Genomic DNA, 58,434 nt, shown 5'->3' on the forward strand with positions numbered 1-58,434 from the left:
TGATTTCGCACGGGTTGTAGTCATTCATAAACATAAATATGTCTAATAGGTACCATTTACATAAAACTGAGTAGGTAGTGTGTTTTTGAGGAAAATAAGTTATCGAGTACCTAACGCAACTCCAAACGCTTGTTGCATCGACCAGTGAGTTAATTTGAGGCGTAGATATGTCGAGGCCAACGAGCTCGGTCTGTGTACGTTTGGACGCGGTACCTTTTTATATTTTAGATAACCTTTAGCGACTTGTACCGTTGGATATAATTACTATAATATCTGAACATGTTTTTAAAGCCCAGTTTATAAAATTCTTCTATGACCAGTTAAGTAATTAGGTAACAAATGAAGTCTTACCTGTGTAATTCGTATTTAACGATTTCACTGCAAGATTAAGACCAGTTGTTACCGGACTTACCGCAATTACCGGACTAATTCAACGTCACTCAGCAACTGAACTATGAAACTTCGCATACAATAAAATGTAGTGACAGACGCTTTGGTGCAACCGACCCTTAATCAGTTATGCACCAGGCGGCTTAGCACGGTAGCCTTTTTATCGCTTGTCACCATGCCTGTCACGTTCTAACAAGTATGTAAGTGCGAAAGGGGCGTGCATAGTGATAGTCGATAAAAATGGAACCGTGCTGCGCCCGCAGGGTGATGTGTGTTTTAAGTGGCTTTTATCGAGATGACGTCACATTACAGGCGACATAAAAGCTGCGCGCGAGTGCTAGCCGGTTGTTTACGTAGCTGCCCGCGAGGGAACACTTACGCTCGCACATTACATTTTCAAAATGGAGGTATACAAAACTCCCCAAAATGAAGACAATCTGTCGTCTTCGCCGCCAGACAAGGTAAGTGGCCAAGCTCAATCAGCATATTTCTACATATTTATTTAAATTAGGTGCGTAATTCATTATTAAAATAAAAGCTCTTCTTACCACGTATATCCGAGATTTTAAAGATGAATTCAGAAGTGGATTTACTTTTTGCGCAGATCATCTCTTTATTGTGGTGTCAGCCAGGACACAGCAGAAGAACAGAAATGAAAAAATAAATACGTCCCTCCCCACACAACTGGTGTTGTTTCTTTATTATCAGTCATATTTTTACTTAAAAATCCCACTTTTACTGAACATTAATTAATAAACTTATTCTTATTATATCGCTCGCAACTAAAATCCAGACATAATTTAATTATGATCTATACATATAAGTACTTATAATATCAGGCCAGACAGCACTGCGACATATAAATGTTGTGAATTATAATGTGGATTGAACAACTCCAAGCTCACAGCGCTCAATTTATTTTCCCTGTTTTCTCGGTACCGTAAAATGGGGTGAGTTTGGTGAAATTTGACTTTCAAACCTCGATAAAATTTTATTTTTACATGTGAAAACTGAATGGTGTATATAATAAGTGGTTCGGACGTTTGTATTTTAGTTTGTATTTTATTTTGGGTAGTTCCATTTTATAACTTTGACGATAAAGAGGAAAATCCACCTCACCCCGTAGTACCTCGTATTTGGGGTGAGAGGGTTTTTTATACAAAGGTGATTTTGGAAGATTGTTGGATCGATTTTTTTTTATTATGCGTATTACTATAGCCCCATTTGTAATTGGAATACATTATTCTTGTAGCAGTATCCTTAAAATCCCTTCTCATCCCCCTCTCAAATCTTCTCTCCCCATTCATAACCCAACTCTCCCCGCGAAACCTACTCACCCCGTTTTACAGTATGTAAATAAATCCGTTAATAAACCCCAGATAAATGTCGCTCACTCATTATCGTTTATTCAAGAAGGTTATCCTAATTAGTTGATACTGCTAATAAGCAAGCAAAGCATTACTAAATACATACCTACTTAATTACCTACGCGATATAATAATTATAACAGGTTATAAAACTTGATACATAACTTTTTTCTTCTTTATTTTTTTTTGATACCTTCAGTTTAATCTCCTTGCATGTAAATCTTAGTGATTTCTGGTACATGGAATTGTATTTCTTATTTTTTGATCTATAGAATCTGTACAACAAATGGGAGTAGATTCGTTGTGCGGACAAGGCTTAATGGTCTACAAGCGTGAAAAATATTTCATCGTAGGTAATAAACACGGTCAACATGTCAACAACAAGAAATTTATCCACGATTTATAAGTTTATAAGTTTCCAAGTTTTTATGTAATTATATTTGTAACGATTAGTATCTTTAAGTTGTAAGATATCAGTTTATTTTTAATTAACAGATCCCTTATGTTATAACGAGAGAGAAAATATTTGTTTTTTTTTACGGTGTAAATAGTGAAAAACTGATACTTCATGTCATGATACTTTTGCATACTTTACGACGCAGCCGTGTGTCATGATGTGACGTCACAGTGTGCGCGCTTTTTTGTAGGTAGGTATCCAATGGGACATTTTTACTCTCGGTGTGCGAGCCTCATTTACTTTCGTAATTTGAAAGTTTCTGGGGTTAAACAGATAGGTTTATTAGACACATTTGAATCTCATGGGCAGTAGGTTCTAGAAATGATATCTTCCAAAATATTTATGCATCATGCTAATTGAGTGTTGTATGCACTAAGCAAAAGCTTAAATCGAAACAAGATGTGAAACTATTAAACCTTTCTACTTCCTAGCGTTTGTTATGTTCATGGAAATCTTGGGTCCGCTTGGCAACGAATCCCAAGGATTGTCGTAGAAACTAGGTCTTATATTTAATCATAGGTAAGTATCATTGGGGTTTTGGGATTAGTCTAGTTTCGTCACGACGATTTCTTTCACCAAAAAGCGGGTGGTACTTACTTATAAGTTCCGAGTCGGGGATTGAGCCTGCGACCTTCGGATTGGAAATCGCACCGGTCGCACGCTCATACCGCTAGGCTACCAATGCTGCTAAGATATGAAACCAAATGACGCTGAAATTTTTTTTTTTAATGTTTTGGTACTTTAAATAATTATTTACGAACCAATTCTTTCATACTAAATTTCATCATAATAAATGGGTAGGTACATCTTATACAGGGTGATTCATGAGTTGTGAGCAGGACTAATCCTGCACACTCAGTAACTGATAATTGATCGATCACCGTCATATTTAGGTGAAACAACCACACTTTTTCCTATTTTTTAACTTTTTGGTGAGGGCAAATTTAATTCTCTACAATCATGGTCACCCTACAAGACCTAATTAATAAACTTAAAACCTCTTTATCCGTAATGACAGCATTTTGATTACGAAGAAAATAAACTGTCAAACTTGAGTGAGATACGAGTTTTCAAAAGTAACCAGAGCGTGATGACATTGATGACATTCAATTTGACACAGAATATCGGTAGTTTAGTATTCTAATTCTAGGGTGACCATGCATGTCGTAAATAAATTAATAACTTTTTTTTTCAACTAGACTAGAAAATTTACGTTAACCTCACTGATACTGATACGAAACAGTTGCATATAATTTACGAAATGCGCAGTGTTAGTCCTGCTCACGTCTCCTGAATCACCCTGTATTTTCCGAGCAAAATAGATTTGTGATAATGGAAATTACGGACAATCCGTCTTACGAACTAGAATCAGACCAAGACAAGTTTGCAACGATTTTGATATTTATACTTCGTTTTTTTTTTTTAGCATTAGAAATTAGGTAAACAATCTTGATGTGTCTTTTAATTGAAAAACACATTTTAAAAATAAGTTACGGCAAATATATTATGTAACAATTATGAATCTAATACGATCATTTATACATATTGTATTCTTCTGCTTTCTTAAGTAATAGTTTTATATTTTTATAAAGCGTTTTTCAATTAAAAGACATGTCAAGATCGCTTACCTTCTTGCAAGTTCTTTCTAATGCTAAAAAAAACGAACTATAGCCCACGCAGTGCAAGTGTTATTTTGAACGTCAAACTTTTACGAAATAATAATACTGACGTCACTGCGTGTGCGTCATTGTGACTGTAATCTATAAAAACACGTTGTGTATTATATGTGTAATGTTTTGTGTAAATGTGATAATTATTATGCCGCTCACGAAACGCTTGCAAAACAAACACAAAGTACCTACATAATAGTTATAATCATACGTCGGACTCCAGCGGGCATTTTCGTGGCATGTCAGAATGATAGGTAAGGTTCGCAAATGAATCAATTCACTTTCGAGTATTTGTACCTAGTATTTGGTACCTAGTACATAGATATGCAAATTAACAAATAAAGCAAATCTTTCTATTGATTAGACGGCACTCTACCAACAAATATAAGTATGAACAACAGTCATAATGACGCATGTCAGCTATTTATTTGTTTTTTAAGTGGCCACTTCAGTGGGCTATCAGTCATCACTTCAAAGAGTATTTACACATTAAAGATGAATAAATGATAACGGGTAACTAATTTAATTAACTATGTTACAAATACTAGGTACATTATAATACTCGCAAGTTAAGATTTTTTTGTAAACCTTACTTTGCCCTCAAACTGCCCCCTATAGTCCGACGTTTGGTTATAATCTGAAACCGACTTCTCAAAACAGTTTGATATGCCATTGAATTTATTTACAACCACAGTGCCTACCTATTTCATAATAATTTCAATTAGCGTCAAGACTTCGAAAAAAACTTTTGTCGTAGAGGAGTTCCATTTTGGTCTTCCTGAGCAGTTTTATTTCACCAAATAGCACTATCTAAGTGCAAATGCTTGGCTTGTTTTCTAGATAAATGCAGGTCAAGGTCCAAGTCCAGAAATGACGGTATCTCCTACTTTTGAAATCTAGAAGTCGGTTAAATATACAGTATGTAACAGAAAGAAAGGCAAAGAAAGAGACCCGTTAATGTTTAGGTCAAACTGATCAACTTTTACCATGGGACCAACCCTGAAAACGCGGAAAATTACATCGGATTTTTCATACATTTTGCTGGTCTGATGTTGATATTTCCTATGGGAGGATCAATTTTTTTCCCGCGTTTTCGAGGTTAGTCCCATTGTAAAAATTGCTTAGTATGACCTAAACATTAATGGGTCTCTTTCTTTGCCTTTCGTTTTGATACATACTCTATAGGTTCAAAATACGATGGAATAGAAGGCCTTTTTATAGGTCTCTAGGCTGCAAAAGGTTAATGTTCTATCTAATCAGCACTCGTGCTAGAAATATTTACAATATCTTTGACCTTAGTACATATACTTTTTACAGTTATCACAAATTGTCAGAGTATAAACATAACAAATTGATGCAAAACATTACGTTATTAAGTACTTTGTTTTTGTATAATTATCGACACGGGTAGGTAATTAACTGAAGTTAAACATTTTGATGTGTTGGTTATACTTACCTATATCTTTAGAAAGAAAAAAATACATTTATTTCATACAGCACACATACTCGTACACAGCATAAGAAGATAAAAGAAATTTAAAAAAAATCTTACTTTCTCGCGTCATCCCGGCATTTTGGCACGGCTCATGGCAGCTTGGAGTCCGCTTGACAACTAATCCCATGATTTGACGTAGGCACTAGTTTTTACTAAAGCGAGCCTCAAACCTACCTTCTGACCTTCTAACCCAGAGGGGAAACTATGCCTTATTGTGATTAGTCAGGTTTTCTCACGATGTTTTCCTTCACTGAAAATATTAAATGATATTTCGTACATAAGTGTCGACATACTCATTGTACGAGCCGGGGTTGAAACCTCCGGATTGAAAGTCGCACGCTCTTACCGCTAGGCCACCAGCGTTCCAACACAAGATAATAAAAAAACATAACAACATCAATACAAAAATAGCAGAGAAAATTATGTAACAGAAAAATCACACATTTGGGTCCAGCAATGTATGCAGTGGGGAAAATGCTTAGTCACAGCATTTTGTTGCAATTCGCAAGCGAGGCAAATTGCAACGCCAAGGCCTAAGGGACTAGGGAGTGCCTTTTTATATAAAAAATAGTTAAAATACATGAAATATATAATAATAAAGTAAACTAAAAATAAATAAATAAAAATAGTCTAATATTCGTTACGCAAAATAAGTTACAGCTTTACCGAGTGGTTAGTAGCGCATATTTACTTATTTAATTGTGTATGTGTTTAAAGTAACGATTGGGTAGCAATGCAATTAATAAAATAATCAATACAAATGTATTTTAGTGGTTAGATCTGAGAGTGTATGTCTAACTTAGTTAAAAAAACCCTTTCTGCCACGGGTAGGGAGGATACCTAGTAACAGTACGAGTATACATAATTATGTATATTAATTATATTATGCTCTACAGTACGTGTAAGTGTCTTCATTGCTCTGAATTAAACACAGAGAGTGATCGGGGTTGGAGGTTATCACGTTACTAATTCTTGATGTAACCTGAATTCATTATTTTATAGGGTGATACGTTATCAGTGAGAAGTTCGTCATTTATGAATGATAGGCTGACATTTATCATAATATTCATAATCATAAATTAAAGTCACGTAAAAAATATAGTTTATTCCTTATTCTGATAAGGACCCCTTTCGCTCTAAAGTTTTAAAATTTAGTGCACTAATTAGGCATCCGTGAGGCAATTTTGATATCCATCCACACTTGTACTTAATTTCTACTTGTACTAAAAAATACCTTTTTTTCCAGCCGAAATTGATGCACGGTGGAAACTACATAAAAGAGGGTCGTGATTCGGCCAAGTCTACTTGGTTATTATTTTCTGCCGAATCACCCGACCAAGCTGGTTGCTTGGCAAAGTTTTTAAGCATTTTTTCCTCTCATGGAGTGAACCTCAGCCACATCGAGTCCCGGTCTTCGGCCAGGCGCCCGGGGTACGAGTTCATGGTGGAGTGCGAGCATGGCACCGGCGACTTTGGGGCTGCCTTAGAAGACCTTAAAAAGAACGTGGGCTACCTTAACATCATATCCAGAAATTACAAGGACAATAGATGTAAGTTATTTTTTAGAGAGAGAGATATCCAAATATGTGGCAAAAATATCATTTTGGTATAAGTTTTTATCGCTGACTATATCGATACTTCCACGCGTTCCCGAGATAAAGGGTCTTGACAGACAGATGGACGGACGGAGAACAAAGTGAACCTATAAGGGTTCCATTTTTCCTTTTGAAGTACAGAACCCTAAAATTGAGCACTTGCGTGCAATATTTATTAGATGCATTGCCAATAACTACAGAGTAGTGGAGAGTACAATGTACATAGGTATTCAGTCAGTCGACCAAATACCTCCATGACCATGTAACAAAAATCGCATGCAAGTTCTTGATCCGTTTAAATGGGGCTTTATTTTTACATCCCGTTCTTGTTTACGTGCTTAAATGTGACGTGACAAAATACAAAAATTAAACACTAAAAACGTGACTTTTGTGTGGGTATAGGTACCTGTTGTTGTAGTGGCAAGAAACATACACCCTAAGCTAAGAAGTTTTATCCAATGTGTAAGGTACTAATTAGTAGGTAACTGCCATTTGTATTTTTGTTACAGCTGCCGTCCCGTGGTTTCCCAGACGTATTCGTGACTTGGACAGATTCGCCAACCAAATTCTTTCGTACGGCTCTGAGTTAGATGCGGATCACCCAGGCTTTACGGACCCAGAGTACCGCGCGCGGCGCAAGTATTTTGCCGACATCGCTTACAACTACCGGCACGGTCAGCCGCTGCCGCACGTGAACTACAGCCCGCAGGAGATCGCCACTTGGGGTGCGGTGTTCAGGAAGCTCACCGAGCTCTACCCGACGCATGCTTGCAAGGAGCACAACCACGTGTTCCCTTTGCTGATTGAGAACTGCGGATACAGAGAAGACAACATTCCTCAATTGGAGGATGTATCCAATTTCCTAAAAGGTTAGTTATTCAGATAATAAAGCAACAGTCTTCCTTTGCCTTAAATAAACTTACTTAATTGTAAATAGGTACAAATATTTTATATTTTTTTATTATGCGCAATTTATTGGATCCTACGTTTCTCTGTTCCGTGACGAACGCCTAGTAGTTCTCACTTCTCACTAGCTTGTACATACTTGCAGACTGCACCGGGTTCACCCTGCGGCCAGTAGCGGGGCTGCTGTCGTCACGCGACTTCCTCGCGGGGCTGGCGTTCCGCGTGTTCCACAGCACGCAGTACATCCGCCACCACTCGCGGCCGCTGTACACACCGGAGCCCGACGTGTGCCACGAGCTGCTCGGCCACGCGCCGCTGTTTGCTGACCCTGCCTTCGCTCAGTTCTCGCAGGAAATCGGCTTGGCATCTCTCGGAGCTCCTGATGACTACATCGAGCGATTAGCCACCGTTAGTTAAACAGTGTTTATAATAACTATTTTTATTCCCCGACGCATAAAGAGGGGTGTTATATGTTTGACGCCAATATCAGTCTCTCTGTTTATCTACATATGTGTCTGTCTGTGGCACCGTAGCTCTCAAATGAATGGACCGATTTCCATGCGGTTTTTTTACGTGAAAGCAAGTTTTCTTACGGTGGTTCATATATATTTATTTATTTTATTTATTTATTAGTCAAATAAGTAACACAGCATTACAGTAAAACCAAGGCACTGTGAAACTACAAAATAAAATACAATAAGTACAAAGAAACAAATAAAAACCAAAGACAAATTAAACATTAGATTTGGGCGACGACGTAACAGCGTGGCTCCGTTGCGTTGTCTGACTTGGTATATATAGCTATATGAGATAAAAATCGATCCCGTAGTTTGAAGAGTATTCGCTATTTTCCAAAATAGTTTTTCAATTTTTAATTTTATATGTAGTTACAAATCCTTCCTGCTATATCTACTTCCTGAGTCCTTGCTTAGGTCAGATTAGTATATTAGGTAATTAATTCATGACATTTTTTTAGTTTTTGTCAGTCGTTGAGATTTTATTTAAATGGATGTACAATTACATTTCCAGTGCTTCTGGTTTACCGTGGAGTTCGGACTGTGCCGACAAGAAGGCAAGCTGAAGGCGTTCGGGGCGGGTCTGTTGTCGTCGTTTGGGGAGCTGCAGTACTGCCTGTCGGGCAAGCCGGAGCTGCGAGACTTCGAGCCCGAGGTCACCGGGGAGGAGAAGTACCCCATCACGGAGTACCAGCCCGTCTACTTCGTAGCTAACAGCTTCGAAGATGCCAAGGAAAAAATGATGTAAGTTATCGTATTTCGGAAGTGGGTATTTTCTATGTTATCGCAACTATCTTTCGACTCTGGCAGAATACTGTGAAAAACCAGTTTTAACTAGGGTTTTTTCTAGTCAAAATTAGTTGTAAATAAAATATTTTAAACTTAGTTTTGACTGAAAAAACTCAGTCAAAACTAGTTGTCACCGAGGCCTGACGGAAATCTATAATATACTAAAATGATGTTATTTTATGAAAGGAGAAAATAATTCAAATATGATACGAATTATGATGATGACATTAACGACTATATAATGTTATAAATACATATAACGTTTTTGTTTACAGTAAATACGCGTCTACGATTCCTCGTGACTTCGGTGTCCGGTACAACCCGTACACGCAGAGCATCGACATCCTGGACTCGGTGCGGCAGATGAAGGACCTGCTGCGGGGCATCCACCAGGACATGGAAATGTTGCTTAATACTATGGAAAAGTTATAAATGCCCTATCTACATGTAATTTAAGATTAGCGTTACGTATAATTTAATTATCAACAATAAAATTTACTGTTAGTGTTTTCCACGAAGTGTCTTGGTTTTAAAAAGGATTAAATGGTTCAGCGTCTCTTAACTTGGCTAACATTGTTAATTACTTACTTGAAAATAGTTTAGATGTATAATTATGAGACTGTACTATACTTGAGTATGTTTATCCATAAGAAACCACGAAAAAAAGTCTTCAAATCTTCTCACTGTATATTTAGGGAAGAGTCGGGTCGGATCGTATTGCCGGTTAAATTGTACAACCTCTAGATTTCCAATTAAACAACCTAGTTTATTTACACGTAAGGAACCAAACAGTGCTCTAATAGAATTAAGCTCTATAATCTAATCACACATGGTGTACAGTCGTACATACATAGTCATGTATAAACGAACGAAAGAGAGAAAAAATATGATTTTGGTCTGGATAAGTAATCTAACTTTTAAATGTGGGTTTGTGACAGCATAACTTGTGATCTGGATCAAGTTAAAAATACGTAATTAACAGTATTTTACTAAATATTAATATAAATGGGTTTAATGCATAGGTGTTAAAAATAGTCTTATTTGTATGTTATCATACATAGCTAGTCGTTTAAATCGCACTATATAATACTGAACTAGCATAGTAACGATTTAAACGATCAAATATTTTCAGCTCGTGTAAATATGATTCTGGTATTACGAGTAAATATTTGTTAGTTCGATCTATAATAAGCAATGGACTTGCAAAACGCTTCATAGATACAATTTTAATAGTGGCGATTTAACCAGCTCGTCGTAACGATGGCAGTGCTTCTGACAAAATGCATTTCGACTATGTTAATTTAATACCAAAATGCTCATCTTCAGAATGTATATGTAGCCAAGTAACTAAACTTATATGTGCACAGTAAAATACAATGGTAACTAACTCTAAAACTGGTACGATATATCTGACTCTTTCCTATAAACCTACATATTTATTACGTGACAAATTGTCTTGTGAATGTAAGAAAATGTAGAGCTTATTTAGAAAAAAATTGCGATGCAAATCAAAATAAATTTATAGTGAGCCGCCTTCAGTTTTAAAATCTGTGCAGGTACTTAGTATAACGTATGTGCTCAACACTGAATGCAAGTTAGGTACGTTGTACGTTGGGACAGTGGTATTTAAAAAAGTATTTAATTTTTTATCAACATAATTATATTCAATAAATTTGTACAAGATTAACTTAAAGTACCTTGTAGTAGGTACTCACCAAGCATGTAATATTACAATGACGAGATGTTGAATCGCGTTCACATAACAAACTATAGACGACGTTATACATTGACATGTTTTTTGATAAATGACTAAGTATCATTAGCTATTTACATAATTATTAGGTAATAAAGAAGTAATGTTCTATGATATTCGATGGACACGTACAACTTACAATAATATATATAATTGACGACTATAACTAGAATTGCAGACTAATCAGTTAGTGATTCACTTTAATATAATTAAGGAACATGTATTTATGAAACCAGAACGAAGGCATTGGCACTTGGTTATTATTGAGCAAGGCTAATTTGCATAAAATAACTTTGTTGGAGGATGTAGGTATTAGGGTATGTTTATCTAAGTCCCTTATACATCGAGATCTGTTTTATAAAACAGGTAATTAACTTGTAAGAATTTATGTTAATTGTAATTATGTGATAATGTCGTAAGTAATGACTTAAGTGACCATTACTTATTCTTTTAGTCATGAGTAATCAATAAAAATATTGTATATAAATTAAGTCAAGTTTCATTTATCATGTTGTGCAAAATATTTAACAGTGAACTTAGTGAATATCGTTATTTAAAGGTTTTAATGTGATCACGGTCGGGCCTGAAATTGATTTCAAATAACATGTTAAACTGAGATTAAGACAAGAGATTAGATGATAGAATTAGATATCAATATATGTATTTATGTGAGTGTAATATCACTTTATAAATTATGTAGGTATTTACTTATACCTATATGAAATAGTTCACTGGACAAAACTTAGGTTTTGGCACAAATATTGGAGATTTTACATAAGTTTGTAGAAGTGAAAAAGTAGGTCCTACTAATTCTAGTAATTTAATTATTTGAAGGTTATATGTACCTATACTTAGACGTAAAAAATAAATTATATTCTAGGAGCTATTAATTCAAAGGCAAACAATAGAGGTTTTGACAGCAAACATAAGTATCACAGTTACTAAAAATAAATAAATAAATAGTTATAACTTTTTACAATAATTTAGAAATAGTTACTTTGATTAGGCCTTATTTTATACATTGACTTAAATACTATTAATTTACATTAATTCTCTAAATATCTAGTATTGGTTGTTAATCTTCTACCCTCACAAAAGTAGACAATCTCGAAACAAAAGCTGTAAATGCTGGCTCTAAACAGACTACTCATTTATACGAATGGATACCCATTGGTTTCAATTTTAGACTTCACTCTGCATGCAATGGATCGACGAATCTTCCGAGAGCTCATCCATCGAGGAATCCGTAAACGAAGTGCCGTCTGAAACATCAAAAACAGTTTACGCTTTAGTAAGTAATACGTTAAATCGTCTCTACCGCCAAAACATAAATTCAATATAAGTGCATTATCATTTATAGTACTAGGTGGGTACTATAAATGATAATGCACTTATATGTAGCATGTTACCTATCGGGACAAAAGGGGGCTTGTTCTGGAAGGAGTAGGTGAGGTGCAGGTTGATCGGTCGGCCAAACCCCACCGGGTCCGTGTCCCGCGACATCACTGCGGACAAAATACACCAACCTGAGAACGAGCCAAACACTTTTTAACTTATAATTAAATACATCAAAGTACTAAAGTCGCAGTGACAACATTTCGCTTAGCCACACAAATAAAATTCGCTCGAGGTGCAATATCCCGCTTAGGCTCATAGGCGGGACATCTGAGAAAGTTCGCCGCGCTACTAAAGTTTGCCTGCTGTGATCGGTCAGGCGAGCAAAAATACTAACGCTGGTTTTGTTTTCCTTTCCCAGTGTGCTGATGCTTCTTTTGGCGCGCGCGGCTGTTCTGAAACCAGACTTGCGTGACGCGCTTGCTGAGCCCCGTCACCTGCGCGATGCGCTCCAAGTCTTGCCCGTCGGGGTTCGAATCCAGTTGGAAGTTCGCTTGGAGAACCTGCAGTTGCTCCTCGGTGAAAGTCGTTCGAACCCGCTTGGCTTTGCTTTTGTGATATCCTTCAGAGTCGCAGCCATCTAAAGAAGAGAGTAAATGAAAATTTATAATCTTAAGAAGAATGAAAATGGGTCTCTCGTTTAATAGGTAAATTTAATGCAAAATGACTGGTTTTCATAGAGTGTAGTTGGCAATCGTCAATCAATGTAATAAATTCTTAAAAGTACCCATTTAACAGGAAAGAACGCTATAAGCACCGAGTTTGAATGTGTACTTATGTTTGAAGTATGTATGTATGCCCAATATTTATAAATTTACATCGTTTCTGTAGAGGCAGGTAACCTAGCCAGATAGCCATATAATTCTGACTCAATATGTATAAATGTATCACCGTCCGAAGAGATGGAGCCGCCGTCGAGTGTCTCGAGGTAGTGCGGCTTGCAGAGCACTCGGTCCTCGTGGAGCGCGAACTGCTCGCCGGTGGAGAGCTGGCGGCCGCACGCGTCGCACGCGAAGCATGCCAGGTGGTACACCTGCTCGCGCGCCTTGCGCACCCAGTCCGACGACGAGATGCCCCGGCAGCACTTGGAGCACTTCGCGCCGAAACTCCTACACAAACAGACCAGGGCTACTTCAAAATACGCTACATCTACAACTATTTCAGTAGACACGCCATAAGAATTCAAAATTTTTCCACAAGCTTTTATCTTTAGGCAACAGGATTTTCCTGGTCGTTTGTGAAATATGAGAGATACTTAAGATTCGATTGATTCCAGAGACGGGAAATAAACTATGTATTTCTGAAGTATTTTTTTTTAACTTTTCTGTTGTTATTCAGGACCTTTATACATTGTACCTACTTTGTACTTTTCGTACCCATAAAGTCCGCTTCTTTTGGCTTCCAAATTGTTTTAAATGTTTAAAATAAATATTTACAAAAAGAACAAAATCTATTAATTAAAATGTTTAAAACTATTAAAGAGGATAAATATATTATTCCTCAGAAGCGGGGCTATCAGCTAAACTACTAATCATGGTAAAAATGGCTCTATTATACGACAGTAAAGTGCGTGTTCAGATTTTTTGGGAACCATGCACTTTACATCCTTTACAGGTTACAGGTAGGTACATATTATATACATTTTATACGTACTTATTTATTCATTTATTAATTACACTACTTTCACCCGAAAATCCCAGTGCAATAACCGTTTACCGCACCGGTTTTTAGTGATATTTTCCTGATATTCTTCAGGAAAATATCACCCTAGAATTAATATTTTACCAATTAAACACGTAAAAGTAATTGCGATGCCAAATGTAAATGCAATAATGCCCATCTTACCCGCAACTTTGTAGTGTGGGATTTGAGACCATTAACACTATCAACTGGGGCCCATTTCTCGAACGGTATTAGTCTAATATTATTAGTTTGTCGTCATGGCAACCCATACGATTTGACAGTTCGTGGACTAATAATATTAGTCTAATACCGTTCGAGAAATGGAGCCCCTGGTAATACTCTAGCCTCTCAAAAAAAATACAGTTTGGATAAGAGCTTGTGTCAAAAGTTTATTTTAACGAAAAATTATTTTAAAATAATATGAGCCAAGGTCATAAATACTGCGACTAAAAGTTACTTAAAATTTATATGTTGCTGTTCCTGATGGTTAAAATATTAGAATATATAATTAATTATAAATTTATTATTATAAAAATCAATGTCTGTAATCTCTCCAACCTTCAGGAACAGAATTAACAGAAAGGAAAGTTTAACGCTAACGATCGCATAGGCTAGGCGAGGCAAATTAAATGTTTACATAATGTTTTTAATTGTAATTTTAAATATAGCGAGGCAGAGATAGGAGTGAATTGTCAAAAATGTTTACGTAGATTAGCGTAGTTAAGGACCTATAATTAGTCTTCAGGTTAGTTGATTCCATTATGTTAGGGATTAGGACAATTAACTAACTAAATTGTATTTAAGTAATTCATATACGCTTATAGGATACACTAACACACTTTCATGCATGTAACTGAAGTACGAGTAAAAATGGTCGGAACACGATGGAATCAATTAACTGAAGACTGAACTGAAGTCTACTATTGTATGTTTTTTTTTTTGCAATTCACCCACAAATACATAATTTCAGTAAGAATTTATTAGTTAGGTACCAATTGATGTAACTTAAGTGTCGTAAAACAGATACATGACCAAATTCACATACTTATTTACAAAATCCTGTAACAAAAGTTTAAAATACCTACATGTCAATAGTATGCCAACTTCTATTTATTTCCCTAGACTTCGTCATAAATTAAAAAAAACACGTAGCAGCAGATTTGCATGATGATAAGTCGCTTCCAGACTAATATCAAGGAAAAGAATATATGTATATTATGTACCTACAAGTAATTGAGTAAAAAATAAAATAAATATGTTTGGCGTGGTAAAATGACCTTATCATTTGCTGGCCGCTCAACTCACCTGATTTCCATTCCACAGACCATTGTAATTAATTAAAGGTGTTTTAATTTAATTTAAATTAAAAACTGTTATCAACTTATCACTTATACCTGCTGCGACTACATCGAAACGCTTTGTGTCTTTCTATCAATCTTCCATATTAGTGCGACAGTGACAGTTGCGTTTCCGTTTGTTGGCTACGTGGCCAGTTCTTACCGATTTCTTTTCGATGTAGGAGAGCTAGTGTATTTATGTTTATTTGTATGTATTGGCTTTGGAAGCTAAGTACGTTCTACAAAAGCGAACACGCGTTAAAAACGTGAAACACGGAACATGTCTGCATTTATGATACGTCAGGTGGAAAACACTTGAAAAGTTACCAGAAAAATACCCATTTAATAATATGTACATATATTTGTGTGTAGTAAAAGTATATAATCAAACGTATTGCGCATTCTTTTACATACGTACATAAATATTTTTACAGGGTCATTTTCAAACGCGAATAACATTTTCATAAGCGAACACAGAATCTACATATTAACATATAACTATATATGTTAGTGTTTTATAGTTGATTTCTTTCTATTTTGAACTTTATGTAGATGAAGTGCAAAGTCGCGTGTTTTACGAATATTTATTAAGTTGGCCAGTTCTTAGTTTTATTATATTTATTATTTGGGACTTGAATCGGTAAGCCAGTTCTTATTATCGGGTTCTTATCAGCGTCGGTGGCTTAAAGCCGCTTTTGCATTAGGAAATGCAGAATATGTTTAGAAAGAGCATCACGGGCCTGTGCCCGCGCCGCGCCGCTATCACTGCTTATTAACATTTTGTCGCCGTCTGATTCAATTAACAGTGGTCCTTGCATAATAATTAACCAAGTGACAGATTAACAAGTTTTAACACTCTGCCGTAATGAAGATGTTGCGTACCACCGCAATGACCGATAAATACTCGAGGTGTTGACTATTCATGATTCATGAAGGAGGTCTGTGTATTTTCCGTTATTTATTAACGCCTTATCCAGATTCTGGATAGCATATCCGATGTAGAATAGAGATTCCTCCAGGTTTTGTAATTTTTTCAAGTTGTCGAGGTCGGGCTTGCGTTGCGTCGTTGGCGGGGCGCGGACGTACCGGGCTGCGCCGGCGCCGGGCACGTTGCGCGCTGCGCCGGGCTCGGCCGCCGCGGGCGCCGCCGCCATAAATCCTCACTCGTTGATTGCTTTCCGTGGCGTGCGCTCGTCTCCCCCGCGCCTGCCTCACATTTTAATATCCATTCAAACCGACCATTCACTCGACGACATGATTTAAATTATTTGTTTTAGATACAACCTCAATCGGAGATTCATTGGCATATTATACGAGCGTTTGTTTTAACAATTTCGTGGCACTCAGGCTCATGCTCTAGGCAACACGCTGTTGATGAGGAGCATTTAATGCATTCGGGCATAAACAAGCTACTTTTGATAACCAAGCATGGATCCTATAAACTTTAAGTAAATAAAATAAATGTCAATAGATACAGAGGTAACCATTTAGAGATATGGTAGCGGTATTTGCAATTGCACGTATACTTAACCATTTATATTGGATTATTTATTTATATTGCTACGAATATCACTTATCAGTCCCCACATTTTAATTTTATGTTTAGATTATTTTTAATTAGGTAGCTTCCCATTTTGTATTTTACTATAATTACATTACATTGTAGCTATTAACAAACCATTTTTTATCTCACGAATTACCAATAGTTCTTTGCACGTCTACATTTCCAATTGAGCCTTACTAATGTGAGTAATGAGCCCGAACTCGATGTGCATTTTTTCGCCGAGAAGTTTCTTACGCCACCTGACAGTGGAATTGTAGGATTTGTAGATATGTAAAGTACCTACCTACTGTTTTTCAACACCTATCAACAAAACAATATACCCTTCACCATAACCACTCATCAATGTATAGTATTACTACACAGGGTAAGTATAGCAATAATGTTCAATTTTGGTTAATATTGCATTATTATCATATGGATTTACAAACTCGTATGGATGCAAATTTTCACAGTCGGAAATCGGGAAGTGGGTCAAATTTAGATTCCATGTTTTGACCCACACTAACTAACATAAATACATATACAGGGCAAGTTAAGTGTCGTTATGTAGGTTTATTTATTAAAATTGAATTAAAATAATTTCTCATATAAATTAAATTATATATAAAGGCCAGTTTTGAAAAGGTGAATTTAAAAGGTGACATATTTACAACTGGACAAAAAAGTTACAGTTTTTCAAATTATGTAAATATTTTTTGGTACAAAGTAGGTACGTATCGGGGTCATGATTTCGAGTCTCGTTGTTTAATATTCTGTGAATCGATCTAAGGCTTGTGTTTATTTATGCGTCTAGAGATTAATTAAACCCGCTGAAGACATGGTGCATTTACATACGACATGGCGCGCGCATTTGCAACTACTGCGGTGTGGGCGAGGGACATCGCGTGAGAGCGAAATCCATTGCCTGCGAAAACTGATATGGGACTTTCGGATAATACCTTGAAATCATTATTAAACGAGATACGATGCACACCGGCACTACACAGTAAGCGAACAAACAACACAGTGCAATTAAGTTAAGAGTGAACAGATGCTTTAGCGCCTCCGCCCCGAGTGTTTCTTGTTTCTTGAACTAGCGACAATCAAACATCCTGTTAAAAACAAAAGGGTGTCGTCGTAGGCGGACCACTGGCGCGTGGTAGCGGCTACCAGACAAAAAGGTGCGCTAAATAAACAATGAACAGATAATATATCAACAAAAGCAATTACGCGCGTTGCCGCCGGCGACTGTCGATTTACGTTCTGGCAACACCACTCGTTATGCGCGTTCCATAATATACAAATATCGTTATTGTGACATGGCTCACGTTTAACGAACCCTTAACCAGTCGCCATTAACAGTCTCTCAATTCCTTATACTCGTACATATATATAAACTTATCGCACCTTGAATATAGTCACTAATTTAACCAATTGATTATATAGTGACTTGCGCAGTGACCGCAGTGTTCTTGTCTTACACAAAATTTTGGGTATTTTTTATAATTGTTTCCGAAAGTTAAGAACATCGATGAAATAAGTACGGACTAAATCTGTACCTTTAATTAAAAAGATTATCAAATTTCATGATGGTAATATTTATTGACTTAGTTACAACAAAAAAAATATCTATACTAACTACCTACGTTTAATTTAATTTATGCTCTATACGTACAGCTCAGCACTTCTCTAATAAACAAGATATAGGTAGATACCAACTTGCTTATGTTGTATTATGATTGATTTTGTTTTTAATTTAAGTTACACTGCCCAGCCAGTTATCCTTTATGGAAATACCGCTTTATTTAGAAACCGTTTTTCACATACCTAACAGCGGAATAAGCGGAACTATTTATTCGGCTAATAGTAGTAGTAGTGGATTGAGTAGGTAGGTAACCCTTAACGCATGTGCAATTATATGTATTTGTATATATCCTTGTTTATATGTGTATATATATATATATATATATATATATGTATTTAGTGTACTCTTAGTCATAAGGTATAACATAATGATATATAGTAGGTATTTAGAATGTTGATATTTTACTTCGCTCAAAAGTTACGTTTTTTTTCTGTTTATTTCTCACTGCACCCACATGGACGCTTTTCTGTTTCGCCCTATGGTTGACTGGTAGAGAATGCCTCTAACGGCATTAAGTCCGCCTGTTGTACTTTTTGTATATGCAATAAAGTTTAAAAATAAATAAATAAATAAATTGAGGTACAAGCAGTTAAAGTAATTAAAGGGCGTGGTAATTAGTAATTGCTGCTACGATCTTTAATGGGGACCTGGTTGAAACAGACAGATTTTACACCGTGAAGAGTTTTAAAAGTGTTATCCTAACTATATGCCGCCCGTCAAGCCCTGGTGGCATCATCGATCAATACTTAATGTCAAGGATGTGAATTGATAGTTAATACGCGAATGTTCTCCCACTTTTTGAAACGGACACTTTGTTCGTTCGTAACGTTCGACATGCCGTGACCTTGTCTTGTAATCAAACTTAAATTCTTTAAATGCTTTGAGTAGGGGAGACCAAGGAGAGTTGAAACAAATTTTACTTTTTCGGTCATAACTCTGTTGAATTAGAAGCTACTTATTTAGATTTAAGAAATCTGTACCTATCGTCTGATAGCAAGTTTCAGAACCATTTAAGTACCATCCAGAACAAAAATACCATAGTGTACCACTCAGAACTAAACAATAAATAGCATTAAACTAAGTGTCAGTAAAACATTTTCTATGGTAACGCAGTTGAATTTAGAATTTTGGTTTACAATTTGAAAAATATGCTACATTAATCGTATATTATTAACAATGTGCTAAGTTCTAATTGAAAAATCATAAATTTAACGGTTTGGTATAAACAGCCTCTGTCAAATTCAAACATAAAAATTACGAGATAGGTTGCAAAAAGGTGTTTAAATGTACCTCACCCTTATAGTTTTCAGATTTTTACACATGTTTGCACTTTTAGGTGGTTAGAATGAGAAATAAATAAAAAAATCTTGGTAGTCGTACTTCTACCGTCTATAGTTTGCGGGATATCGGTGCTGTATCAACTTACCTTTGTCTCCTCTTCTTGCTTACCCTATGTCATAGGGTACGCATCGTTATCATAACGATTAATAACGGCCTTGATAACGATGCGTTCTAGTACCGAGGTACTATTAGGCAGGTATAAGCAAGTACATAATATATGTTTAGTGTAGGAATCACAAGGACTGACTATTGACTATACCTATTATGCTACAACAACTATTACTTAGTGGGCGGCGCATTATAAGAACCAATATTTGATAGTCATAAATTGACCCATTTATACACATGTTAACAATATAATATAGTATAAAATACTCATACACATGTATTAGTATTTTCAGAAAAACGTACAATTTACTTTTTCCGTAAAAATATATTATCAAAATTTAGCCCACTCCACACTAGTGTGCGAATCGCGGCGCGATTGTCGAGCGGGCTTTTGCGTTATTTCTCTGCTGAGGGGCTATTCATAAATTACGTCATTTCAAATTAGGGGGGGGGGGAAGGCTGGACATCGGATGACGGTAGCATGAAGTAGGAGGAAATGGGGTCATTTGAAGCATGATTTTTGGATGATTATAGGGGGGGGGGGGGTCAAAAATCGTCAAAAATCGATGACGTAATTTATGGACAGCCCCTGAGTAGCAAAAGTGTCAGCAATAATAGGTTCAATTCGTAACTGTCAAATGTTGGTTCTTACATTGCGCCAATGATACCTGATTAAGGAACAATCACATTTAAGTGCCTATATTTTTATAGTACATATCATACCTATCTTTTATGATATAGATCTACTTTCATTTTGGATACCACCACGAAGGAACGTATTCTCGTTCCGAGGACCATTGCGCTGGCTGCTAGCTGTCTCGATTAAAATATATGGTTTCACGTCGCATCCAGTTATCACAATCATAATAAATGACAAATGAAAACGCCAGTGTTGCAAGTCACGGAGCAGACTCGCCGGTGTATTTTTTACGATGGCAACGTTCTCCGTCACCGCTTTGTTGTGCTACACTCGTCCGACGGATTTTCAATAAAACCACTCTTCGGGACGTTGGCCTGTTTTTTCTATTTAGTCGATATGTTCTCACGCACCTGTTGCGAGAGGACTCTTTATTTCCCATTTAAAGTGATGTTTATGTAAATCGGATCGGATGCAGAGGTGTTTTAGAAACTTCCTTTTAGTTCTATCTCCCTATTGGTTTTATTTTTGTACAGCTATAGTACCATTACCGTATGCATATGTGTTGCACTTAGGTATTATAAGTTTGTATTTGTCACACATGTTCAACATTGTCTATGGTATCGACATAAATATGCAACAATTAAAAGTGATATGCGCAAGAAAGCAACCGACCGCTCTGTATTTGGTTTCTCCAGCCTTATAAGGCGAACTTTGAAATGATAAATAGGCCAGTATTGCTACAAGCATCGAGCAGACGTCAATAATGCTAGTGGGTATCGATTCAGAACTTTCCGCTATAATATCACAAAAAGAGCGACGTGTGCCTAGAGCCTGTCAATAGTGCATCATCACGCTCGCCACACAGCGCGCAAGCAGGTCAAAGGTCGGCTACACACCGGACCGCCTACCCTGAGAGCATACCTCCGCACATACCTCGAGCAACCCAACCACTCTGACAATAGCCATCTCGCCGATGCCATACCTAGCATACCGCGGTGATTTCGATTCTGGCCGGCTATTTCGGCATCACGGATGACTTGGAAAATGATGACTTTGGTTATTTCTAATACGTCGAAGGTTAATTGGACGTAGGCAGCGTATTGTAAAGGATTAACGTTTGACCGTCTAAACGATTGTAACGTTGACTTGTGTTTTACGGATATGTTGGCCAGCTATTTGATACCAAGTACAAATCTAAGAGAAGTTCCTACTTACCTTACCTATATCTCAACTAAATATATATTTTAATAAATAGGTACATCTGCCGGCTTTGGGTTCACATTGTCCGACTAAACGTATTTACGACATGGCGTAATTTTAGGGGAAGAATATTGAGGTAAAAGACTAACAAAAATATGTATATAGATTTTGCGTTTACATTGGTATATATGAGTTTTACTGCTTGCTTTTAATCCTTTTCTTTGGCGTGTAAATTTTATTTTATTATTTTAGGGGATAAATTTTCAAAATCGTTAAACGGATTTAGCGTTTATAAGCAACAAATATTTATTACCTACATGCAATCTCAAGCTAGTGGGATTAGTTTAATTATCGTAATAAATAGTAATCTTCTTTTGATTATAAAAATGTGTTATTACATACATACTTATTAATTAGGATAAACATGTATGTGCACATGTATATTACCATATTACCTACAGTTATATTTAGATCTAATGCACAAGAGAGCAGCAGAAAACAAAAGACGCAAATAAAGTAATATTACATATCTACGACATCATTTCTAAATATGTTTGTTATTTCTGAACACTGACGATACCTAAGATACTGTTTTATAAATTAGTTTTGTTTAAGAATGGAGTATTTTAATCTACTTGGTGTAAGTACGTGGTGACGCAAGAAGCCCTATGTGGGTATGCTAGGTGCGACACACAACATATTGGTGTTACATAATATTCGGAGTGCAGATCTTTCGTTCTTCACATTTAAAATATTTTTACATAGGGTTCCGAGTAGCACAATTTTACCCGTAGAAGGAAATTGCTGCCCTGCGAGAAGAAAATATAGGCCACAAGCGGGTGGGACATACTCATTACTCACTTGGCGTAATCCTGCTTGCAGTAGACCTGGCGGTCGCGCAGGAAGCAGGAGGGGTGGCGGTCGAGCTGCACGGCGCACACGCAGCAGCGCAGGCAGGCCGTGTGCCACGCGCCGCCGCCCACCTCCAGCAGGAAGCGGTCCGCGATGGGCTCGCCGCACGCGCAGCAAGTGCGGTGCTCCGTCTACAAAGAACATTAATACCCATGGTTTACCTCATTATCTCTATTAGTCTTTACAAACAATTCTTGAAATTAGTTGCAAAGCGGACCTCGGGCTCTCAATTAGGGTTGCCAGATCGAAAGGCGCTATTATCGGGAAAAATATATTTTTTTCGGGATTTTGGGACTTAAGTCGGGAAAAACATTCAAATTAAAGTAATTGTATTAAAAACAACGATATTTTACATTATTGGCACTACGTCAGCTGCTCTGCCCATAGACGTTTTTAAATTAAAATAGTATAAATTCTTTGAGATCTTGAGTCGCTCGCTCGCTCGACGACAGTTCGGAACTTGAAATTATTGTTTTATAACGTGAAGCTCTTTTTTGGGACAATTTTCACTTTGTCGGGAATCGGGAACACATGGTAAAAATCGGGAGAATCCCGCCAAATCCCAGCAACCCTACTCTCAATGAGCAGTGGCAAAAAGCCGGGACTGCGCGAGGAAGATGTGTCTTTACCAAAGAATATAATACTCACTAGGAGGTCTTTACAATAAAAAGACCCGGCTACGTACGAGTCGGTTTCGCGCCCCTAGGGTTTCGAAAATCACCTTTTTTCAACTCATTGATATCGACCTTTTAATGTTCCTTTGCGTACGTAACTTGGCCGGTTTGGGTCAATTAGTAATCTGGGAAAAAAATTGGCCGTGACAGACGGACACACGAGTGATTCTATAAGAGTTCCATTATTTTTCCTTTTGAGGTACCGAACCTTATAAATACCGCATACTACGTACGTACATAGTACGTCGAGTAAGGTGTATTCGGGTAATACCGAATGTCGTAATTCCGAAATTCAGATGAAAATCACCCTTAATTCCATCATAATAAAAGTCTCTTTTCGGAATTATCCGACAGTTTTCGACATTCGGAATTATCCGACAGTTTTCGACATTCGGAATTATCCGACAGTTTTCGACATTCGGAATTACCCGAGTAAACCTTACACATTTTTTTGTGCCAACATTATAAAAAATATTTTTGATGAAGTTATTGTCAGTGTCATAGAGTATTAATTTGCTTGTAAACATATTTTGGAACGTTGGCTTGTTAAAGTTTGTGAACTCGACTGTAAGTACATTATTCTATAGGTACTGTATAAGTTTTCTGAATGTCTCGTTACTTAGTTAGCCGAGTGAATGCTGACTAAAAGCTTTTTTTATATTACCTACTTAAGTTATAAATGGTAATACCTATTACTGAAAAAAAATAAGCTCGCTGAAACTTTAACTTCTTTGCAAAACTCGCTATAAACTTATAAACTTATTATCCATGTATGCGTTTCTCTTAGGTTTGGTAAAATGCACAAACGACTATGTATCCGAGTCTTTGGCTGGAAAGGAGTAAATATTATAACAAATTACAACAATTACACATGATAACGTAGTAAGGGCAGCGGAAATTAGTTTAGCGACACAATAATTATCTCGACGCCGACGACAACATGTGCGCGCCCGCAGAGAAAGCCGCGGCGCAAACAGTATTTATTTGATTGTCCCGGGCGGAGCGGGGGTGTAATCCAATAAAACTGTTGTATAAATATTACACCCTTTTGATGTAGTTGCATTGTAATCAAACGGGAAACTATGCAAGTAAAATATACACTTGGGATTAACATAATTATTTGTCTGAACGAAATAAATAAACCCTCTACAATGCTATTTCATAAAGATATTTAGCCATTTTATTACTTAAAAGTGACAAGAGGAGAAGACGGCGGGGGCTGATGAGTCCGCAGCGCAAGTACTCTCTGCGCGAATGGATGAGTGATAAAGGAGACTTACGGCGCGATTCGGGAAATGAATTAGAGATTCACTAGATATGAAATAGTAAAGATATGCGACGTTCCTCGGCTAAAGGTACCTTATGGCGGCCGCAATACAATTGGAGCGGCGTTAGTAACAGCGTAAGCGCCAACCGCCATCGCCATAGGTAACTTTTGCCGTGGAACGTTACAGTCGTATCTAGTGAATGTCTAATTCATTTCCCGAATCGCGCCGACAGTAGACTAAAAACCCATGTAACTAAAAACAATAAAAATATTATGTGGTAGGTATTATAATTATGACTCGCTACATGTCCCATATCCGGTTGCCTTCAATGTGCTAAAGCTTTAGCAGGAGTCCGTGCTTCTAATGGGTTCACAACTTCAAAGTGAAAGCACACTTGGACGTGTGACTTTGTCATACGAGTATCATTATGTATAAGTACAGTGAATGTGTTAAATTCGATATAAGGAGGAGGATTTCAATTAGGTCATCATCATCATCATCTCAGCCATAAGACGTCCACTGCTGAACATAGGCCTCCCCCTCTATGGGGGGTGAATGCCATAATCGCCACGCTTGGCAGGCGGGTTGGCGATCGCAGTCGAGTACACCGAATTTGAGGGACGCTGCTGCCCATCCACCGGTGGTCTTGGACGTGGTTTAAGGACATACCCGGGTCCTGAACGTAGTTTAAGGACATACCCCCGGGTAATTAGGTAGGATGTTTATTTTACTTTTTCTACTTCCATATCATAACTTCCCTATAATATGTTCAGAAGCGAAAAGCTAATGGCCTAGGTACTGAATCATAATTTTTAATTGTCCGCCAATAATGAGACACACATATACAGTCTACATACTTTTTATTTATCACTACAAAATACTACGGACCAATGCGCGCAAGGCATATGTTAAAAACGCATCCACTTCAAGTTTAGCAATAAACTACGCTGAACAGTGCCATATTTTTTGCCCCATCGTTACAACAAACCCTAAAATACCGCAGTTATTGACTCCTCGTAAAGCGCACCCGGCCACCGATCAAATAATAACAAACAATACACGAACAACATTAACGTTTAGCGACGCTCCGACACCCCAAAACAAATTCACAGCATTTTGTAAGCAATAAATATGTTGCGGCTGCGGCCGCGCCGCGCAGCCCCGACCGGGCCCTAGCGCCCGCCGATCGCTGCCTCGTCACCCCGGACCAGCGCACATTATGTAGAGGCTCCCCTGGTACTGTTCCTACACGAACAAAAACCAGTTGCCACCTATCAAAATCTTAGTAACAAATTTCTTAAGGGTTCTATTGATAGCGGCGCATAATAGATACCCGGTGTGGTCGCATTGTGAGGACCTCTCCAGCTTGATGCCCGCCATTTGACACTGTTGGACCCGAGTTAGCAGCTACTCGTTTATAATGACGTTGTTTGAGTATATTTAACGCACCATTTAAAAGGGTTTGCTTACTTTATATTTCGGTTAAAATTATGCAAATAAGTTCGTTCCTTTTTGTTTCTCTGCCAAGTTTGTGATTTTCGCTCCGCGCGTACCGGGCTCCGTGACGCATAAATGAATACTTTAACAGATCTACTACATTAATTACTTGCTACTGTGAAAATGTTTCACATAAGCATACTCCATCAAGTGGCAGACTCGTATGTGTTAATTTGCATTTTCTTTGTTTTAGACTCAACAATCACTGGCTTCGTAGGTACCTAATTCCTTTCGTCAAAACTTTTTCCCTTCGTGACTTATAAAATCAAATAAAGGATAAAGGAAAGAGATTTTTTTGTAGTAAAAGTGAAATGATACATCGTTTCGAAGTATTTTTTGCAGCAGACATGGATATCTAATAAAGGTTGACAAAAGAGTCAACAACGGCTCCACTCAATAGCCGGGCGAACACTCGCGTGGTGTAAGCGCCGCGCCGCGCCGTTACCAACGCATTGTGCGATCATTTTGCCGGGCGTGACGAGTGTACTGAATTGATCTGTAACCGGATAACTCACACGGTATTCGAATATTGATTATTAATGATTATATAGGGATAGGGTATATGACTACTAGACTAGTCAAATCAGTTTCTTTTTTTGAACTCTCAAAACGATTTGCCACTGTGGATGGAATTTATATGAAACTCTAGCAAATGACGTCACGGTCAAGTTACGTACTCTTTATAATTATGTATACTTATACGATTTAAAAAATAGAAATTGTGTTTACGAATAAAACTTCTGTCTACGATTCTCTATTGGTGTTTTATTTCATACATCGTGGTGTGAATTTATTTATTTTAAAAATTATCAACATCCCTATTATAATATAATTTATAAAGTTTCAATATAACAATAATTACGTTTTATTTATTATTAGAATATTTTACCATTTATACAATTTTTAAGGATGTGTATTAAAACTGTGAAATTAAAAAATTATAAACGGACGCTAAAATCCATTTTAAACCAATATTGTCTTACATCATTTTGGAAAACGATATTAACTAAGAACCACCGCAAGGAAACTCGTTATCACCTAAAACTCTGCATCGAAATCGCCCCATCCGTTGGAGAGCTACGTTGCCACAGACAGACAGACATAAGCTTCAAACATATAACACCCCTCTTTTTGCGTCGGGGGTTAATAAAAGTAATTCAGAGCGACATTGAATGAGGATGAGTGCGTACCTATGACTTAAATTTTAATGTTGAATAACATCGACTCCCATAACATTTGTCTTACCATGCTACTTATAAAAAATTCGGGGGCTTGACGATAAGATGGTGTTAGGCAAGTACTAAAAAAAGTTCTTGTAGGAATCCTATTCCTTACATGTAGGTACAGCCAGCAGAACTATTTTTTTTATTAATAGGTAAAATTTAAAGACCTGAAAAATGTTTCATCTATTTTAATAACTAGCTATTTATATGTGCAATGAAGTTAACATTGCGGCGGTAAACGCTGATCCCTGATTATGATGAAACCTTGATAACTATGATTACGATCGTATTAAGCTCCTAATAGGTTTTCTATAAACCTACTAATATGCGCAGTAATCGGTCAGAATGACGCCTACAAATAATGTTAGCGTGACAAAAGAGTTCATAAGGCAGTGTATAAAGTATAATGGCAGATCGGATACGGGTCGGGTGCGGACGCCGGGTGCTGGGCGGCCGCGGGCGGGAGCGCGGCCGCTCCGCGGCATTGTGTCGCAAACTGTCGCGCCCGACCATTAGCCCACGGCAGCCCAAAACTGGCATCATCGACGGCGCCTGCCTCCTCTATTGTCATGGGCTTACCTTTGCAAATCCGATTTATATTTGAATATAATTGACTTTCGGCCGCATCAGGTACCGAGAGCTTGTATCTCATTGTGTACGGCTGATCTCTATGGCGTTTTTATCGGCTGAACATGATAAATGTATTGAAAAGATTAAGTTTAGTAGTGGGTGCGCTTTATACTTTTGGAGCTAAATGGGCGCGAGAGCTATTCAATGATTTTATGGAATGCGGTTGCTGAGACTAAGATTTCCATCTGTTTTACACATTATAATACCTGTATAAGTTACCACATACAAACATATTTTTGCTAGGTATATATTAGATTTATAACCACAAAAGTAGTCAGATTCAAAGATGAGTTTTTGACGTGGATTCTTGTTTGCACAATAGGCCGCAAATGAGATCCAGTTTTCGTGTACATTACCATAACATTGCTGTACCTATATTCGTGGTTAGTAAATATTTTTTCGGGCGCCGTTTTGCATCGAGGGAGAAAACGATTTCTGAGGCGAGAGCGAGCAGTCAGTCGGAAAACTCACAAAATTTATTCATAATATTTTTCTCAACAACTCTGTATCCTTAAATTGCTTTCAGTAGACGTTTGTTTGGAACAAATTGAATGTTTGCTGTAACATTAGGAAGGAACTGATAGAATATTTACTTTTATATGTATGATGCATAATTATTACGATGCCATATATGCCAGCGAACTGTCTGTTATCGACATAGGTAATAATGACATGACACGGTAAACACCACTTTTTGAAACTGCTTGATAAGAAGTTTCAAATTGTTCTCTAGAACAAATACCGGCCATGTGCGTGGCATAAGGAGGCCACCGGGCCCTTTATTACGATATAAACAACTATAGTTACCAGCAAAAGAGCGTATTTTTCCAATACTTACGCCCTTTTAACAAGAAGAAGAAGTGTTTGGAAGAAACAGTGTGTCGACCGATTTTTCAAGTTAAAAAAATTTCCATGGAAAGTTATTTTTTCTGATTTTATATTTTTTTATACGCCCATATCAAGTATTTGGAGAGGGAATGGAAGGGGGGGGGGGGGGAAGATTTAGAAAGTAAATTACATCTACGTAATTATTATTTGATTGATGATATAAGTAATTGATATACCTAGTTCAGTTACACAAACAAATATTTTTTTTTAAGTTCGCGACTCAGTATCGGCTCACAAAATAAACCTAGGTAGATTTGTTTAAAATTTCATTAAACTACATACAGCTTAAAATACTTTTTTAGACGGATAGAGAAGCCGGATGTTAACCGAAATTTCATACAAATAAAAACCGGCTTACTTACCCTGATAGACGGACGGGACATGACGAAACTTAGGGTTACGTTTTTGCCATTTTGGCTACGCAACCTTAAAAACCATGATCAGCTTACAGTTTTCACGATTTTACTTAAATTTTAAGAATAAATTCAATAGAATAATGTACGTATATGTAATCTATTCTTACAATTATTTGGTAGAGCTTAGGTGAAAATATAAGTAAAGCCTCTTTTGCATGTAGAAGGACCTGACGAAACTAGTTGACTATTACGGAACCCTAAAAAAATTGATAACATATTTGACTTTGACGACTTAAAATTTTAAATAGGATGGATTATTTATATTTTATATCGACGAATCGATGGAAACACTTAATGAAATAAACGAAATGCGACTCCACTAATTCACTATTTATTATGTTATGTACCTACATACATACAGGCTTTACTTTTTTTTACCTATATCTTGTTGATGTTTTAATGTACCTTAAGTACAGACATTTTCTCTCAACATGACAAAACAATCTATAATTTAATTATAGTGGTGATTGTATGTAAACTCAAAATGTACATTGTTTTTGAACAACACTTTTTTACAGTGACAATAAAAGGGCATTTTTTATGAAATTAAAATGTGTAGGTACGTCGTTGACGCGCAGGCGCTGCGGGCAGGCCGCGCACACAAAGCGGAGAATAGCGCAGCGGGCTCCGTCGGGATAATGCCCAGCTTCACACCATTCGCAGCGCTCTACAGTTTTTATGATGACGCGGGTCACAAGGAACATCCGTCATACGATAAGACAGCAGCCTCATTCAAATATATGCAAATGTTACGCTGTCGAAAAGTAGCTTCTTTTATATTAAATTGTGGTAGCATTCTTAAAATGAAAAACATCCCACTGTCCTTAATGTGACATTTTTACGTGTTAGAATATGCAGGTATAAAATTTATTTATATTCTCAACGTTGACATATTAATGTCTACGTAAAAAGTATTTCCCGAATGTAAGGCATTAACGGTAGCAAAGTGCGTATAAAAAAATGCTACGCTTTAGGCCTAAGTACTGGAAAAATGCTACAGACGCCGTACGTATTGCGGCAACATTGCTGCTTTCTGTCGACGACAGTCTGTACGGCCGGACCGCATTTTTGCGCAGTTCATATCGTAACATGTAAAAAGGTAGGCAGATATGTCGACCGTCAGCACAATCTTTCTTCCAACACAAATAGAGTTTATAGAGTGCAGCACGTAGTCGGCAAGTACCTAACTTTCGCATATATCGTGTCGTGTATCGTGTTTCAGTGCCACCTCGATATCTAGCATTTCTATTTACATTTCCCACTACATTTCGTTACATTTCCCACTAACAATGCCCCTATTTTAAAAACCGTGAAGATTTAAATTCGTAAAAAAAATACAGATATCGCACTTGGCGCATTGGCAGCTCTCGGAGGACATTGAAAATGAACATCAAAAATAAAACGTATACTGTTAATATCTAGTTCAGCCCTCTACTCGTCCACTCCTGTTGGCTCTTAAAGTCGGAGAGATCCATTTTATTTTTGCGTTCGCCCGGCAGAACTAAAATTGATGCAAATACAGTAAACTGTGATTGATAATATGCGTAGAGTAAAACATCTGTTCTGTACAGTCGCCATCAGATATATCGGAGCGGGCAAGGTGCTCACAAATATCTGAACACGCCTCTATTGTCAGAGCGTTAGAGTGCGTGTTCAGATATTGTGAACACCTTGGACGCTCCGATATATCTGATGGCGACTGTACTCGAAAAGTCAACACAATTAGAAGCCATATTTTACGTGTAAGTATTAATATTAATAAGTTAATAAAGGTCCGTTGAATTTCAGCGTCATTGGACTATGTGCTCCGACACATGCTGAGACAACTAGTTCTAAACTGTTAATTTTAGGATTGTGCGTTATTTCAAATAAATTATTTTCGTTTCATTTAAATATGATAAATATCATTTATTAAAGTATATTGAAGAAAACCTCACAATTTTACTTTGAACACAACCAGGGTGGGATATAGGTATTGGAAGTTCAGGTCATACATACAAATGACCGATCACAGGTTGTAGCTTAAATCACAATAGGTACTGTACTATTTGAATCCTTTGGCAGTACGCGTCCGCGGTAGTTGTGCCAACAGGAGGGTTCATCCGGCCTTTCCGACTGCGGGGCGGGGCTGGGCGTGGCGCCCCGTTACCTTCCGACTCGGAGTGACGTCACCGCTGCGTGCCTGTGTGCCGACTCACGCTTGACGCCATGCCTACTGTGCTGTGTCTATACGACCGCAATACTCGTCTTTTGATTCTATACACATCGCATAAGTAATTTCATAACTACATATTAACTATTTAAATTATATAAATAAATATTTGGCATTTCTTGGTATTTTATTTTCAGAACAGATAAAAAAAAGAGAAAAGTTAATGCAATTTTCGTAGGTTTCACTAAAGTTTTGAAGAGGCAAAATTATTTATGTCATATTTATGTAATCACCTCGTCCTCCACCAGGTCATACATACCTCGCATTAATAAAAATAATTCTTTTCAAATATGTAGTAAGGTGGTAACAAATTAGTTGCTTGCCAATATTTTTACAGCTGATAGTAGGTATTCGGCTCTTGGACTAGGAATATAGGTTTTAAGTATGACGTTTTTTGTAGAAAATTTGTATACATATTTGCTACCTATTTACGTAAAAACACCCTGTTAATATGATACCGAATTAAATGAGACCTCATTGAACAGATTGTAGAACCTCTTTTACCTAACACTTATAACTGGCCACTTCACGTTGATAAATCAAATTCTTGATCGTCAATGTCAAGCTATTTGTTTTCTGGTTGACATAATGACATTTAAAACAAACAATTGTTGACATGACAAAAAGTGTTAAACTTGTCAGTTATTGGACATGCATGACATGATAATAATTTTTTAGATAGGATTAAAAGTTATTTTTTGATCGGAATAAAATAAAAAATATATGAATAGTTTTCTTAATTTATATTCAAATTCTAATCAAAGTTAATTGTTTTAATGTAAAGTATCATGTTTTAAAATATCGAGAACTTACTTATCATCATTTATTGTGGAAATATTTAAAAATCCTTTTATTTAGTATTTTTTCTACAAAAAATTAATATTTAAGTACTTGTTGAAATATAGGTACCTATATATTTTATGTAATTTTACTGTAGTGTGTAGTAAAACAAAGTTTACTTTATTAAAAAACACACATTTTATTAATTAATCTACATCAAAATCTTAAACTCCCTATAATATTACATCTATTAAACGATAAGCTAACGGCCAATATCTCTACACAAACCTGTAGGTATCTATGGGTGTATCGTGACGTAATTTTAATTTTACTTTATCGATAACCGATGACTTAATTACATTTAAATTTAGAACATTTCTGAAAAACAAAGAAATTTGGTTTTATCTCTATTCCCATATCAGTCGAGATGACGTTTTATTCGAAATGAAGTGTCAGTTGCAAACACTTTTGTCGTTACTTGATATCAAACGATATGGGGCCCGTTTCTCAAAAGCTTGTAACTTGTAATACAAGCGGAAGTCACTTTTTGACAGCTTTTGTTAGAAAGGGACTTCCACTTGTATTACAAGTTACAAGCTTTTGAGAAACGGGCCCATGGTAGTCAGCCCCCGATATGTACAGTCGTAGAGTCGAAAAGTGGTAAACCACTTTCTTGGCTAACTGTACTCTGAGCTGCCTGAGTCACACTTTTGAATACCTATTTGCGCCTCGCCTGACACAGACCCCACTCGGAGTTGTTGACACGATTTAATTACTGAGGTACATGTAATCCGATTTGTAAAAGATACTTGAACCTACATTTGACCAATTTACTACTATAAACACCGCTAATCAATTTTATTTCAGTATCACAAAACAAATATTATCTCCAAGGCGTTAGGAAAATCGAAGGGTGTGAAAAAACCCTATAAGTAAGATATATTTTAGAGCTAAGGTAATAAAAAAACTCAATCGACGCTATGTATAAGTACCTATGTGTATCCTAATTTCGAATACCAAAAAACTTTTTTGTGTTTGTAAATCGATAAGGCGTCACTTTGGTAAATATTTTGTTAGTATCATATTTATCATGTAAATCGAGAAAGTGATGGAATCCCTGAATGTAAACTGAAAGTAAAAGTAGTAATGTAGAGACATTTTATAAACAAACACATTGTACCTACTCTATTGACATTAAACGCGCAAACGTTAACGCAGATAGCGCTGCAATTGTGTAAAAAAACAGTTTCTCGTTGTTTGCTGTTCATGTCATGCCATATAAGAAAAAAAAACCAACCTCACATATAACTAAAAGAAGTGGTCTCAATAGAAGTATATTACTTTCAACCAATAATTTCATGGGAAAGAGGAATATTGTTTATTGTCTATCATCGATAACTGTTTTGAATCGGCTCTTGTCATGTTTCATAAGCAACTAGGTTCGATCCTATAATCGATTTCAGCCTATCATGACATAATATTAAGCAATAAACAGTCTATAAACACGAGAGAGCGGCGCAGGCGCGGCGCGAGCATGGAGCGCTAATTACAAACAATTAGGCGGGCCGGTGCCGCCCCCCGTCGCGGTTATCATTCTATTTATTGCATACAGAAAAAACTAACCTTTTTAATAGTCCATTACGTGTTTCGGGATGACTGACTTCATCTTCAAATTTACCCGTGAAAGGGATCTAAAACGATAATGAAACAAAGTAGTAAGTGCTTACGAATTTATAAGTATATAAACGTACTAATGATTTTGGTATGTATTTATAATAAATATATTAGGTTATTGGGCATTAATGTTATCTACCTCACCTAACCAACAAAGTGACGAATTTTAACACTTACAAATAAAACAAATTTCTACTACTTACCCACCTTTACCGTGCCTGACTACGAAAATTACTGTGTTAAGCTATTGGAGTTCTTATTTTTTCAACGTTACATAATGCATACGTGACCAACCTGTCAAATGGATAAATTAATAATCTAGTAATTTTGCGTACCTATGAGCTAGGCCAGAGTGGGATTCCGCGGCCGCGCCGGGACCGAGCCGAGCCGGCAGGCCGGCACAACACAACTGTCAAATAACTCAAATGTTAATAGGGGCGGCCCTCTTGCATCAACTATTAAATACTATTCACGTTTTACGATAATGCCCGACAAACTCATATTGACGTATAAATTTTGAGTTTTATCTTATAAAAATAGCCGCAGGCGCCAGTTGTTTCTCAATAGAAATATTATTAATAAGCGTTGCTCGTTCTGTTTTTCGGCTTTAATTGCGTCCAGTCGGTGATCGTCAGAGTTTCGATTCCGAATAAGCGCTTCAAAAGTAGTAAATTAGTTCGCCGGCGAGCCGCTTTAATATTCATAGGGTCCAGGGAACATTTATAAACTAATTAAAAGTTTTGTTCATAACCGTACCGAAGGTATATATAGAGACATATGCGGATAACTCGGCACAACGTTATACCTACCAAACGTAAAGTTTGAAAACATTTTGTTTATCGCTATCGTTGAATGATTATTTGATTAACCTACCTACCTATGCTTCTTCTATGCTTATTTTTTTTAACAGCTCTTATTTGTCCCACAATATATATATGTAATATATGTTAGTTGGTCTGGGTCAGCAAGACAGAAGGTGGTCACATAGGGACACAATACTGAAATCATGTAGGTAAACTCATTGAGTTAAGGCTCTTAAGAATCACCTTGATCAGCAGGGTCAATAAATATTTATTCAGAATCACTTTCATATAAGTACACATGTTTACTGTGCTGCTCGTAGATTTTGAAGGCGTTTCGATTCCTAAAATTAATCTAAGTACAAAACCTGTTATCAAATAGGTAACTTGAAATGTCGTCAAAATCGTTATACAATTACAATTACCCAATAAAATGAACAAGTCTGCGTTCAATTTCAAATAAGAGAAATAAAAGTAATAAAAAGATGTAGACGGCAATCTGTGAAAATTGAAAATGTCATATTTTTAACAAACTATTCTACGTTTTGCGTTATGCTTACCTAATTATTTTTAAGCCGCATTGACCATTATTGATAGATAGGTAAGTATTGCTGTACACGTGCCGTTATTTTATGCGGCTAATATACATTGTCGATATAATAGATAACGTAAGTAATTCAGATATGAATGGGTCAATTGAAGCTATTTGCGAGAGTGAATATCGATGTGTGAAGGCTTGGCGCGGCTGGCGAAGCGCGCGGCGGGGCGCCCGCTCCGGCCGCGCCGCCGCGCCGCTCGTGCCGCGCGCCCACGCACCTGCTCAACTGCACGGCCATTCATACTGCCTTCTTTTGTCTACCAAAACACGCCAAACTTCCTCGTCTAACATAAGTAAGAACATATTTCATTCTCTTCCCAGTATTATTTAAATAATGAGTATATTATGTAGGAGTTCAAGTCAACTGACAGAAAGTTAATTGCGAGTAAAGAAAGATTAAACATCCACCAAAAAAATTTAAACTATGACATTTTTACCTAATATAGATCGTATGAGATAGTACTCATACAGATGTATAGTGCACAATTAAGCGCACAAAGTGCGCAAATTACAAATTTTTCAGTTAAGCTCGGTACAAAAGTACTGAAGTAGCATGACAAATACAGGCTTTCGTCGACAGGATGTCGTCGGAGGTATGTTAGGTGCGAACGTTTCCGAGAAAATACGATGGAAAACAATTATGCACTACATCTTGTACTTGCGTTTAGTAGCAACTGTATAAACTGATTCTAAACACTAATCAAATATAAACAGGCCCTAAGGCAAGTGTATACGCTCGAAGGGGATTTATCAAAAAATAAATCACTGTGCTCCAAAATGGAGTTAATTAGAATAACGGTTTTTTTTTTAAAGTTAAGTACTTAATTTAAGCGCAGGAATGCACTCTTGAAATTAACGGATTTTACAAAAACACCGTGTATAAACTATATAGGCAACAACCAGTCAAATAGGACCTTTTGTTAGAATCCTCTATACTATACCTACACCACAGTTAATGGCAGTTCTGATTATTTGTAAAAATACCTACTGAAATGTTTACTTAAGTATCTTATGAAATAACACCGACCAAAGAATAACATACATAGCAAGCGGCCTTTACCAAACGAACTGAAAGAAATTGACACAAGTGATTCCTGCGCACTGTAAACAAACGCGTCTGTTCATACAGAGACCTTCATTTTACTAATTTGTAACGTATAATCTGAATTATACGGTTGTTAATTGATTGACGGGGGCCCATATAAGACATTAAAGTATGACTTTACGACAGGCTTAGTATTAAGACGTCAGGCTGTGGCTGTGGATATAAAGACTTCAGTTTGTGTTTCACACGCGCTGTCTTCTGTTCGGCGGCGTGACACCTATCTAAGTACATAACCTACATTCTTAGTTTAAGGATCGGGTAACAATGCGAGACAAGTGCTAGACGGACGGACGGACGGACAAGCTTTACTGCCAAAAGTAGCAATAGTAGCATAAGCAGGTATTTTATCTCAAATCTGAGGAAAGTTTTAGCCGTAAGATACAACAAATTTAATCCAAATTGTTGTGTTAAAATATTTACCATTCAACCATTGCTAAAAAGTGTACCTATTTAATTAAATAGATTGTAAGTACACCTACTATATACATATATTGCGTTTTGTGCAGGAAAGGCTAAAGTAATTAATCTTATTAATTTAGGCGTTGATCGAAAAATTTACACGGGGTGGCAAAAAAATAACTGCATTCCTGTTTCGGAAGGTTTTACTATGGGACCAACCCTAAAATCACGAAAAAGGACCAGCCGCAATGTACGAGTATGAAACAGCCAATAATTTTTTCGCGAATTCGGGGTCGGTCCCCGGTAAAGGTTGCAAGTATAATTCCAAAACCTCCCTGGCAACGGAAATGCAGTTATTTTTTAGCAACCGTGTATAGAGACGTAAGACGATCGTCACCGGCGCTTTTGAAATAAATGAGCAATATTCCAGTACTTACACAATAGCAAGTAAGCTCAAGGCACTCAAAGCGACCAATTGATAAATTATAACCTGCAGAACATCTATAATCCTAACGAAATGAACACTTAAAGGGATTACAAGGCGAAGCACCCTGACCAATAACATTAACTTCTTTGCCGGGGCCAAAGAGGCTCCAACGCGTTTAATATGTTGCGCGAGCGCGTGATGTATTGCTGCTCTATTGTGCTCGATAGCCGAAGGCATTTGTAAGCACGCGCTTAATATAGAATGTACACAACGTTTTTTTATTCATTTATAATGAAAAATATAATATATAGGAACGTTAATAAGAAATTTATTCAAGTCTGTTCCAGTTTCTTTATGACAAAAATTCAGCTGTTAGGCAACTTTTTCAATTTATCATTGTCAGCGATTGATTATTATTATTTTAAATATTTAAATTTAGTTTAGAAGATATAAAATCTGTAAATATTAAGTTAAACACAACCATGCCAAAATAAATACATATTTATACAATAATAAACAAGTGTAGTTTTATGGACTACGCTTTCAGAAAACTGTCCCGGTCTCAGCTCCGGCGTCATGTTTTAGAACCTACTTATTGAAATATTTATTTCTGACATTTGGTACATTTAAAGTACCTTTTGAACATTTTTCTCTTCGTAAGACAAGGGCCTACATTCTTTTTAATTAAACATTTATCTCTTGGTAAACTCTTGTGATAATGTTTTTGTGATGAATACTGAACTGTTAAGATGGATATGGAAGCACCCACCTAAGAAAACCTTCAGTCCAGTCTGCCTATTTTAATTTATTTAACCACTTGTGAGCACACGTAAAACGTGATCGTGTTTTTGACGGCTATGCTGACATATGGCAGCACACATATACACAGAAAATATTATTATTAGTTTTGTGTACATATACATATGTACAGTTCACGTACATATCTGGCTTTCCGTCACAGAAGGTTCCTTATTATACTTCAAGTGCAATAAACGACGAAATTTTGATAAGGTCCTTACTGCAGATGAAGCACCCTTCTATGATGGAAAGCCACATACATATGTAAATACATTAGGTACGTACGAAGGTACGCGAGGCGTCAGGGCGCGGATGCGAGGGCGCGCGGTCCCTAAATCATCACCACAAAGCGTCTTCGCATTATTGTTGCTTAAATACTCAGAACCGCTCTACCACACCTTATTAATCATAATCCGAATCTGTTCATAATTCAACTGACCGCTGTAACTCGGGGTAATCCTTACGCCCGGTCTTATGCGTATACTTATATTATTTCTGAACCTAATCTCCCAATAAACATTAATTATGTAATATCAATAAATAATTAAGTAAACGTAGATCAATGTACTTTCGGTACCTTTTTATCGCGGAAGGAAGATGCCTAACGTATAAATATGTAGGTGGCTAATCTGTCCTTTTTATCAAATGCTTTTTATTTGATCCAACAAGCAGATGGTGGACCATCACCAATGAAAACAAAACGTTTTTTTAAAACAAATTTCAAGATCACAAGCTCCGAATAAAGCATTGATCTTCACAAATCGAGGGCTCGATTAATATTACGCGGCTCGAAACTCTGCCGTCAATACGCATCTGTTTGATGAAATATTAATAGGGTTGGATTCCTGGAGTCCATACGCGAGCCGTAGAGCATAGAGCACATAGTGACCGCGGCTATATTAATCATCGCAGCCCATATTGTTGCATTGTATACTGATCGATCAGGATTCGCTCCTTTTACAACCGTTTGATACTTCCACTACCCCTAGATACGATACCTACACTTAGGTACGTACGTAGGTTTATTTCATTGCACTTTTTTAATATTGTAACCGTTTGTTTAGTCTCAAAAGAGGTATGTATTATAAGGTACGAGTAATGATTACAGTAAGTAAGAATGAGATGGTATTTTTTTAAACATTAACTAATAAATAGAACGATTAGGAGTTTTAATACTCATATAAATACTTAAGTATTATGATTTATGATATGATGCATTGCTGGTAATATTGCAATTCTCACAAAATTTATTAAAGTGAAGATGAAGTATACCTACTCATTTGACTGATCGTGATTAATCACGAATCAATGAAGCTAACACGAAAACATCTAACGTCAATACGAAAACTTGTCAAATTAACAGTAATAGGTAATAGAAACGAAACAATAGAGTAAATTTAAAAAGAAAAACTCGACAGCGATCATATTTACTAGGAAATTGTTAAATGATTGCTGATGGCTGGTATCCGACTCAAATCATTTTACGTACATCTTAAATGGTCATTGGAAAATGAAAAATGACCATATAATAAAGATGATTTTATGTTTCCAATAAAATGATACCCCACTCGATAGACTGGATACTTAAGTAGTAAGTCGCAAATACCTCTAATGAAATTGAAATCATTACGGACTTGCTTGTTCTGTTTCATTCGATTAAAAAATACTATTATATTATCTAATACCATTGATTTAAATTTGACTGGTATTTTTTGTTGTATGGTGGCCGCTAAAAGTTACGAGTAATTCAGAAATGACGTCATTAAAGTATAAACAAGAAGTTAAGCGTGAGTCGCAAGAGGAGTCGTCTCAGGCGAACACACGTATGCGCGCACAGTGACTAATGCGTCGGCGCAGCTCTGTTCTCGAGTCAGATTATAAACAGAGGTGTAAAATGTTTACCAGGCTAGAGGTGCCGGCCATCTGTCACTGTCCAAACATCGCTCACAGCGAGAACAACAGATATGCAACGTTTTTGTGTTCGCCGTGGATTAATCTCACAGCGGCTACTTCGCGCTCGTAACGGGTTAATCTTCGCTTTGCTGGCTATTAGTAAAACGATTAAGCTTTCAAAAGATTATTAATTTAGTAATATTAACATATCACGGAGCTAAAGTATTACGTCCTCTTAATGTCAGTATGTATTATGCATGGTGTAAAACATAATTAAGTGTAAGTATGTACTTTTCAGTCATTAACTGGCTCTGATTGTAGCCTAACTGCCGTATTCGAACTTCAAGATATTCACAAGAGACGACACGTACTAGGTCCATTCTAGATACGTTATAGTTTAGATATCAACTAGTTCTCTTTTGCAGTGCAATTCAGGCAACCATGTCACTTGAACGTTAGATAGAGTAAGACATCTATTCGATGTGAATTGGATCTCTAAGTCATATCCTGTGGAAATCGTTCAAGAGTATCTCCAGAATCGTGCAAATGTCAAATTTGACAGGTTAGATCTTAAACATATCGTTATCGTATTTTAGTTATGTCTAAACGATATTTAATATATGTCTATTTCAAAATCCGAATGGGGCCCTAAGTATGCCAATTTTTAGTGTACTGTACAAAACTTTGTTCACGGTACATTTATGGGATCACTTCGGTCTTGCAAATCAGTTAAATTTGTTAATTTAATTATACATATTAATAAACAATTACGTTAGCATGTAGGCCACTAAATATTAAACGTTCACAAAAACTGCAAGTCATTTATTATATGTATACATAGTCGTGCGTATCAAAGTCCGGGTGAGTTTTTATTTCTTTTTCCGGTCGTGTAACAATGACCTTCAAGAGGACAATTGATTAGTGAGATGCTCGTCCTCGTATCAACACGTCGTCCACGGAAAAGATGGGCTTATTAAAAAATGAAGCTCCAATATGGAACACGAACATTAGTTGAGTTCCGTACATTTAGTTCATATTGTCTCTCAGATCTCCGAAATCTAAACGCAAACTGAGCTTTATTTCAGAGATACCTATACGAGTATAACAAGGGTTAATAATATAATGCAGCAGTACATCGCTATCATACCAAGATCTGTTAAATTAATGGTAGGTATGTTTTATAAGACATTATAAAGGTAATTTACTAGTAGGTAGGTCTGGGACACTTTTGCACCTTATTCCTTTGTAATAAAGCGAAAAATGGAAACATATTTTTGACGTCGACTGTGCCTAGGTAACTAAAATTATTGTTGTTAAAATAACGAGGTGTCAGTATACGTATCACTTGACGGACATCGAGTAGTTACTCTATTTTTCTTTACTGCTTAGGAAACAATGGAAGTAGATCAGCGAGGCTGGCTGGAGTGCAGCCCGTAGGTTTGTATGATTGCGTAGCCTGTGCGGTGCTGCGCTGAGCGCGGAACCCAGCGCGGAGAACGGCGCGTCATCGCGCACAAAGCCTCCCGCCCGCCGCCGCGCCCTGACGTGCGCTCAATACCTGCATCTTGCCCTTGTTTATTCTATAAACAGCCCAATCCTCCTCTACACTTCAACTCCCCTGTCACTTTGAAGCCTTTTAACATTCTTTATCTTTGAAAATCTGTTACATTGACGACTTTCGGTAGCGACTGTAGCGAGTATTTGACAACTCTAAATTTTATTTTAGTCAATAGAAATTGGAAAATATTAAATAATTGTGTTCAGAAGACAAAGAAGAGAAAACACATTAAATAACATTATGTAGGTAATATGGAAAGTTTGTGCCTTGGCTGTTAACAGATCACATATTCGATTCCGCAGGAAGAAGACATTCGCCAGTCCGCTCTTGACGACCGGTGATACATTCCGATCATTAATATCGGTATTGAGCTGGTGGCAGCGCTGCGGGACTCCGAGCCTCGCTTTAAATAACATATTAGTCCCCAAAGCAACCGCCGCCATATTTCTCATATATCGAATAAGTTTTTCGGTAAATCGGAACGTAACGAATTGCCGCCGACGACAGCCGACGGCGGCGACGATTTATCGCGTGCACCCGATTCTACAGTAATCGGATTTGATGGAACGACCAGCCAGGCCCAGTCCGGATTACCCACATACCTACCTACGTACCAAGATCACAAGTAACACGATGTATTGTTTTACGTCTTAGGATAGTAAGAACAAACTTTTGGTACTTACTTAATAAAAAACTGCATCCATAGTCTTTTGAAAACCCCCATAAGGGAGAGTCGGTTATATCACAATTATGTAGGTACCAGTTTTTATTTAAATGGCGATATTTTCTTTGTGAAAGCAGTTACCTTAAGTTATAAGTGCGCTTTCGCCAGTCAAATTAGATCCACAGATCTTCAAAAAGCATTTTGAAGAAGAATGCATATAATGTGAGCTTGCTCCATCCCAGGAGGTGTGAATAAATTTTGGAGCCTTGGGAGATACATTTTTTCCTTGGATTGACAAAACCACTCGATGTAAAAGGAACCCACCGTCAATCATCAATCTCACTACCAGCAAGGTTGTTGTGAATCAGATACTGGTAAAAAAATATTTCGGATATCAAGTAACACGATTTAAAAAAAAACAACGGGTTGCACTCCGGGAATGCCGACAGAAGTGAAAACTCAATGACTAGTCTAAAATGTCTGCAGCATTATGTATAATTGACCCATCCTCCTTTCTATTGAAAAACTTTAGTTCCGAAATTGCTGGTCAGTGAGCTTGTTTAAAATTCGAAATTCAAATTTGTAGCGTTAATTGTTTAAAATTCGAATAGAAATTGTAAAGTTACCTTGCAGACCTCGCATCTAAATATATTTGGTCATGATATTTTGAGTTTTATTCACCAGTAGAGTTCACTTTTATTAGCGATTTCATCAAGATGTAGCTTTATTTAATTATATTTGAGTGATATAAAGTTAGAATGTAACTGTGAGATCCTCGTATTTCAGCCCGTACAGGATTAGAACATTGAGCTTTATTGCTTAATATAAAAGTCCAGTTTTAAATAATTGACCTGGTTATGATACGTTATGACTAAAGTTCTTTGGTGAATAATATTGTCCGTGACACATGACGTCAGCGTTACGTTACGCGTTATGCTGAATCCAGTTTATAATTTTTTCCCCACCTCAAAAAGTGCTCAACGCCGCTAAAGAAGTTTTCACTTCAAAAAACAAATTCAAAGTGGAGGCCTTTTTTTTACAATGTTTGACGACGAATTCATATTAAGGTATACCTACTTTTAGGATCGGATGTCAATTTTTATCATGATTAGAGCAAAGTTTTGTCGGACGTACCTACCGTTTTTGAACTGCAAGCAAGAAACCGATGAAACACAGATTTTTTTCACAACTCCTCGAATGGAGCAAACTCGGAGTACACTAATTTAGAACCAAATGAAGGTATTATGACGATGTCCAGCTTCCTGGTAATTAATTCCTCGAAAAAATCTAGTTTGACTGGCCTATTAGGTTATATTAAGTATCTAAATGAGCATTCTGGGATTAAATTAAATTAGTCAAAATGTACCTATTTTTCCGAAGCGACGGTCATCGGTAGGTGCTAGTCGACAAGTTGGTTAACTCGTTCCGTCAATATTAAAGTTGCATCCATGAAATATTTTGCATATTCATGACTTACTGTAGGTTAATTAACATAAATAGATATAGATAGGTACCTATGTATTAGTGCGCTTACGCTATTATTAACGCCGCTCCAATATTCAGCCGGGGAAATGGTACCTTGCCGTGGAACGTCACATAACTTTACTATTTCATATCTAGTGAATATCTAATTCATTGCCCGAATCGCACCGTTAGTCGTTTTAATCGTACCTATACCAGTACGATTACCAGTCGTACCTACCTAAGCCAGGAGCCATGTACGATCTAAATGACTATAAGGTCAATGTTGCGAGACAGGGGAATGTTGCGATAAAGGGGCCCCACTGATTAACAGTCCGCCGGACGATATCGGCCTGTCAGTTAGAACAAAATTTTTAAAGTTCCGAACAACTGACAGGCCGATACCGTCCGGCGGACTGATAATCAGTGGGCCCCTTTAGGGAAGACCGTCTACGTCTAAGCTTTCTCGTTACTTTTAAGAGAAGGCGTAAAGCCATGAAATTAGAAAGGAACAAAAGATATGACGCTCCGTGTCATACTTGCGACGGAAGATTAGGCGATCGCGCGGGCTTTTTACATTTTATCTCAATAATTCTGAAAGTATACTATGTTTAAAATTCTGCTAGTTCTAAAACTATTCTTAGTTAACTAGTTTTGTAAGTGGGCTGATTCGTATAAGATATTATTGAAATTTATTTAGGTATTTATTTTTATCTAGGAGGGATAAAGTAAGTAAAATATATTCTAAAGGATATAAATAAATAAACAAAATTTGTGTTGTTATTCGTTTTCAAGTAATTAGGGCTCATTTCGCCTATTTTTGGTAAATTAACCCTTGAAAACATGTACATAATAAGTATTTTCACTAAAAGTTCCTTAGAAATTAAAACTCTCACTCGTACCTACAATAAGACGAGTAAATTTCCAAAATATTTAAATTAATAGGAAACTATTTCTTTCCGGTTTGATATTACCACAATAATAAAAAAGTTAATTAAGATTAACTTGAAACATAGTATGAAAATTTACTTAGGCATACAGAGTAGTCAGAACGACTTTCCATAGTAGGTAGGTTGGTTCGAGTACGCGTAAATATAATTATGAATCCTGTTAGATAAAAAAAAAATTGAAATAAAAGTTGAGCAAAATCGAAAAACGTTGATACTGACATAATTCCGATGTACAAAAAACGGGGTCCCTTTGTTTCCCATAAAGTTTTAAGTCATAAATGTCATAATGTATTGTTTGTCATATTATCGTTAGTCATAAAAATGAACCCGTTAACATTTCAGGATTTTCATAAGATTATTCTATAGATAGGTTAGGTTAAGTTTGTTTCATGGTAATCCTGAGAAGTTACGTGTTTCTGAGAAAAACCAATTATGACTAACGAAAATTCGGACAAAGAATACACTATCGGCTCGATTCTGAAAATGTATTAGATCTCTCCTAGACCTCAACAAGTTACGATATTTTGTAAGATAGATATGTCAAATTTGACGTTTCCGCGATTCTGGAGGTCCTCTTGAACGATTTCGACAAGATAGATATGTCAAATTTGACGTTTCCGCGATTCTGGAGGTCCTCATGAACGATTTCGACAAGTTATGACTTAGATATCCAAGTCACATCTAGTCGATATCTAATGTAAATCTAGTTGATCTCTATATCGTTTCTAGATCTTGTGATTATCTCGTTTCCCGAATACGCGCGTATGACTTAAAACCATTTGTGAAACAATAGAGACCCACAAAAAACACCACAGTTGAATTGGAAAATTGATTAATTATTATTGTACCTACGTTTATAAGTTTTCATGTAACATTTTGCATGCTGCCAAATCAATTTCTTCAAATGGTGCATAAACTTTGAAAGGTTTCAAACGGGTATTTTCATAATAAATTTGAATGAAAAATAATATTATAATGAAATAATTAAACATGACGCTGTACTAAGTTTACATGGAAATATAGTAGTATACCCTATAATGGGCGTGGAACCAGTAACTAATGGGACAAAAAAACATAATTCCTCTAAAATAAGTATCTAAAAGTAGTTTATAAACACTGGCTGTATATTATCATAAATAAGAGTCCTAGAGCTGTTTCAGTTTGAAGTTTCGTTAAATTTGGTTGCTTTTTAAGAAATTGGCGTCAACCCAAAAGTTGTCGTGTCACTGAAAAAAATACCACTACGAATTCTTAACAACTTCGCTAAGAGAGGTGAGTTAATATATTAAATTTCAATTAATTAATACTTGATGAAAACTAGAATGTGTTTTGTTAATTGAATTTACCATGAGATAAGGTATATAACACACTATGTTGTGACTCCACAGATGTAAAAACATAGTGGTATTTGGCCCAATCCCATTATAGGAGCTGTAAAACTGCGTACCTCCTATGATGGGACAATAATTTATTGACAGAATGATGATTGCCATGCCATAATTTCATATTTAAACAATACAGAAGTAAAATGTAGTTACGAAATATGTCAATCAGGAGGTATTCTCGGACTTCGGATAAATTAATATCGTTTTTCCAAACTTTTATTTAACTTGCCCTGTTAGTTAGTGTGGGTCCAATCTTGGTAGCTGAATTTGAGCCACTTTTCGATTTCCGATTCAGTTGAAATTTTGTATAAGTACGTAATTAAGTATGCAAATCGGATGATAATGCAATATTATGATAATTAACATGGACCTAATCTGATGATGGAGACAGGAGGTGGCCATGGGAACTTTATCGCAATAAACCCTAACTAATTGTGTTTGGGTATATTAGAATTGTCTCGATGGATCTAATACAATAATAATTGGATGTGGAAAGAAAAATACATTCAGCGATAAAAGCTTATACCAAAAATTGCTTTTTTTGTCGTAACTTATTCCCCATTTCAATATTTTATACTGATAGAGCAATGTCCATTATAGGGGGCCCATTACTGGATCCACGTCCATTACCGGGGGCCCATTACTGGAGCTTTGGTGTCCATGACTGGAGAAAAAAAGCATAGTTTTAATTTGTTAAATATGTGGAAACTAATTGCTGTATCTTTCATACAACACGCCTAAAACATGAAAGACGGATAGGACTTTCATCTTTTAACACGCTAAGCGGTAGACCATTTACATGTATACGGGAAATATCATAAATACTCCAAATTTCCTCTTAAATGTCCCATGACTGGTGCTGTTACTATAAATAATATTAACATTGCTTTTTATACACAGATAGCAATAAAACATGACTAGGTAATGATAGAACACCTATTTTAAATCAATACCATCAATATATATAAAGTCTACATGTATGCCTAGGTATGTAGAATTCTATACCTGAAGAAGCTAAAGTTAGCCAAGAAAAATCTTTAGAGTTAGATTTCAATAGCCCAAGCAGTGCTAGTGTTATTTTAAACGTCGAACTTCTATCGAATTATTACGTATAAATAACACCTGTACTGCGTGGGCTATCAAAATCGCTGCCGACTTCTCTTGGTCTAACTCTAGAAATGTTAACGGAGCTTTTTAATCTGGGTTCTTGATATAATATCAAAATTGAAGAGTCTGCTTGAACCCACTGACAAATAAGAGTAGGTATTCTTGATGGCGATATATGACATTACAAGGACTACAACGGGGTTGGATGTTGCCAATGAAATGAATGAATCGCCGCGCGCGCGACTGCGGCGCGCTGCAATAGCTGCAATAGGCCTACACTTCACCATCGTTTCACAGGTAAAATGTGTGTACTTACTTATCAACGTATGGAGATTTTTATAATAAGACCACAACTTCAATATTTTTGTGCAGTTATTAGTTCTTTTGCTGACTATCTTATGTACCTACCTACGTGTTTGTGGTGTAGGTATTAGTTAGGGTAATCTCCTGAAACCGAACATGATAGATACTTATGTAGAAGTCGCAGAAGGAATAGGTAAGTGGTGATTTTATTTTATACATAACTCATGAAAATTACAGCTAGTATGTACGTAATGCCTACCTATATGAATCGGTCTGTACCTACTTTACCTAGGTAGGCACTTAAATCATAGAAATAGAATTAATAGAAAAACGGTGAGGGTGAATGTAGTAATTCTTATACCGGGTGTGGCCCGTAATACGAGCAAAATATTAAACTGTAGGCTGTACTCCTCATACTGGCCAACATTTGTTCAGCAACTTTTAAAAATAACTATTGTGGTTTGATTTTTAATACACTTTAAAGTTTATTCTAAGACGCAATGTATTGCGAATTTTGTCATGTTTAAGGCGTGACAAGCAACGTCAATCACAATGATATGGCGTGGCGATGGCGTCCATTGAAGATATGTAATATTTATTTTGTATGAAAAATAGGTAGTCTAAATACTTCATAATTTTTTAAAGCTGTTGAATAAAAGTGTCACCGTTTGAAGAGTACAATCTATATGTTTTGATTATTTGCTCATGTTGCAGGCCACACCCGGTAGAGAAATCAATTAAGTTCATCGTCAATAATTTTACTATAAAAATACCTAGTAGAACATCATAGAAAGCGTCAAGTAAATCTAACAACTTATTGCAAGCTGGAAGTAAAAGAATAACTTTATCTTTGTGCACTAATACGACTAACCGATGATCAATCTTGTGGTGTGTGGCCCATCCAATTTGTTCACCCCACTATCATACCCTCTTCTCTAAAAGCACATTTGAAGATGTCAACAGGCATAGGTATAACGCTCAGTTATACTACTAATAATAGTTACCTAGTAGTAATAGTTACCTAGTAGTTTGAGAATAATGGCCGTGTTGAGTTTCCTATCAGACAGCTAGCTACAGTGTTTCATGTGTTCCCTGGCATCATTCCGCAAGTAGTCCAAGAACATTCCTTTACTTGCAAGATATTAGTGATACTGCCCAAATCGGAAGTCACAAGAGCCTTGCCTTGAAAGCCTTGTAAGTAGATACAACATTAATACGGGATTTTTTGAAGATATGTGGGTAAAAAGCTCTTATTTTATTTACTCTTCCCATAATATGTTCTTGATCTTCGTGGCGTTATACTTTTCCCAAACTAAACAGAAAACTGTTTACTGGAACAGTTTCTCGATAAATGGGAAGGGGAAAGGGGCGGGATGGACAACCGTGGTCGTGGGCAGCAAGCTTTGTACAACTTACTCTAAGGTACCATGATGTAGATATATATAATGTCAAAAAAACCGGCATTTTGATTGATGTAATTGTGCGGACTTAGCTCCTTGTAGTCCAAACTACCTTAAGATATTTCATAAAATGTTGGTAGGTAACCATACACACAATAAAGCAAACGTAAATAGGTCCTTGTGAAGTTTGTATTTACCTGGCTACTGTATTAGGTTTTTGAGTAAAATATAACACAAATTTCACAATCATTTTCAGGTTTCCCCTGCTGAGCTTTTAAGCATAAGCAGGTATGTACCTACTTAATTACTTACATGTTGTAAAATATAAAGCTATACTAATATTGCAATGATCCAATATATGTTACGTAGCAACTAGAGGCCTACCTTCATTTCCACCTTTACACCCAACACTTTGTTGATTTTCTTCAAATGTTCACTCATAAATAAAAAACAAAACAAACATTAACTGTGAATTTGGCTGCCTTCATTCATCTTTTAAGTCATTTCAGAGCCACTGTGGTACCGCAAACACTGACGGATGTATGGTAGAGCACCCTGGAGCACAGTTGTTGTGTGGTGGTGGGTCGGGAACGCGACCGCGCCTCGCGATTGTCTCATGTCAACTAAGTCGGCCGCGGTGGCAAGGCGGGTCCTGCGCCGACTCCCTCGCCGGCACCCGGCCCCATTGGCTCACCATCCGAGCCGGGCGTGGTTTAAACACATTTTATTCACTAGACACGGTAGTCTTCGCCTCTTCTATGTAAACGTGTTCGATTACAGTATAAAAAGTAAAGCTCAAGGTAAATTATTGCTACGGGTACGTTTTAAAGCTCTTTTAAAACGGTTTTTTGCGTTACTTACGTACTTAGTCCAGCATCAAAGTAACGCATAATGTACCTGTAATAAAATAATAGCAACTAACAAAAAAAGATCATAATAGAAAAAGGCATTAATAAAGTGGGGAGTTTTTTAAAGCATTATTATTTTGGTATTTTTTTAAAAAAAACGTTAAGAAATTACAAAAAAAATTACCTGTCGTATGACTCGATCGCCTCATGGTTTTCAGTGTTTTTACCAAATCAATGCAGGTCGCAATTTGTGCCTAGCGGTTAAGAAGAAATATTAATTAAAGTATCACTCACATACACGGAACGGGTCTCTCTACAGTTGCTGCACACTCCTGTTGCTCTTAAGCCATTTTGATGACGATTTTTATGGGAACCCATCATACGAAGGGTCAGTCTCAGTCATCTTCTGATGTTAAGATTTGGATATTCTTTTATTAGACACGCCTAAAATTTTTCGTACAATACCCCTGTAGGTAGACAGTCTGTTCTTTTCACACAATAGCCTAGTACAGTCAGCTGCAGAGAAAAGGTACCACCGCTAGATAGAAGTTTGTATGCAGGGGTGGTACCTTTTTCTATGCAGCTGACTGTACCATAATATAGATTCCATTAACTCCCAATAGTTTTTAAAATCCGATGAGTGTTTTTAGGGTTCCGTAGCCAAATGGCAAAAAAACGGAACCCTTATAGATTCGTCATGTCTGTCTGTCTGTCTGTCTGTCTGTCTGTCTGTCTGTCTGTCCGTCCGTATGTCACAGCCACTTTTCTCCGAAACTATAAGAACTATACTGTTGAAACTTGGTAAGTAGATGTATTCTGTGAACCGCATTAAGATTATCACACAAAAATAGAAAAAAAACGAAAATTTTTTGGGGTTCCCCATACTTGGAACTGAAACCCGAAATTTTTTTTTTCATCAAACCCATACGTGTGGGGTATCTATGGATAGGTCTTCAAAAATGATATTGAGGTTCCTAATATCATTTTTTTCTATACTGAATAGTTTGCGCAAGAGACACTTCCAAAGTGGTAAAAAGTGTGTCCCCCCCCCTGTAATTTCTAAAATAAGGGAACGATAAAACAAAAAAAAATATATGATGTACATTACCATGCAAACTTCCACCGAAAATTGGTTTGAACGAGATCTAGTAAGTAGTTTTTTTTTAATAAGTCTTAATCGTAAATCGCAATTTTATTATGTTAATTGCTGTTACGGAACCCTTCATGAGCGAGTCCGACTCGCACTTGGCCGCTTTTTCTGGTTACGTTCGGTCCCATAACCACCATGCAGGCAGGGGCAGAATCTGTTTCGTGTGTTTCTTATATGATTAGGTACTTATAAAATGTCGAATGAGACTCTACCTACTGTTGGATTTGGTTCCGCGCACACTAGACAAATGTCCTCGATACTATTGCCTCGTGTTCAGGAAACATACATTTATACTTATTTATCATAAAATCTGTACATGTTAGATGTTAGCTAGAAAAAATAGGCAAGTTAATTATTGTCAACCTATCTTCTTTTTCAATTCAAGAGGTATGCTCTTGTCGGTGGAGTATTTTCCATTTCTCCCTCTCGTATGCCATATCCTTGACCTCTTGATACAACACGACACCACCTTTTTCTTTTACGTATTTGGTCTACATAGCTACGTCTTATCAACCTATAGGTATAATATTTATGTCCGAAATAACGCCACTCAGGTGTCCATGTTAACACAGATGCACTGAATGCTCTATCATGTCATGTGGTAGGCACCTACTAATAAAGTATATATTTAGGTAAACTGTGATTCTGCAAAGGCATAACTTTATGTGAATACACATAGGTTATTAATTCAACGTTAACCGTTTATCTGCAGATATGGGTAGTAAAGTTGGCCGTAGGCAGGGACTTGACACTGCCGTTAAGGTGAAAAATAAGCGCAATCAATATTATTTGCTTTCGAAATTGCTTATGAGTATGAGGGTAAGTTAATTTTCTATATCTTACACTTACATTAATCAAGACTATGCCGCCTTACCTGCTGCGGGTGTAATACATATACGAGTACTCACATCTAGTATGATGTTAAAGAACATATTAATATGTAGATTTCCTGCTAACAAAGTGGCAAACAAAACTTAGAAAAATAACCTGGGTTAGGTACAAAGTAAATGAAATGAAATGATTGAAATGAAAATCTTTACTTCAGGCAACTAGTGGCCCATACATAAATACCTTAAAACTAGCATACATATTATAAAAATATATTTTAAAACTAAAGTAAAGTAGTGACGAAGTTTTTTTAGTACCTATAGTTCAAGTAGTGATCCTCTAATGTGAGAAGCCGTTGTGAAGATGTTATAGGAGTCTAAACAAAATGTTTGATTCCGGGATCCTATTGCAAAATATTATTTTTCATTAAACTTGCTCGAGAGAGATCTTATTTCATGAAGGTGCACTGAAGGGTAAAGGCCTATATTGATACGGATTGTAAAAAAAAAAGCTTTAAATCACAACCTTACCCAATATACCCAATGTACTATTTAACTTTCAGTAACACTTACAAGATTTCATTCATTGATTAAAGTAGTATTTTTAGGCGATACAGTTCATATTCTAGTAAATTTTAACAAAAAATAAACAGAGGTAGACCAAGACATAGGTCTGAAACGATTTAGATAGCACACGCAGTGCAAATTTTAAAAGTCAAATTTCTATGATATTGTGACGTATGAAGAACACTTTCACTGTGTATGTTATCAAAATCGTTGTAGACTTTTCTTTGTCTATCTCTCTAGTATTACAACCATGTATTTACACGTATTATATTTATAAAAAACCGGGCAAGTGCGAGTCGGACTCGCGCACGAAGGGTTCCGTACCATAAAGCAAAAAAAAAACGGAAAAAAATGCAAAAAAAAACGGTCACCCATCCAAGTACTGACCACGCCCGACGTTGCTTAACTTTGGTCAAAAATCACGTTTGCTGTATGGGAGCCCCACTTAAATCTTTTTCTAGCTATCACGGTTCGTGAGATACAGCCTGGTGACAGACAGACGGACAGACGGACGGACGGACGGACGGACGGACGGACAGCGAAGTCTTAGTAATAGGTTCCCGTTTTACCCTTTGGGTTCGGAACCCTAAAAATATCCTCCCCTCTCAAGAAAGCTATTTGTATGAATGACATGACGACGTGACGGCTGCTATTGCATCTATGTATTATTTTAGTAAAATTGATTTCATGCAATTGGTCCCATATTGATATTTCACCATATCAAAAAAAACAGGAGCGATTGAGACCAGTAACAAAAAATCATTTAGCCTATTAGAATGTTGGTTCATGAAGGGTTTCTGGGTATACGTTAAAAATCTAATTAGAATCTTATGAGGGATTCTAGGTAACTACTGTGAAAAAATCCCGCACCCAAAACCCCTAGGGTACGCATATAACAACAGGTGAACTTATCACTCCACCAGCCATAGCCAAAAAATTAGTCCGCAAACGCAGCTAAAGTGCCTATATTTCTTTTTAAAGCCTGTTAAAAAAGCTGTCAAATAGGTACTTCCATCTAGCATTTGAATTTCTTCCAATAGGTAGCCGTAACACAAATTTTTCATACAGCCCTTTCGTTTCTTTATCTTCGTAATTTTGTTGAAAGAACGTGTTTAACTATTTTGAAATACGGATTGGTAAATAGTCAGTATTTAACTGATAGGAAAAGTAATACAACTGTTAAAGTCTCGTCCCGCACTCGCGCGTGGCGTGAGTAGATAATGAGTGGGATTAGTAGGGAGCGCGCAATCAGCGCCCTTGTTGCAGACTCAATGACACTCCAACGGTTTTACTACTGTCATTTGGGTGACTCGTGATTTGCAAGGCTCAAAAGCTGACGCTAATGACATAATTCGTTCTGTGTAATCATACGTTGATAAACCACCGTTACTTAATGTGTAATAAAGCAGTAGGTAGTACTACATTAAACACCAGAGAGAATGTAAAGCTTTCCGTTAAATTGAATGGCTGCCAAGCAGTATTTCCTCGTTAATCTCATAACGCATCGCGAACTAATATTAAAAGGTCTTCTTTTTAACGCAGCAGTCCAGGCAAGTTCAAAAATCTCCCAAACAGGTGACCTGAGTGCATTTTTAACTAACTTCGAAAAAGCATATTCACCATCCAATAGGTAACAGAAAAAGGGCAATGCATATTGGCCGATTACTGACCTGATACGACTGATACCTGAGGACGACATAGTGTTTCAAGAAGTACCTATATTACTAGTTAGGTATGTAGGCCTATTGTCATCAAATAAGAAACAGAAAATACAAAACTTGTCAAATAAGTATTATTAGGCACGTAATTAGGTAGGTTACTAAATAATTATTTAATATTAAATGCTTTTGATTTTACTCAAGATGCAATCGTTATAGATATAATTAAAATACTAAAGTAATTATGACAAAAGAGAATAGGTATTATAGGTATCTACGTGAGAAGGTATGTGGTTTCAGGCGTATAGTAGCTATGAGTTTTTATTAATGTCTTACGGCCAGTTTATCGGCAATAATAATTATCTTACACGACGAAGGCCGCAAAATTATGGGACACGCCCTTGTGAGCTACAAATAAGATCGTGTCAGATATTTTTAATTGCGGCTTTCGTTGTGACATATTATTGCAGGTCTGCACGAAACTGCATTCTTGAAACTCTCTTCTCGAGAGTTTTCCTGTATGTTAGGTTGGAACCGTTTATGAACGTAAGCTGTGAACTTTACGATAACTTTAAGAAATAGCAATTAATTAAACGATAGAGTTTAATTCCTCAGGCTTGAAGATTTTTTAGTATGGTAACTGGAATTGCAAGATTTATATGTATGTTATAAAAACCTTGAGAAAAAATAGTCTTCTTTGAAGTAATATTTTTTTCTGCCGCGTTGAATTCCAAATAAAATAGAACATACTATGAAGGTTTTAACAAATATTTGCACGCAAGAAACCTTTGAATTTAAATTCAGTTGTAGTGGCAGGCTCCCGTGCCCCGCGCCCTCTGCCCGCCGCTCGTGCTCGGGGAGGAATAATTCTGTGGCCCTAGTGAAAAAGGGTACAAGTCTCACGCAGCTAAGGAGTAAAAGGGCACAGGTGTTACTTGGAACTTATACCCATTTACAACTGCGCTGCCCGAGACTTATACCTTTTTTCACTAGGGACACAGAATTTCGCTTACGTATCACGGATCCCTCCCTGCAACGTACGCTCTCGGCGACTCGATTGAGGACTCCTAAATCCATTTAATGTGATTATCTAGACTGGATTTTTTGAAATTGAGAATCTCGGTTTTTCTGTTCGTCATCTGTAAATCTACAACATCATGCAATAACATATTTAATCTCAATTATTTTACCTTGCCTACTTAATCCTTAATCTCAAAAACTGATTTACCGTAAACAGGATACAGTTTTATAAAGTTTGACTCAACTTTCGTATGTACGTACCTATATTCGCACAGTTGAAGGTAAAGTCAAAGAACCGCTAAATATCGCACTATGTGACAAGATACGAAATGATACTGAAATTGAATTCTTGACCATACAAAATACTCGTAATTGTAGCGTTAACATAAACTTATTTTTTCAGCAGTTCCACTAGAGGCATATTATTGATTAAATTGGATAAATGTTTCAGTGTATGTTCTTAAATGGACCAATGCTCGACAGTTGACACTGCCCTAATTAACGTAGTTGCCACTTTCAATCATAATATTCATAATTCGTTTCAATTTAGTTTAATCTAATCTGTTACCAACTTAAGACGTTTACCTTGTACTAGAAGTTTGTATAATCTTAATTATTATTTCCCATCAGGTTGGAATTTTTTCTTTATTTCAGGAAAGCCACCGGAAGCGAACGGCTCCGCCAGCCGTGGGCGGCGGGCGCGGGCGGCGGGCGGCGGGCGGTCGGGGCGCGCAATTACTCGCCTTTCAGTTTGCACGAGATATCCGAGAGCCGCTTCCGGGACGCGAACACACTTTTTAAATTCATTCCAAAAGCCTCTACTGTCATTCGGAATATCTGATGTAAGCGGAAATGAACTCCAATTGGCCGGAAAGATCGAATCATTCTATTAAAACGTAACCTATATTAATTTGCATTTCTAACTTGAAGAGTCGTGCGATCTTCCCTTGCTTTCGCTAGGTTTTCTTGCGGATTGATGCTACGAGTAATGCATCATTTTCTGCCTGATATAAATAGGTAAATGTTATGTACCTAATAATAGTTATTTGTTTTACAAGGGGGCAAAGTTATTGTTTAACCGCTCGTGCTAATATTGATACCCGAGCAATCAAAAGATTCCAAAATTGAACCACGAGCGTAGCGAGTGGTTCGAAAAATGGAATCTTGAGCGTTGCGAGGGTTTCAAAGCACGAGGGTTAAACAAAATTTGCTCCCGAGTGAAACACAAAATTTTTCACCACACCAACCCTAAGCAAATATAAAAAGTTAAAAAAAAAATGAAACAAAATCAAACCAATTGAAATCCAAATGAATGTTATTAAATATTTATCATCCAAAATCATCATTTAAAAGTCAATTCTACCAGCAAACATAAGAAAACAACTCAAAAATTGCATTTGATTACTTTGCCTCACATGTGAATAAAATGCAACTTTGCTATCAGTCTTTGAAGTGTAAGTCTTTAAAGTAAACCTTTTCGAGCTGGTGTGGTGAAAAATAATTTACACCTATCATACTTTATCATTTATAGTACCTACCTAATACGTATGTTACCAATGGTTTAATAAATGTAAATAGACATATATAAGTGTAATTTTTTTTAACAACTATATGATGAAATCTCCGAAGAGTACCTATGTAACTTGATTTTTACTGACTTTCAGACAAATGAAGTGAATTAGTGCGGTATAATTCCATATTTGGCTTTTTTATGTATTCTGAATTTTTAACAATATCGTGATGATAGTCAAGAAATAAATCCTAAAATTATCATATTAGTAAACTTTTTAATTAAATAGGTATATTTTATACCAGCCAGCCAGTATATCGCCCTAAGTCAAGCCGAGTAAGTGCTTATTTGCTTATTATGATAAAGGCACCAATCATGAAACGCTTGAGAGAAAATTTCAAATATGATTATGATCTTATGATAATATATTTCACTGATAAGGTCAATGTGGCCAATGACTCTTGTTTATGGTAAAATGTTAAAACAGATTTCAAGTAGGTAAGTAAAATACTCATTTTAGAGGATTTATAGTTTAAGTTTCATTACCGGTGCCACATCCATTATAGGGGTGTTTACCATAAGTATCTCGCTGGCGCTCATTTACGTTGGGTACTACTCTTTTCATACGTTTTGTATGGGTCGTGGCAATTACACCACAGACAATTTTTCTGAGAAAGTTACAGAATCCACAGATAATGTTATGAATTTTACTGTTGTAAAAATTAAAAACAAACCACTAGGCTCTAAGTCCCACATACTGTATTGTTAAAAATGACTGAACTTGTACAATAGAATGGATTACAATGACTACTAGTATTATAAATAATTATTGCCTTAATCAATCTGAGACTCACCTGTCACACGGTCCGTACACTTCTTGATCAATATCTACCCCACAACGCAACAAGAGACGGTCAATCAGTAACATATATAACTGATTGAATAACGTTGTGACAGCGGGATATTGAATAGAGCCACGTAACCGTGAACACAAACCCTAAACTGAGACCTCGCGATAAGTTTAAAAAATGTAAAAATAAAACTACTTAGGTATTTGGTAGAGTCATTAATGTCATTATCATGGCCAACTAGCGCTTGGATAAAGTATAACTTAGCCAAAATTTCAATTTGCATAAACAAACAATGTTTTCGGGCAAAGAGTGTGGATGTGGATGTACATCTTACCGAACAATTTGCACAACTTGTATTACTAGTGTGCAACTTGAATAGATTTTTAAAGGCATTATTAAAACTATAGAAGGACGAACGAGTGGACAAGCAAGAAAATTATTCATAAATACCTAATTCCAATAAAAGGGCAGTCTACCGACATTACTTAATCATATGACCAGGGCTCGAACAATTCATGCGGATGACGTCAAACCGCTCATAGGATGAAATCAAATCATAGACTAGGAATCCTCTAGACGGAGTTTAGAGCAATTATTTCATGCAACCGATGCTGCCAAAAATGCGGGGGTGCGCGGGACGAGGTGAACGAAGTCCCGTGCCGTCATTGGTCCGTTCAAACGACGAACGAGTTCACGGACGTTACACAAAGACACTTTCGACTCGAACATGGAGTAAAATTACCGTATGCGTGGCAGCGGGGGTAGCGCGACTATGCTCAGTCTAGAGGATGTTTTGTCTGTGAATCAAATTTTGTTACTTCGTGCGACATGTCACACGAGAGTTTGAATACAAACATCATCCTATGTGCAAAATTACATCAGTTTTACGTCATCCGCATGAATTGTTCGATGGAGGGCATATGACCTATTAAGTATGTACCTACATAAAAATTTATAATACTGTGGGTATAAATATTTATCTTTATTCATCATTTCTCTTAGGCTAGGGTTTTTATAATATGAATATAAAAGTAAAATATAAAAACACTTACAAAACAATAAAAAAAAAAAATTATTACGCTGCACAAACTTCTTCAATGATATAGTACATTTCGATGCTAGTGCGGAAGGTATGTCATTACTTCACGAGTA

General features: G+C 36.7%; 2 protein-coding genes across 2 annotated transcripts; one reads left to right on the plus strand and one right to left on the minus strand.

Annotated features, from left to right (window-relative positions):
• Positions 1-714: 714 nt before the first annotated feature.
• On the plus strand, positions 715-9,696 carry LOC134679008 (protein henna). The gene is made up of 6 exons (XM_063537794.1): positions 715-851; positions 6,626-6,929; positions 7,484-7,843; positions 8,026-8,288; positions 8,910-9,139; positions 9,460-9,696. Exons 1-6 carry the CDS (start codon positions 792-794, stop codon positions 9,614-9,616), a joined length of 1,374 nt encoding a protein of 457 aa, XP_063393864.1. The 5' UTR covers positions 715-791; the 3' UTR covers positions 9,617-9,696.
• A 105-nt stretch (positions 9,697-9,801) lies between these two features.
• LOC134679011 (LIM/homeobox protein Awh) lies at positions 9,802-49,686 on the minus strand. Its single transcript, XM_063537802.1, has 6 exons — positions 49,236-49,686; positions 22,691-22,872; positions 13,224-13,441; positions 12,670-12,912; positions 12,347-12,442; positions 9,802-12,199 (listed from the first exon to the last, which is right to left on the minus strand). Exons 1-6 carry the CDS (start codon positions 49,290-49,292, stop codon positions 12,120-12,122), a joined length of 876 nt encoding a protein of 291 aa, XP_063393872.1. The 5' UTR covers positions 49,293-49,686; the 3' UTR covers positions 9,802-12,119.
• Positions 49,687-58,434: the final 8,748 nt, after the last annotated feature.

Source organism: Cydia fagiglandana, chromosome Z (assembly GCF_963556715.1).
Source record: "Cydia fagiglandana chromosome Z, ilCydFagi1.1, whole genome shotgun sequence".
Classification (NCBI taxonomy): Eukaryota; Metazoa; Arthropoda; class Insecta; order Lepidoptera; family Tortricidae; genus Cydia; species Cydia fagiglandana.

Excerpts from the sequence above, each read along its gene's own strand:
- LOC134679008 (XM_063537794.1), top strand. The coding sequence starts at position 792 with ATGGAGGTATACAAAACTCCCCAAAATGAAGACAATCTGTCGTCTTCG. Across the intron at positions 6,930-7,483 it reads AAATTACAAGGACAATAGAT|CTGCCGTCCCGTGGTTTCCC; the intron begins GTAAGTTATTTT and ends TTTTTGTTACAG. Across the intron at positions 9,140-9,459 it reads GATGCCAAGGAAAAAATGAT|TAAATACGCGTCTACGATTC; the intron begins GTAAGTTATCGT and ends TTTTGTTTACAG.
- LOC134679011 (XM_063537802.1), bottom strand. The coding sequence starts at position 49,292 with ATGAGTGAACATTTGAAGAAAATCAACAAAGTGTTGGGTGTAAAGGTG. Across the intron at positions 13,442-22,690 it reads TGCAAGCAGGATTACGCCAA|GAGTTTCGGCGCGAAGTGCT; the intron begins GTGAGTAATGAG and ends CTGTTTGTGTAG. Across the intron at positions 12,443-12,669 it reads GAAAGGAAAACAAAACCAGC|TGATGTCGCGGGACACGGAC; the intron begins GTTAGTATTTTT and ends TTTTGTCCGCAG.